This window comes from Gigantopelta aegis, chromosome 1 (genome assembly GCF_016097555.1).
Source record: "Gigantopelta aegis isolate Gae_Host chromosome 1, Gae_host_genome, whole genome shotgun sequence".
In the NCBI taxonomy this organism is placed as follows: domain Eukaryota; kingdom Metazoa; phylum Mollusca; class Gastropoda; order Neomphalida; family Peltospiridae; genus Gigantopelta; species Gigantopelta aegis.
Window position 1 is genome coordinate 4,858,763 of NC_054699.1, and position 72,089 is coordinate 4,930,851.

General features: G+C 38.3%; 3 protein-coding genes across 4 annotated transcripts in view; 1 reads left to right on the forward strand and 2 right to left on the reverse strand.

Moving 5' to 3' along the window:
- LOC121369678 (protein toll-like) overlaps window positions 1–5,668 on the reverse strand; it is a 36,742-nt gene extending 31,074 nt beyond the window's left edge. For both annotated transcript variants that reach the window (XM_041494740.1, XM_041494732.1), the window contains exon 1: window positions 5,522–5,668. The gene's annotated coding sequence lies outside the window, so the exon portion shown is untranslated. The remainder of the gene's footprint in view (window positions 1–5,521) is intronic.
- Window positions 5,669–23,292: 17,624 nt separating this feature from the next.
- On the reverse strand, window positions 23,293–56,090 carry LOC121368645 (putative dihydroflavonol 4-reductase). Its single transcript, XM_041493386.1, has 11 exons — window positions 56,042–56,090; window positions 50,882–51,083; window positions 47,180–47,361; window positions 42,181–42,318; window positions 36,139–36,224; window positions 35,226–35,346; window positions 32,959–33,039; window positions 31,004–31,084; window positions 26,859–26,980; window positions 23,336–24,091; window positions 23,293–23,304 (listed from the first exon to the last, which is right to left on the reverse strand). The coding sequence occupies exons 1-11, from the start codon at window positions 56,064–56,066 to the stop codon at window positions 23,293–23,295; spliced, it is 1,806 nt and encodes a 601-aa protein (XP_041349320.1). The 5' UTR covers window positions 56,067–56,090.
- An 11,591-nt stretch (window positions 56,091–67,681) lies between these two features.
- Window positions 67,682–69,028, forward strand: LOC121368652 (galanin receptor type 2-like). The gene has a single exon (XM_041493393.1). It carries the CDS (start codon window positions 67,682–67,684, stop codon window positions 69,026–69,028), a length of 1,347 nt encoding a protein of 448 aa, XP_041349327.1.
- The last annotated feature ends 3,061 nt before the right edge of the window (window positions 69,029–72,089 follow it).

Below are 72,089 nucleotides of genomic sequence, written 5' to 3' on the forward strand. Positions count from 1 at the left end.
TTCAGACTGATTTTGAGATGGCTGCAATCCAGGCAGTTGAGACGGAGTTTCCGCAAGCTGAAGTAAAAGGGTGCTTTTTTCACTTTACACAGGCCATTTGGAGGAAAACTCAAGAACTGGGTCTTGCTGTTTTGTACAAAGAAGATCCAGCTGTACAGACATGGATTCGGAGGGCTGCTGGACTACCACTTTTGCCCATTGCACAAGTACAGGATGCATGGTTAGAAGCCATGAATGACGGACCTGATGTTCCACAGGCGGAGGCATTTAATGATTATGTTGTTTTAACATGGGTAGACGATGACTCCAGATTCCCTTTGATTGTATGGAACCATCATCTGACCACTGGCCCAAGAACAAATAATAATCTGGAGGGATTTCATTCCAGAATGAATCGTTCAATCCAAGTTCATCATCCAAACATATACCGATTTGTAGAATTAATCAAAGGAATAGAGACCTCCGAACGTGCTAAATTGAGACAGATAAACTTTGGAGCTGCCCCACCACCAAGAAAGAGAGTGTATAAGCAGAATGAAAATAGAATCGTTAGATTGAAGGCGCAACTAACCCTTGAACAGAAAACGCCCATTCAGTTCTTGGATGCCGTTGGACATCTGTTAAAATTAGTATAAATTGTGGAACAGACAGAAAATTGAATCGTGAGACATGTTAAAATGTGTATCCCGGGTATATGTATGTGTATAAATAAATCTAATTTTATATAATTTTGTTATGTGTTTTGTATTTAATTGTATCCGACTATTCCATTATTTACTACATGTATTATTCAAGGTAAACGGCAGGTAATTAGTAATGGGTCTTGTGTTGTTTTAACGCGTCTGCGTTATGGGACGTCTGTCTTATGGGAGGACACCGCAGAACAGAACAGAACTTTATTACGCTCAAGGTCACCATTCGGTGACATAAGAGGAGTACACAAGTTTACAAAAAAATTAGTAATCAAGATGACAAGACATTACATAAATAACAGTAAATAATAAATACTAATACAATATACAATAACTACAAATAGGTTTTCAGGAGGAACACGCTTTGTTTATAACATTGATAAACTGACACAAATAGGTTTTCAGGAGGAACGCGCTTTGTTTATAACATTGATAAACTGGCACAAATAGGTTTTCAGGAGGAACGCGCTTTGTTTATAACATTGATAAACTGACACAAATAGGTTTTCAGGAGGAACGCGCTTTGTTTATAACATTGATAAACTGACACACTTTTGTTACTGGGCCGACTAATGTAGTATTTCTTTAAATACAGTTGTCTTTCATCCAGACATTTATCACATATCAACAAATAGTGAAATTCATCTCCGATGTCGTTCGAGGAGCAGTATAAACATATTCGATTTTCACGTCGTAGCCCAGTCCTGTTTATTTGTTGGTTTCGGGCTAGAGGGCAGTCTACGTAACAACATGGAAATCGTGGACAACCACTCGGGTGATTGTTCTATCTCGAATGTCCTTAAAAAGCGTTATTCTGTTTTGTTATGAGATTCTCACATAATATATAACCTCTTTATAACGTGATTGTCACATATTAAACAGAATAACGCTAGAGGGCATTCGAGAGCTATATACAAAGATACAAATCTGGCTTGTGCCTCCCCAACCCACTAAAGATTGTGCCCCCCCCCCCCCCCACACACACCCACACACACTTCAGATATCATTACCCCAAGTCCCTGCAGTCACTCTTTATATTGTAAGTAGTGCTAGTCTCCTCTCATAATTCCAGTAAGAAATAGCTTAAGTACTTTCATGCTGTATTTGTCACATTTGTATTGATTAATAGGACGACACTTAAAACATGTTTTGTCTGCCTGCCTGTCTGTCTGTAACCCGGTGTAATCGTATGCTTAATCGTGCACTCCCTACCCTATCCAATGTTTATCAAATTAATACAATGTTTTGGTTGTTTTTAATTTTTAGTAATATCCTGGTCAGCTTGGTGTATCCAAGGAAGATTGTCATATAGTTAATGCACGTTCCGCACACGTATTGCGCCCGCGCCGCGCAAAACCACCCACACCCAAACACCGCCCCACCCCCACCCCACCCCAACATAAACAAGAGAGAAAAAAACAAAGCTCAAAAAACCTGTACGGAATGCTACTTTGGCTTGCGAAGATGGGAAAAACTAACGCTATCTATTTAAAAAGAAACCGCACTGCTTTATCAATCAAAGCTGTACTTCTGTTTGTATCTATGCTTAGCTATGATCTCATATAGGACACACATCATTAAATTAAACTATCAGGGCAACGTTTCCTTGATCTGCGTGTAGACCTGACGATACGGTCATATAAATGATTTATGTTGTGGCCCGTTGTGAACATGTTATGTTATGGATATGACAAACTACGAGGTTGTGTGGTGCGACGTGCTATGAATATGTGATGCATGGTGCGATTTTATATGATTCGATGATTTGATTTGTTTAAAGACACGAAGTTTGTTTTGTTTAAAGACACCACTGGTGCAAATTTATTTCTTAATCATCGGCTATTGGATGTCAAACATATGGATATTTTGGCACAGTCATAGAGAGGACACCCGCAAAATGTTTTCCATTAGTAGCAAGGGATCTTTCATATGCACCATCCCGCAGACAGAATAGCACATCCCACAGACAGAATAGCACATACCATGTCTTTGATATGCCAGTCATGGTGCATTGGACGGAACGAGAAATAGTCCAATGGGCCCATCGACGGGGATCGATCCTAGACAGACCGCGCATCAGGCGTGCGCTTTACCACTGATTCTGATATGTAGTCATCAAAGGAAACCCGCTACATTTTTCAATTAATAGTAAGGGATCTTTGATATGCACTTTCCCACAAACAGGATAGCACATTCCACGGCCTTTAACCAGTTGTGGTGCACTGGTTGGAACGAGAAAAAAAAAAACAGTCGAATGAATCCACCGAGGTGGTTCGATCCTGCGACGCATGTACCTAAGGTGAGCACTCAAGCGACTGAGCTAAATCCCGTACCGTGATTTGATATAATGTAATGCAGTCTGAAGAACAAATCTTATCTTATACATTTACATGATCAAGGTCGTATCTCTGCATAATACAGAGTCAAATAGGCAATTGACAAAATAGTGGTTGATTCCATAAATCTCTATCTGGTGCCCCGTCTATAGGAGGACCGCCACTCCTGACAAAATAGTGAATGAGTCCATGAATCGCTATCTGGTGCCTCGTCTGTAGGAGGACCGCCACTCCTGACAAAATAGTGGTTGATTCCATGAATCTATCTGGTGCCTCGTCTATAGGAGGACCGCCATTCCTGACAAAATAGTGGTTGAGTCCATGAATCTATCTGGTGCCTCGTCTATAGGAGGACCGCCACTCCCTGACAAAATAGTGGTTGAGTCCATGAATCTCTATCTGGTGCCTCGTCTATAGGAGGACCGCCACTCCTGACAAAATAGTGGTTGAGTCCATGAATCTGGTGCCTCGTCTATAAGAGGACCGCCACTCCCGAGGAAGGAAGGAAGGAAATGTTTTATTTAACAACACACTGAACACATTTTATTTACGGTTATATGGCGTCGGACACATGGTTAAGGACCACGCATATATTGAGAGAGGAAACCCGCTGTCGCCACTTCATGGGCTACTTTTTTCGATTAACAGCAAAGGATCTTTTATATGTACCATCCCACAGACAGGATAACACATACCACGGCCTTTGATATACCAGTCGTGGTGCACTGGCTAGAACGAGAAATAGCCCAATGGGCCCACAGAAGGGGATCGATCCTAGACCGCTCTCGTGATATATGTATTGATATACATATTATATGAGCCAAAACAACAAGCTATATCGCATAATAGTTCCTCTCTAGTGCAATCAAGTATATACAAATGGTACTAGCGGGTCCGGGGAGTAGCCTACTAAATGCACCCCCGCCCCTCCGAGATCTACAACAGTCCTGCCTTGGAGATCTACAACAGTCCTGCCTTCGAGATCTACAACAGTCTTGTTTCGACACACCTTATTTCCGCAACTACTAACGCAAGATTCGATGTTTTGGCTGTGGTCGGACTGCATGAGTAAATCCATTCCCATTATGCGCATACATTGTGCGTTCCCCGCAGAGAATCATCATATGTGAAAAACTTTACAACGTATGGAAACCATTGCCAAGTTTTATTTATCTTACTTTCGTTTTTTTGTTCTTTTTAAAGTTTTTTTGTTATGTCTACGTGTTCGTCAGTATGAATTATATTATGCATGTATTCAGGACGGCTAAGCTTGGGCAGATACTGGATTGTGTAAAGAGAGTTTGTCAAAAGTATATGGAGTGAGAAGATTTTCTTCTCTCTATATGTCTGTGTCTGTCTCTCTTTCAGTCTCTGTCTCTGTCTCTGTCTCTGTCTCTCTCTCTCTCTGTCTGTGTCTGTCTGTCTGTCGATTATCTCAAAAAAAACTATATAAAAAAATATCGTACCAACCGGCGCCTGGTTACGGTATGTGCCGTCTTGTCTGTGAAAGCGCATATAAAAGATCACTTGACATCCAATAGCCGATGATTAATAAATCAATGTGCTCTAGTGGTGTCGTTAAACAAAACAAACTTTTAACTTTGTATACTTGTATATCATGTCACGCAAACCGTCGTTTTTTTTAAGACTAGAAACACATTCGATATACTGTAGTCTAAACTGATATTCGAAACAATACACTATTCAAAATGAAAGTTTAGTTGTTAAAAATATTGGTGGGTGTCGTTGGGATCGAATTCCCCCTGCTCCAAGAAAATTGTTTTGCTTTTTAATGTATCATCTGGAGGAGCATGACCCGACCTCCACCTAAAAAGTAAAAAAATTATTTTGTTTAACGACACCACTAGAGAATATTGATTTGTTAATCATCGGCTACTGAATGTCAAACATATAGTCAATTTTGACATAGTCATAGAGAGGAAACCCGCAAAATTTTTTCCATTGGTAGCAAGGGGTCTTTTATATGAACCATCCCACAGACAGAGTAGCACAAACCACGGCCTTTGATATACCAGTCATGATGCACTCACTGGCTGGAACGAGAAATAGTCCAGTGGGATCGATCCTAGAGATCGTGCATCAGGCGTGCGCTTTACCACTGGGCTACGTCCTCCACCCCTAAAAAGTCGCTCGCCACAGTCTATACACCCCCCCCCCCCCCCCCCCCCCCCCCCGCACAACGTTCGGAACATGCTCCTAAAATATGAACTGGTTGCAATCTCAGAGTGACTGATTAAGTTACACAAATATATTATACATGTAACCGAACGATCGATTAGTTAGCCTTAGGTAAACAAAATCACATGAAACAACTTCCGCCTACCTAACATCTTGAAATATTGTCCCCTGTATATATGTTTTTTTTGTGAGAGACTTATACATTCATACAATTTTACATATGATCTATTTAAAATAAAATAAGAAAGATACATGTACTAATATCAGAAGACGAACATGTTGAAGCCTACTTACCAAGTAAGTGTCACAGTTGGCCTAAGTCGCATTTTCCCTTTGTTCGTCTAAGGTCGTGAAGTCCCGGAACAGTATTCTAGAATGTAGTACTACTTCCCGAATGTCACGATATCGTGATGCTAGCTACTGGCCGAGAGTTCACGGCGATGTTATTGTGGAGCTCGTATACTATACTATTAAACAACTAGCGTCACCGACATCACCGCGACTTCGCTTGGGATTAGCTAAAGGCGCGTTTACACGGTGCTACTTATAGGAACGATGACAGTTATAACTGTTTGTGAAACGTTCATTAAAGCTGATTAAGAATTCATCACTGCAAACACATTAAAAACAAAAACAAAAATAAAGAACTTATAACTGAATACATTTAAAAATTAAAATTAACTTTAAAAAACAAACCCATATTTAAAGTAATTAAAAAATCATACTGAAACATGAAGATGACTGAATGTAACCTATTGAATATAACTATACCTCACTGGGTATTGGGAAATAACCTTACACACTTGTCGCTATGTGTAACGGAGATTTGCTTTTATACACGCACTGGAGAGAACACCGAATGCTATATATAATATGTTTATATATAATACTGTGATTCCCCCTTACCCACCTGGTGAACGTATGGGTGTGTTGTACCAATTAGTTGCTAAATGACGCCATTCTGTAAGTGACGTCATCTTCGCTGATATATAACAAAAACTAGTATAGTATTCTACGTATATATATATATATATGGGAGATATTTTAACTACACATGGATCTTTAATGTCGTCGACAACTCCAAATAATGATGAAGAGGAACTTCCCAATTTAATAAAACAAACATGGATGGGACGCCTAACTCAAAGGAGGAGAACATTTTGGCAACATCTGAGAAATGAAAAATACGCGGATGTCCTAATACACTGGTTAAATCGTGACGACAAGATTATTCCTAAGAAATATAAGATCCCAGAAATTTTGAATGAACCTGAAATCCAGACGAGAAGACGGGAATTGCAGGCATTTCAACACCTTGAAATCGAAATTGAACTCATGAAAATGAGATCACAAAGTCATGAAGAAAAAATAAAGAATATTGATCAAATTATGATACAAGAGATTGAAAATAAATCTCAAGGCAAAATTAAAGAAATCCTGTTACAGAAATGGAGATCACAGTGTGACAAAGAAGAAGAAAAATCTATCAAAAGATGGGAAACGTCAAAACAGTGGCTCCTGAAATATGAAGAAGAATTTCATACCACTGTGTACAAAGACAGTCCCTGGCTGAAACCACGTCTGAAGAATAACAGCAGTCATGGCTGGAGAAACAAACGTCATGAAAACAACACTGAAGAGCAAGAGTCAACGTATAGAGAACATCCGATATACGGTAATCAAAAAAGGACCAGCCGATACGTAACGTACATTGGACGAAAAACACAAAATGGCCGTATCCTTCAAAATAACAACAATACGGAGCATCATCACAGAACAGCATCGAGCCAAAGGCAGAGAAACAATACCCTTAGAAATTCAGACCAAAGATCACCTTCGTGGAGAGAATCAACATCGATGCCACAAGCAGCGCGGAGAACCGACCACAGAGAACAACAAGGGTCGAACCCTTTTTTAGCCCACAGCAGGAGCTCAGAACAAACAGGTTGGCAGAAAATCTCCCACAGGAGGCGGAAATAAAAATAATCAACTTATCTCACCGTAAACTCACTGCCACAGAAACACGGGTTTTGGAAAAGGGTTTGAAATTTACCCCCACACCAAAGAATAACAATATAGAAGAATTAAAGGAAGATATTAATGAGTTCTGTCGCCAGTTAAGAAACACTGAATACTTGTTTGAAAACAATAGTTCTAATGATGATTCTATAGTTAGGAATAAAAGTTATTGGAGTGCAATAAAAGGTAGGAATAGAAACCTAGATGATTATATCGAAGTAGTTTCAAAATATCCTCTCAATAACAATCCTAAATCAAATTCAAATATAAAAGATTATGAAAGAAAATGTTTATTAAATTTAGCAAATGATAAGTCTATTGTTATTAAACAAGCGGATAAGGGTGGTGCTATTGTTATCATGAATACTGCTGAATACAAACAAATGGCTCTTTCCATAATTGAAGATCAGAATAATTACATAGAAATTACAGAGGTAAAATCAAACAATTTTAAACAACTTAAAACATTTATAAAACGATTTGAGGGAGTATTGACCGAAAAGGAATTTGATTATTTAAAAAAATTTGAATGTAAGGAGAGTAATTTTTATGGCCTTCCTAAAGTACATAAGAGCCAGATTATTAATTCTATGTGCAGAGAAGCACAGAAAAGTTATGTAGAATTATTGCATCCCAATGACTTACAGTTACGACCAATTGTAGCTGGCCCAGTGTGTGCAACCCACAGACTGAGCAATTTCATCGATATATTGTTGAAACCATTTTTATTAAAAGTAACCAGTTATACAAGAGACACTATGGATTTCATCAACAACCTGCCAGAAAAGACAACGGAAGAAAGCGTACTGGTAACATTTGATGTAACAAAACTATATTCTAGCATACCACATGACCTTAGAATCACCGCAGTGTCATGTGGTTAACCAATTATTTCACGAGTTACTTAACACACTGAATAGTAACATAAACTTTACTATGGAAACAGACGCAAAGAAAATTCCTTTTCTAGATACTTTAGTAATCAAGTGTGGACGCATAATAGAAACTGATATAGTTTACAAACCAACTGATAGCAAACAGTACCTTTCTTTCTCATCCTGTCATCCGAGTCATACGAGAAGAAGTATACCATATAACCTAGCACGGCGTATCTGTATGATTGTGTCAAATATACAAACACGTGATCAACGTCTCCGGGAACTAAACATGTATCTTAAAACGCGAGGTTATCCAAAACAGCTAATATCAGATAGTATCGAAAAGGCGATAGTATTAGATAAAAAATATATTTTAAAAACAAAACAAATCGTTTCAGCGAAAAGGCCGCTGGCATTTGTATCCACCCATAACCCGCAGAACCCCGATATATATAAAAAGATCTTGTCAGAATTGCACATTTTAAAACAAAATGAAAAAATGTCATCCATACTAGACTATTTCAATTATAAATAGTAAGAGACAAAGCAAAAACTTGAAACAGATACTGACAAAAGCACGATTTGAATCTACAACAGTAGAACATAAATGCAGTGTCAAAAAGTGCAACCGAAGTAACTGGTACATACCAACATATTTTAGAAGGCACACATATAGAATTCAACCACAAAGGTTTATTTTGGGTACACAGGGATATGGATTGTTCGGTTAACAATGTTATTTATGTAATTACATGCCAAGGTTGCAAAAAACAATACATTCGTCATACCACTCAGCTGAGAGCCAGAGTACGCGTACACAAACAGCAAATAAAACAACCTGAAACAAGATGCATACCCTTGAGTTCACATTTAAATATATGTGCGGCACAAAAAGATATTAAATTCACCATTTTCCCATTTTATCACATAGATACCAATGATGAAATGAAAAGAAAGACAAAGGAAATGTATTTTATTACAAAGTTTTGTCCACTTCTTAATGCTCTTCGTTAGATAAAAGCAACAATGACGTAATTAAATCAATCCCCTTCTACTACAGTAACGTCATAATATGTATGACGTCATATTGAGCAGTTATTTAGTTCCTTTCTGAAGATAAGTAAAGACTGAAACATGTAAAAGGATAATTATTTCTTTAAATTGTTTTTTAAAATACATATATACTGTACACTTGTTTTCTTTTATCATTTTTATTTATATATTATAAATGTGTGTGTCCTTTAAAAGTCATATATCCCTATTCTGGCGTAATTATTGCTTTGCTTTATAAATATATCGGATGGATGGTATCAGCGAAATTCGTATTCGGTCGAGGCGTGTCCATAATGCGAATCACATGTTACAGATCGTTACTGCAAATCACGTTGTAAAAACAAGCCTTAAACAGATTATGGCAGTATAAAATTCAGATACTGAGTCACAGCCTTTTATATAACCGTCAAGATAAGAGAAAAGGAAGTATTAAGTACAACATAAACAACGCCGCTTTACAAGAGATTGAGACAGTGGGCGTTGAAAACATTCTGTATATATTAATCTGGGGAAGAGTTCACAATATTAGCACTGGAGTGGGTTGATACACGCATGTGCAGGAATTTAGCAGGGGGCGAGGGTGGGAAGGATTGTCTAAACTGGCGACAGAAGTTTATAGGGGGTCGAGTTATGGTCCCCTAAAACAAATATTGAAAAAAAAAGAGAAGAATATATGCTCAAGCCCGACCCCCCCCCCCCCACCCCCGACCCACGCGCCTGGTTGAGGTGGGGTGGGAGATTAGATTGTCAATACAACTAGCCATCAGCAACATATAACAACTACCCCCACCCCACTCCATCACCACCCCAAAATGAAAGTTGCACACAGTAACGGAATGAGTAAATGAGAGAATTACAGAATGCAGTTCGTGCAGGGGTGTCGTTAACTATTCATTCATTCATTCATTCATCCATCCATCCATTCATCCATTCATCCATTCATACTACTACTACTATTACTATTACTACTACTACTACTACTACTACTACTACTACTACTACACTACCATTGCTTCTACTACTACTTAAGAATAATGGCGATGATAATTAATTAAATACGTGCCTTGTCCTCTTTTTGAATATAGGCACGTCAAAAAAGTTAAAAGAAAGAATTAATTAAATAAATAAATTAAAGATAAATAAGTAAACAAACAAACAAACGAACAATAAATAAATAAATAAATAAATAATGATGTATAAATTATATTTCTAGGACATTGTTATTCCGCGCACGGCCCAGCGTTCCCTTCCAGATGTGTTAATAATAAGCCTACGCCCCGATTCACAAGAATTTCACATATCGTGGCGACACATAGCATAGCATAGCATAGCATAGTATAGCATAGCATAGCATATAGCATAGCATAGCATAGCATAGCATAGCATAGCATAGCATAGCATAGCATAGCATAGCATAGCATAGCATAGCATAGCATAGCATAGCATAGCATAGCATAGCATAGCATAGCATAGCATAGTTTATTTGCTTGCGGGTCATACATGTATAACATACAATGGTATATAAACAGCAATATATATATATATGTATATACAGATATATATGGATATACATGTATATATATACTTATCAGTTTGTGTATTTGGAGGTATCGTAGATTTATATACAATGGACATCAAAATAAAGTGATATTCATCTTCTATGTCGTCCTTATTGCACAGTTTACATTTTCTTTCTGATATTTCTATGCAATAATATCTCCCTTGTTCGATGAGCAGTTGATGGGAAGACACACGAAGTTTTGTATAACAGTCAGGAATTGATATTTTAAGATAATATTGTAAACAAAAAGTGTCGGTCAGCTGTCTATAAACGTCGCTCGGCAGTCGAGATTCTCCGGCTAACATTTCTGCAATGTTAGTTGGTCTGCCGTGCATATACAAGTGATGTACTCATAATTGGTCTGACACATTGGCCTTCAACGGCCTATAACTAACAACAGTAGATTTAGGACTTTTAAAAAACATTAGACCTAATAATAATAATAATAATAATAATAATAAAAATTATGGAAAGTGCTTAACAAATTAGGAAGGAAGTATTTAAAAAATAATAATACGTCGAAAACAAATTAGCGATTTTTACTAGGTAGGCTCCGGGGGCGGGGACGTATCCCACTGGTTAAGTGCCCGGATCATGCGCGGTCGGTCTAGAATATAGGCCTACACCACGACTATATCAGCTGGTACTTCACAAATAGTATAGTAAACTTAAAGCTTGTTTTACTACAGCACATTGATTTATTAATCATCGGCTGGCTACTGGATATCAAACAGTTGGTAATTTTGACATAGTCTTAGTGAGAAAGCCCACTACATTTTTCCTATTAGTAGCAAGGCATCTTTTATGTGCACGATCCCACAGACCGAAAATCACATACCGCGGTCCTCAATACACCAGTCGTGATGCACTGGCTATAACACATAGCCCAATGGGTCCACCGACGGAGATCGATCCTAGACCGACCACTTTACCACTGGGCTATTTCCAGTCCCACCTAGAGTAGCAAAATCCGTACTATGTACTATCCTGTCCAGGGTTTCTGCCAGACGATAAAACGGGTATGGCGCCATACCCAAATTATTATTTGTTTTAAGTTAACATTTGGACAAAATTAATGATTCTTATCATTATTGTACGATTTTCTTAACCCTAACCCTAAATGTAACCCATTTTCTTTGTTGAGGATGCCCCCCTTACCCCCTGTTGACTGTGGCTGCATTCAATTTCATAGCGCCATACCCCAAAATTTCTTTCTGGCAGAAACACTGCTGTCTTTTGGATAGTGCATGTTAAAAGCTGTCCAGTTTGTTTCGTTTTTTGCCTTTTTATTTGTGTTTTGCCTACCAGTGATTTGCGTTTCGCACGGACAAATAAAATTAAAGTTCTCAGGTGCTGATTGGCGTAAGTTACTCTGTTGCTGTGCAAGTCGTTTTTGACTGGTTTACGTTTATTTGCATACCAGTGGGTCCAAGGGATTTGTCTTGAGGAGGGTTCATTATGGAATGGGGTCACGAGACTTTTACGGACTTCAGGTTTATCTAATTATTGCTGCTATATGCAGTTTTACACATTTGTTTCGTTTCTTTTTCATTATTATTAATATACATGTGCGCGCGCACACACACACACACACACGATATATATCGATTCGAATTTTTGTGTATTCGGATTTCGAATATTGCAGTGTACGGACAATTGGAATGAGGGACAAACTATATGGCCAACCGTTAACATTAATAAACATTAAATAATGTGGAAGACAAAGCTGGATCACGTGAAGTCTTTCCCACTCCTGGCTACAGTCGCGAGACACACACTCGGCATTTAAGCTACTAACTGCTCTTCAGAAAGGGTGAATTCCACAGGCACAAGCGTTATAACCGACAAACGACACTCCCCGTCTCGCCAAAATGCACACACACTCATATGGGGATATAAAAACGCTATCTCATCCTATCCATGTCGAGTCTCCTCTGGGCTGTCATGCCACGACCTGAGTAGGTCAGGTCCTTCTAAGGACCCCATGGACAGCCTAGGGAGACAACCAGCATCATGAAGGTCTAGAAATAACGAGCTACTCTCGAACCACTAACGAGTTACACTCGAATTCCAAAATCTATACTAGCTCATTTTACCATTCGACCGACCGTTCAAAATTGCGCCTAATCACTCAACAAAACTGCGCACCTTTTCTCTTTTGATAAATCGCTCCACTCAAAATTCCATAGCACCCAAAACCCATCCGCCTGCTACCGATTCAATCGGACTGCTGGTGCTCCCTTGCACCTGCCAGTGCAGACGGTCCCTTCTCCTCCCCCCCCCCCCCCCCCCCCCCCCCCCACCTTTCCTGTCTTGGACAGAGAGGCCGGCCAAGGCCGGCAACTGTGCCCACGACAGGCGTGCGCTACAACAGCTTGCTCTGAACGTGCACGTAAAACCCTTTGACCTTTGACCTATCCATGTCAGACTTTAAGCATAGGTACTTGATGACAGGATAATAAACTATTTCCCAGTGACACTACTACATGATCCAGTGGTTACTGCATTGAGTTAGTCACTGTGATGTCTGATAAACATTCAGTACTATTTTTGTTTTGTTTTGCTTTGTTTTGTTTTGTTTTAACAGCATTTTGATTCGCGTTTTATTCCCGACCAGGACGAAAGTGAGGATTTTACCCCGCCCATAATGCAAATTTTAAAACACGAAACTACATGACAGAAATGTAAAAATAAGTAAAAAAAAATACTTTTACAGCTTAATGTGTATCATATGCTTCTTAAAAAATACCGTATGACGTTCATATAATCAGGTATTAAAAACACTTCATCAGGACCATATTATATATTAGACTTTGAAAATGTAAGTTCTTTAATTACTTTGTATAATATCTACATATTATATATATATATATATATATATATATATATATATATATATATATGCGTGCGCCCATGGACACTGCTTACATTATTAAGTGGCCTACATTTTGTAAGCATGCGATGTAATTATACTTATTTTTATTTTATGAAATAGATTACTTATTATGACCCACCCCCCCCCCCCCCCCCCCCCCCCCGCTCTCTCTCCCATTCTCGCCACCCCCCCCCCCCCCCCCCCCCCCCCCCCCCCCTCCTCTCTCTCACCTCTCCAATATCTCAATCCATGTGGCTGGTGTCTTTCACTCCATTACTCAAACACTGGAACAATTTCATATACATATTTTTATTTCACAAAAATGCACATACCCAAGCGCTTCAAGCTCACTGGGACCCGTGGAAGCAAATATTAAAAGACACACGATCCCTTGTTCAACAGCACATTATATCTGGGAAATGGCGAAAGTTTGTTTTGTTTAACGACACCACTAGATCACATTGATTTGTTAATCATCGGCTACTGAACGTCAAACATTTGGTAAATGTTGATAATGCCCGGGACTTCTTATCCTAGTAGCACATTTAGCACGTGTTACGGTCCCCGCGCTTCAGGGGGCCCCCAGGGGGGTTGCAAAATATATATCCTGGGAAGGAGCCCCCGCTGTTATTTGTGCTACAGACCCCGCAGATCCTTAACCCGACTCTAACGGTGGTATTTCAACGATTACGATTGCATGTTAGTACATGTTCCTGTTTGGAATATCAGTGTCTGTTTTGTGTCATTTCTAATGTTTGTAGTAACCCAATTTCGATTTTACCTCCAAATATTTTCGTATATACAAAAATATACATTAGAAAGCAAAATGAAATCCGAGCCACGAACAAAATGTACAATGGATATACCAACACTGATATTCTAAGCACGAAAATGTGTTTAATAATTAATATGTAATGAATGTGCAATTTTATTCACATTTCTGTCGTGTATGTTTTTTCCCAAAATATGTTGCCAAGGGAGGCCAGGGCAGATCCCCCCCCCCCCCCCCCCCCCCCGAGAATCTCCAGAAAATAGCATACACATCTCAGGGTTTAATTTTTATATTGTTTCATTTGTTTATAAAAAGTAGTGCCCCCCTAGGATTTTGATCAGGGTACGTCCCTGGAGGCATGTACCTTTAAAGTACTTTATGACACAACTGTCACACAATGAGATAATTGTCATGGAATGCCAGTTATACAGCTGTACACAAAGACAAAAGACCCCGCCCCCCCCCCCCCCCCCCCCCCCCCCAAAAAAAAAACCCAAACAACAACAACAAAAAACCAAAACAAAACACAACAAAAACAAAATTTAATTAAAAAAGAAGAAAAGAATTACTGGAAATATGCTTAGCACTAGCCTGACATAAGAAGAAGTTTGTTTTGTAAAACAACACCACTAGAGCACATTGATTAATTAATCATCGGCTATTGGATGTCAAACATTTGGTAATTCTGACTCATAGTCATCAGAGGAAACACATGTGCACTTTCCCAAAAACAGGAAAGCACATACCATCGCCTTTGTCCAGTTGTGGTGCACTGGCTGGAATGAGAAAAAACCAAAATCAGCTGAATGGATCCACTGAGGTGGTTCGATCCTGCTAGCCTAGGCAGAAAACAAAATTGTAGATTTCAGTCATGTCTTATTCGGATTTAAAGTTGCTATCTCTGTTTTGAGGATCTATCGTAGACTGATCACGTATTGACCCCCCTCCCCCTCCCCTCCCCACTCCCCCACTATACACAATTAATAACTGTCAATTAAAAATGTGGTGGGATGTCATGAAACAACAGTTTTGTCTGCACAAAAAACCCTTGCCAAGCAAGCTGACGTATATAACTGACCACGGATCCAGATTACCATGTTGGATACCTAATTACAGCAATTAGGTTAAAAAAAGAAGAAGAAAAGAAACAAAAACAGAAAAGAAAAGAAAAAAAAAGAAAGACCCAGTGTGCAGGGGTGTTGTTAGACCAAACATTCCTTTCCTTTACAAATATGAGCCCTGAACACCATATTAGTCTGTAAGGCACTAAAGCTGTAAAGGACATATAAATGCAGAATGACTGCACTTAAGTAGATGCCAATAAGATATCTGATAATGACTTGGGACTGTTCATGAACCTATCACATTGGTGGGGTGTGGGGGTGGGGTGGCGTTGAAGGTGGAGAGGAGGTGCCATAATTATTTCTTTTATACCTATCAAGTCTAGCACATATTTTTCTTATGCATACTTAGTTCAGATAGTTTATTATGTTGATAATGTATAAAGTTATAACCCCCCCTCCCCCCATCTTCAGTGTGGTTTATTTTTAAACAGCTTCTAGTCTGTAGAACAACCCAAAGTTGCTTAATATAATTATATTTAAACTTAGGTATATATGCAACTGTACCATCAAATTAATATCTAGCTGGTTAAAGACATGCTAAAAAGTTGATATGTAATGGCCTTAGATGTAACTTCACATTATATTTTTTTCCAACAGATTAAACAATTTTATCTATAAATATTTAGTATTTAATAACCAATAATATATATTCAGTTGAAATTATGACATAATTAATATTTTAAAAAAAAGAAGAAGAAAAAAGACATACATAAGAAGATATGCAATTCAAATACAATCAATATGTTGTAAATAATATTTATGTACAGAGCACAACCCAACAATAAAATCAACTATGTATAGGTGGGCAGGTAGATGATTCCTAGCCTATTTCATTGACTGCCTGTGTGGATGGTGTGACCACAGGAAAAGTAGAAGTTAACGGTTTTATTTAATGACACCACTAAAGCACAGAGATTTATTAACCATCGGCTATTTGATGTCAAACATTTGATAATTCCGACACACAATCTTTAGAGGAAACCTGCTACATTTTTTCATTAGCAGCAAGGGATTTTTTTTTTAATATGCACTTTTCCACAGACAGGAAAGTATATACCACAGCCTTTAATATACGAACTGTAGGCACTGGTTGGGATATGGGGGGGGGGGGGGGGGGGGGGGGGGGAGAGAGACACGACCCAATCAGGGAATGGCAGCCCTGAGGTGGTTTGATCCTACGACCAAAGCAAAAGCCAGCTCTCTACCACCTGATATGAATGTGGGACACTGCATGGTTGGGACGGGCAAATGAAGAATGGGTCCACCTAAGAGGATCGATACTACCCAGACATAACAGGTGAGCAATCTACGCATGGAACAAGAAGTTTGTTTTCTTTAACGACACTACTAGAGCACATTGATTTATTAATCATCGGCTACTGGATGTGAAATATATGGTCATTTTGACAGTCATAGAGAGGAAACCTGCTACACTTTTCCATTAGTAGCAAGGGATCTTTTATATGCACCATCCCATAGACAGGATAGCACATACCACAGCCTTTGATATACCATTTGTGGTACACTGGCTGGAACGAGAAATAGTCCAATGGGCCCACCGACGGGGATCGATCCTAGACCGACTGCACATCAGGCATGCACTTTACCACTGGGCTACGTCCCGCCCCCTACTCACTTAAGGTCGCCTTAGCCCTAAGATCGCTTCGTAAAACGGGGCTCAGTACTATGATAGTCTATACTGACAAAAATACAACTTTAGATTGCTAGTTGAATTTATTGATATGTTGTGGACTGTACATATTTGGACTAGAAATATCACATGGGGGAAAATATGTGAACAAAGGAATATGGAAAAACGAAACAAAAGCAATACATACATTCTACATTGACTAAACTCGAGGTGAACAAAATATTAAACAAATTATTTTATCCTCCTGGGCCCAGTTTCAGGAAGCGATCTTAGCCCTAAGATCAACTTAAGTGCATAGGGTAGCTATGTGCTTAAGGTAATCTTAGCCCTAAGATCAACTTAAGTGCATAGGGTAGCTATGTGCTTAAGGTAATTTTAGGGCTAAGATCGTTTTGTGGAACGGGGCCCTGCACAGTGCATTTCAGATAATAGGATCGTCTACATTTTCTAACAGTCAACCAAAATGAAGTTTTCTTAGCACTGACGGATTGAGCTTGGTCGCTATTCCATTTAAATGTATTTTCTTGCAGTCTTAACTTGCCATCGAGGATGATGTTTGCACAAATGCCTAATGTCAGGATAAATATAGTGAAAGAAATACATCAACGAAATGTAGAAATATACATATATACAAGGATGTCAGGTGGAAGTGGAGAAAAAAAAAAATCTAAAGAAATACATTAACAAAGTGTATGTATGTGTGTTAGTGTTATATATGTGTGTGTGTATGCACTGTGTGTGTGCGTGTTTTGTGTGTGTGTGTGTGTGTGTGTTTTGTTTGTGTGTGTGTGTGTATATATGCACTGTGTGCGTGTTTTTTGTTTGTGTGTGTGTGTGTATGTTTTGTTTGTGTGTGTGTGTATGTTTTGTTTGTGTGTGTGTGTGTGTTGTGTTTTGTTTGTGTGTGTGTGTGTGTTTTGTTTGTGTATGTGTGTGTGTGTTGTGTGTGTGTTGTGTGTGTGTGTGCATGTGTGTGTGTGTGCATGTGTGTGTGCATGTGTGACCATGTGAATGTACATGCATATGAAGGAGAACAGAGGATGGCCCAATGGGTGGTGTGTATCCAAGTGAATGGCCTACACATGTGCACATTAGCTACAGTATTTTAAATTACATGTAAGTAATGGCATAACTACACTAAAAATTAAATATTGTAGTTTACAGTCCAAGTAAATTTAGGCAAAATTCTAAATAAATATACACAATTATCAGTTATCTATTTATCAACATTTTCACAAACCTACTAGACATTTTTGCTACCTCCCTTCCACCAACCTAAAAGCATACATAAATATTTTTTATTTTTTTTGTTTGTTTTATCAACATTATCTTTCAGTCAGAAAGTGTATACTGGCCTTAACCTTTTTGCACCCAACATTCAGTTTTGTATGTGACTGTTGATAATTGTGGAATGGTCCCTAGAATGACCAGATTTGTCAGTTGGTACGGTTACAGGAATCTCATACAGTTAAAACCTGAGGAAAATACAATGTAATACTATGAGGACAAGGTAAATCAGGTGGTATTTTTGTTAATGTTTACTTTAAGTATAAGTACAAGTGAGGTTTATAACCAAATCAGAGTACTGCAAATTAGTACAGACATGTATTCCTTTATCACATTGGCGTAGACAGGATTTTAGATCTAGGGTGGGGTGGGGTGGGGTGGGGTGAGGTCGGGAGGGGGGTAAGCAAGGGGGGCATCCCACACTATGTATGGTTTTATAAAATTTAATAATTTAAAAAAATAGTCTGATTGGCATGGCCCCTGTGACCCCCTCTCCCTATGACATTTAGCATAATTGTAAAATGTAGTTTCCTTGTGGTTTCAGAATATATGGACATAGTTTACTCCCTTGTTTCATGATAGTATACTCGGTATACTTAGCTCCCCTTTGTTTCAACACTATCAATGATGTACTTGTTATGTACATAAATGGCTGGATGGAGGGTGGGGTTGGCGGATGGTTTGCGGAAGACCTGTCTCCTATGTGTAAGAAAACTACACTTTTCTCATCTTTGGCCAATATGACCTATCTTTTTACAACATTCCCATACCCACCCATGATATCTCAAGTTCCAGCATGGCAAGCTATAAAAAAAACCCCATCAATTGTTTCCTGTAGGTGCCTCTTACAATATCATAAGCAAGCAGTGAACACACCCCAATGTGGTTAGAGCAAGTGTAAAGTTCATGGAAAGTGGCAGATATGTCGAATGTGAAGGTGGACAGCAAACGTTGAGATACTGGAGCTGCCAGATCAGGAAGAAATGAGATGGAATTCGAGGAAGAGAAAGTAAAGGGGGCAGTGTGGTTGAAAAAACAAAAACCCCAAAACATTATTTTCTGTTACTAAAGAATATTGCTAAGAGCTATCCTTAAAAAAAAGTTTCCTTTAATCTACCCTCATACTTAGCTATTTTTTTTTTACAAATATTTTGAAATAAATAAAAAGTAAATACCGGTACATGAAATAAAATAAAATAAATATATAATTTTGACAAAAACAAAACAAAAAATATACAAAAATAGAAGCGGAGACAAAATGGTTGAAAAGTGGTATTTTTTGTTTGTTTGAACAAAAAAAAACAACAACAAACAAAACAAACAAAACCCCCCAGACATTCAAACAATAATCAAAATAAAATTATTACAAATAAATTATATACCTACCAACCCACTGATCATTAAGAATTATATTTAATTTGGTTAGCACACGTACAAAAGATGTGTGTGTATAATGAAGAACAAATGAGAAGTCAATATTCATGCATGATGTTTCGCTTAAGGCAGATATGTGAAGAGACAATCTTGGTAAAATATTAACATTCAATTCAAACCTACTCCAATTTGTGGAAAATAGACCACATAATACATATATATACAAATGACAATTTTAACAGAAAATATAGAAAAATAGTTTGCCATAAAAGTTGTGATTTCCAATGTGAATATCGACTGTCGAAAAATACATTTGTAATTGATCACAGATTTGGAGTGTTTGACAAGTACAAGTACATCTAGTCCAGGGCCCTGTTCCACAAAGCGATCTTAGCGCTAAGATCTACTTAAATGCATAACAACCTAATGCACTTAAGGTGATCTTAGCGCTAAGATTGTTTCGTGGTACGGGTCGCTGGTATTACCACCAAAAAAAAGATCTCAAAATATTCCAAATTATTCATATTTATCAACAAGACCATGATAGACACCCAAAACCTCCTGTATGCTTTGTTATTGTATCAATATGATGGAAACTGATGATCACAGTGATGATAGTTTGAAAATCATTAGTGAGCAAAAACAGTGTTCTCACGACAGGCCGCGGATTTAGCAATTAGAGGGCAAGGTCATTTGGCCTAGACTGATGGAGATGTTTTAAGAGCAAACTTTAACAGCACCCATTGAAAATACAGAAGTGTAAACCGTTTCATGTTCTCATAATAAAACAACTTACAGTAGTTGCATTTGAGTAATGATGACTAATTACTAATATGTAAAATAAGGCACAATCAGTTTGGCCATAAGATTGTTTAATTTCCCCGGCCACTGGACCATGTGACAAGGACACTCTGGCAATTTGCCGCAATTTTAGGCTGTTGTTAAATTTGAGTCCTATCCTGAAATTATGTAGAACAATTGCTCTCAGTTTGTCAATGGAAAACAAATCTGCAAGATGTTCCTAGATTTACCTTATATCTAAAATATATATTAGCATGTGACAAGGGAAACAATCTTGTGAGTGAGAGAATGTTCTCACGTCAAATCATAAAGACTGTGATACCTACAGTATTAATAAATGCGAATTGAAAATAAAAAGGAAAACAAAATATATACAGTAGAATCTCTTTGGGTCAAACTCGGTAGGGTCAAATACACTGCAATGCTCAGGAACCAAAAACGAAGCCCTGAGTTGCACTTACACGTTGTTGACCGAATGGTTAAGATCGAACTACCCGATGGGTCGAACACTTTCTCAAGCACCGACAGGCTTCGAGCCAATGGGATTCAACTGTAAATACTTTAGGTGATATTTATAGACAAGTATGTCTGTACATTAAAGTCATGTGCGAGTTTATGTCCGAATGTAAATCGCGACATATTACATTTTTTCATGTAGCTATAGAAGGCACTTATAAGTCCTCTTATAGTCTTGTGTAATATTTCTGGGTAAAACGTTTGTCCGTTAGGTTAAAGATTTGTGAATTATTTCCAGAAAAGATGCTGCAGCATGTCACAGGTGGTCCATACACATACATGTATACTACAACCCATGGATTGGTTAATGAAAAACACTGATTTCCATTATTTGTATGGTTTCATCCAAACAGACAGGACAGGTCCATACTATAGTAAAAACTAATAATGCATATAATGTTAGCACTTTGTTAAATTGTTCAGAGAGAAACTACATAAAGTTTAAAAGCAATAAACCGTCTAAACCTTGGCACTTTCTTAAATTAATAATAATGAGCAAGCTAAATTGTTTCCGAGACCAAAATGCAAAAGCACTATTTGCTTTCTGTCATTTCCTCCTTCTTATCCTGCTCTCCTGCCTTTTCTTCCACCACATTTCCTTGTTCGTTAGCACCTTTATCTTCGTTAAACTCATTCGTCTTTACTTCGTTAGTCTGGAAGAAAAGATAGGAAATTATGCGACTACACAATACTTCATTTTAAAAAGTTTATGTGTATCTTATAAAACTTCAATGTTAAACATCAATTTTAATTTCAAAAAAAAAAAAAAAAAAAATCTCTTTCAGTCTTTGGAGATCATCCCATAAAACGTAAATACATTTCATGTCATTAATATATCATCATTTTATTTTTAAAATATCTAATTTTATACATATATAAATTAATAATATTAATGAAAGATTTACCTTTAATAAAATAAAATTAAAGTTTGTTTTGTTTTAAAAAAAGAAAAGAAAGCCTTACAACATTGTTTCTATCAACAAGTTATATACATGTATTTGGGAATCTTATATATTCTGGATTCGCTGTTTGTTAACCGATTTTCTACTTCATGCTGAGGATATTTGTGTGATGCATAAGCATCACCAAGATCCCAGTCAATGTGATTGGTGGTTTTCTTTCTTTTTAAATTTTTATTTTTATATATTTTTTTTGATGATTGTAATATGTTTTGTTATGCTAAATTAAACTTTCCTTTTAAAAAAAGTGTTTCGTAAGGTGAACAAAAGAATTTGGTCAAAATGTGTAATGATTTAGATTTCTTTTACAGTGATAATATTTACTGATTGAAATTCTACTTCGAACATTTGGTGAAAATGTGGGAGCAGTCTTTTTCCATGGTTACAATATTACCAATGTTGAAATGATCTTAGTGTTTAGAAAATCAAGAACTGAATTTCACTTCTGTGCTCATACAAGGCGAAGTTCAGTGGCATAGGGAGACTATTTCACATGAATCAGCCCCCCACAAGCCCACCCCACAGAAGGAAGGAAAGAAATGTTTTATTTAACGACGCACTCAACACATTTTATTTTTACGGTTATATGGCGTCTGACATATGGTTAAGGACCAAACAAATATTGAGAGAGGAAACCCGCTGTCGCCACTTCATGGGCTACTCTTTTCGATTAGCAGCAAGGGATCTTTTATATGCACCATCCCAAAAGACAGGATAGTATATACCACAGCCTTTGTAAAGCAATGGCTGGAACGAGAAATAGCCCAATGGACTACGTCTCGCCCACCACCTCACAGAATGATCCTTTGACTATAGGTAGCCATAGCTGTACATCAAATCTAAAACAAATCACCCTTATTTGTTTGCCTAATTGCGAAATGTGAATTAAACCTGAATTTGGCGAATGTATTTAAAAACGCTAACTGAGAAGTCCCTGTTGTTTTGGCTGTCTGGCTAACTACAGAGTTTCTGGCCAAATTTGCTAAGCTAATCATAATTTTATTTGGTCTAACTTGCGCCTTTTTTATATGTACCTTAACATCTCCTTCTCCTTTCGGATTCTGTTCTCCATCTTCATTCATCTTTTGCTTCACTTCTTCTTTGTTTTCTTCTATATTTGCTGTCTTTTCTTCTTCCATAGTTTCTGTCTTTTCTTCTACCTTCTTTTCTTCTTCTTTAACTTCTATGTTTTCTTCTACCTTCTTTTCTTCTTCTTTAACTTCTATGTTTTCTTCTACCTTCTTTTCTTCTTCCTTAACTTCTATGTTTTCTTCTACCTTCTTTTCTTCTTCTTTAACTTCTACCTTTTCTTCTACCTTCTTTTCTTCTTCCTTAACTTCTATGTTTTCTTCTACCTTCTTTTCTTCTTTAACTTCTATGTTTTCTTCTACCTTCTTTTCTTCTTCTTTAACGTCAATTTTTTCTTCTATCTTCTTTTCTTCTTCCTTAGTTTCTGTCTTCACTTCTACTTTCTTTTCTTCTTCCTTCTTTTCTTCCTCTTTAACTTCTTTCATTTCTTCTTTCGATTCGGTCTTTTCTTCCTTCTCGTCTTTGTCTTCACCCTTGTCTGTCGTTACTTCTACCTTCTTTTCTTCCTTCTTGGTATCCACGTTTTCTTCCTTCTTAGCAGCCACGTTTTCTTCCTTCTTGGCATCCACGTTTTCTTCCTTCTTGGCATCCACGTTTTCTTCCTTCTTGGCATCCACGTTTTCTTCCTTCTTAGCAGCCACGTTTTCTTCCTTCTTGGCATCCACGTTTTCTTCCTTCTTAGCAGCCACGTTTTCTTCCTTCTTGGCATCCACGTTTTCTTCCTTCAATTCATTCCTCTCTTCCACGTTGTCTTTCTTTTCTTCCGTGTTTGAGTCGACTCGTGAACCAGGGGGTCCCCTGTACTTCTTGGCTTTTCGGACGAAACCGTTCTCGATCATGCTGTACGCCATGTCTATTAAAGTCTCCTTTGCATCCCTTGGAGTAACTCCTAGAACATCCTTCATCTGCAAAACACAAGCCCTTGAATAAATAAAAAGGCATAATTTGTCATGAAACTCAAAACGTGATCGGTAACTACATGTACAAATAAAGCTACTTACAAAGTTTCACCTCCATATAATGAAAAAGTTAAAGTTTGTTTTGTTTCACGACACCACTAGAGCACATTGATTTATTAATCATCGGCTATTGGATGTCAAACATTTGGTAATTTCAACATGTAGTCTTAAGAGAGGAAACCCGCTACATTTTTCCATTAGTAACCTGGGATCTTTTATATGCACCATCCCAGACAGGATAGCACATACCACAGCCTTTAATTTATATACCAGTCGTGGTGCACTGGCTAGAACGAGAAATAGCCCAATGAGCACACGGACAGGGATTGATCCCAGACAGACCGCGCATCAAGGTGCTTTACAACTGGGCTACGTCATAGAAAAAATACCTACAATGTACGAGGTGGTGGAAATTTCGACCCAGGTCAGGGCTTGAAGTCCCAGGGTTGAAATTTCTACCACCAAGGGTTTTATTCAAGTGCAAGGATAATGTTTTTGGTTGCTCAAAATGGATCCGCAATGAACATTTTCATTTATCCACTGGAGATACATTCTGCTTGTCCGAGCAAATTTCCACTTGTTACGACAAACTGGACAAGTGCTTATTTCGAACACTGTACGCATCATGTGTGATGTACACACAGAATCATTCAAACCTGCTGTCACTGATCAAGCAATGTGAACTACATTCACATAGGTTCCTAGCTTAAGTTTCATTTCTTCATTTCAACTTATTTTTTCGTGCTTATATCCAATTAAGGTTCAATCACGCTGTCCTGGGTACACACCTCGCCTATCTGGGCTGTCTGTCCAGGACAGTGGGTTAGTTGTTAATTGTTAGGGGTTAAGCCCTGGTCACACTGTCAAGGATCAGGATGCCGGATTAGCCACGGAAACGATCTGGCATCATTCATGACAATCCATTGTGGTCTGTAGAGGTCCATAGCTGTCCGTATTAAATCCCTGATCAATCGTAGTAGTACTTATATGTCCGTGAAAATTTTGAACATGTCCAAAAATTCATCACGGATCGAACAACCGTAGTATATCCTTAATGATCCGTAGAAAAACATAATAATCCATTCTAATCTGTAATAAACCGTACTTATCCGTACTTAATTGTAGTAATCCCTGGCCTCAAAGCCCGGTCACACTGTCAAGGATCAGGACGCCGGGTTAGCCACGGATATGATCCGGCATCACTCGTGACAATCCATTGTGGTCCGTACTAAACTGTACCGATCTTTAGAGATCTGTAGCGACCCCTAGCACTCCCCGTTGTCAACTAACCCCCATCGTTAATAATCCTTGGTTTATCCGTCGGAAACCGTAGTTAAACTGTGGTGCATCCGTAGGGGACCGTGGATAGACCACTATCCGGGGTCATCTGTGAGGTTTTCATCCGCCGTGGATCTGGCCAGACGATACTTGACAGTGTGACCGGGGCTTAAGTGAGAGAGAAGAGGGTTTAGTGGTCTTACACCTACCCACTGAGTCGTTAAAACTCACTCTGGGTGGGAGCTGGTACCGGGCTGCGAACCCTGTACCTACCAGCCTTATGTCCGATGGATTAACCACGACACCACTGAGGCCGGGCAGCTTAAGTAAAAAAAGCATTTTGAGAGTACTGCTAAAGCAATACATGTCCCCTACAAGGTCAGTAGTTTCAACCTGCATGTTCAGAGCAAAACTGTTATAGTGTACACACATGTATGCTTGTCCTGGTCACAGATTCTGACCACTGCCAGCTGCCATGTCCAGGACAGGAATGTCCCTGTCACAAATGGATAAATTCCATTTTTAAGAAGAGTTATTGCCCTTGAATAAATAAAAGTTTGTTTTGTTTAACAACACCACTAGAGCACATTGATTAATTAATCATCGGCTATTGGATGTCAAACATTTGGTAATTCTTACACAGTCGTTAGAGGAAACCCACTACGTACTAATGCAGCAAGGTATCTTTTATATGCACATTCCCACAGTCAGGAAAGCACATACCATGGCCTTTGACCAGCTGTGGTGCACTGGTTGGAACGAGAAAAACCCAATCAGCTGAATGGATCCACTGAGGTGGCTCTATCCTGCGATGCAAGCAATTCAAGTGAGCACTCAACCGAGATATAAATCCCACCCCAAATAAAAAAAAGGGCATAATTCGTACTTGATCGGTAACTCTACATGTACTGATAAAACTACTTTACAAAGTTTCACCTCCATATAATGAAAAAGTTAAAGTTTGTTTTGTTTAACGACACCACTAGAGCACATTAATTTATTAATCATTGGCTATTAGATGTACGGTATAACATTTGGTAACTTTGGTAATATAGTCTTAGAGAGGAAACCCGATATATTTTTCCATTAGTAGCAAGGGATCTTTTATAATGACCACCCAACACACAAGGTAACACATACCACAGCCTTTGATATATCAGTCGCGGTACATCTACAAGTTTTTTTTATATATTAAGATAATGAGAATGACAGGTAGAGGGTGACAGATGAGAAAGATGAATGAATGTGTGAACAAGAAATAACCCAATGGGCCCACTGAAGAAGCTCCATATCTTGAGGTATTGTGGGAAAAAAATTAGGAAAATTGTATGTGGGACAGACAGATGAACGGACAGACAAATGAATAGACAGTCCTCAGTAGTTGGACTGATAGATGATAAATAAGATAAAAAAACCCAACAACAGACAAACGTACCCGTGAGTTGTCGAACGTTAACACTTTTCCGACCTGTGGCAAAATCATCTTGATCGTCTTGTCGAACAGACTTGTCATCCACAGTGCCAAGTACGGAGCAACTATCGTAGGAATATTGTAACCTAAAATAACACCACAGCATTTCTTTAACAAAGGAAGATAGAAATATTTTATTTAATATTAAAGTTAAAGCTGGACTCTTGGGTCTAGAAAATAACAGTTCTCATCCCCATCCCTTCTTATTTAATGTACACGTATTAATTAGTAAATTTATATAATGTATATTTACGTTTATTAACTGAATTAAGCAACACTATGATCTTTATCACCTCCAAATACATGTCCAATTAAGTATGTATGTATTCATATATTTGAATATATAATTTTACAAACATTTATGATTATAATGCGATTGCAATATATTTTAACATGCTCCTATACCACTAAGGTTTCGAGCATTAATGATCATAATAAATTATGACTACTATAAATAAGTCAGGGCTTTAGATTGCACCAATTTTTTTATTTCGAAACCACTGAATTGGTATGGGTTAATAATAGATTAAGTGATTATCTACATGTACAACCCTTCAGCAGTTTAATGACACCAGAGCACATTGTTTTGTTCATCATTGGCTATTGGATGTCAAACATTTGGTAATTTTGACATTTAGTCGTAGAGAGGAAACCTGCTACATTTTTTCCATTAGTAGCAAGTGATATTTTATATACATGATCATCCCACAAACAGGATAGCACATATCACAGCCTTTGATGTACCAGTGACAGAGAAGGATCCGAGACTGACAGCGCTTGCTTTACGACTGTCCTGCAAGTGCTTTAAATAGCGTTGGACTATTGTGGTAAAAAAGATCTTGATGTACATTTACTAGGAACAGACAAAAAACATTTTACCGAAATTAGTGAGATCTAAAGCTCTGTAAATACTACTTCTAATGATAATAATAATAATAATAATAATAATAATAATAATAAATAATAATGACAGTAATGATAGTGATAATGATGATGATGATATTCATGATAATAAGAATGATAATAATACTGATAATGCTAGTGATAATGATAATAATAATAATAATAAATTCACTACTACTACTACTACCACAGTAACTAGTTACTACACAAACCACCAATGAAAAAGTTAGAAATTGGTTTTGTTTAATGACACAACTAGAGCACATTTATTTATGAATTATCAGCTATTGGATGTCAAACATTAAATTTCGATATTTTTGACTCGTAGTCATCAGAGGAAACCCGCTATATTTTCCCTAATGCAGCAAAGGATCTTTCATAGGCACTTTCACACCGATTCTGAATAAGTGCTCAAAAACCCTACCAATCCCTAACATGCAACTTATAGTCTTAGAGAGGAAACCCACTATATTTTTCCATTAGTAGCAAGAGATCTTTTATATGCACCATCTCACACACAAGATAGCACATACCACAGCCTTTAATATACAAGTCTTGGTGCACTAGCTAGAGCGATAAACCACCAAGAAAAAGTTAAAGTTTGTTTTGTTTAACAACACCACTAGAGCACATTGATTAATTAATCATCAGCTATTGGACGTCAAACATTTGGTAATTCTGACTCGTAGTCATCAGAAGAAACCTGCTACTTTTTCCTAATGCAGCAAGGGATCTTTTATATGCACTTTCCTACAGACAGAAAAGCACATACTACAGCATTTGACCAGTTGTGGTGCACTGGTTGGAATGAGAAAACCCCAAATCAGTTGAATGGATCTACTGAAAAACTCCAAGGAAAACAACTAGACATATAGCTAGATGGTTTCCAGTCTGTTTCAACTTGTGTGTAGTTGGACAGTAAACGAACGAGAGAGAGAGAGAGAGAGAGAGAGAGAGAGAGAGAGAGAGAGAGGGAGGGAGGGAGGGAGGGAGGGAGGGGGGGAGGGGGGGGGGAGGGAGGGAGGGAGGGATGGGGTACCAAGGGATGTTTTATGTGCACCTTCCCATTGACATGAAGTGTAAAATAATTTGGCCAAACCAACAAGTGGGAGTTGCTGGGTTATTACAGAGTTCCAATGAGATGAATACTGACTGAGTAACCAACTACATGACATTGTATGTTGGATTCTGATGCCTGTTGTCGGCAGTCACTATAGTAACATGAATTATATCTTATCAGCAGGGCTTCTAGATTACGGTAGTGATATTCAATATTAGGCTAGTAAATATCTACTATCGACGGCTAGTGAAAAAAGTTGTCAAATGCTGCATTTAAGTCTATTTAGTAAATATGAATATCCTGCCCCCCACCACCCCAGCCCCACACCCCCTCCCAATCTAAGAGTTTTTAAGCTCTATCTCCATTATCCTGCCCCACACCCCGTCCCAATCTAAGAGTTTTTAAGCTCTATCTCCATTATCCTGCCCCACACCCCGTCCCAATCTAAGAGTTTTTAAGCTCTATCGCCATTATGTGACATATCCAATTATTCCTATTAGTAAAACTGTATTTACTTAAAGTAGTTCTAGTGGATTTTTAATCATGGCTATAGTAACATTTTAAAATCACTGATCCCATGGCTAGTGGGATTTTACAATAATTCTAGAAGCCCTGAGTCTTACAGGAAAGTGTATCTACAAACTGATCATTATTGACTGGTAAACTAAACTACCTGTATTGACTGGCAAACTAAACTACCTGTATTGACTGGCAAACTAAACTACCTGTATTGACTGATAAACTAAACTACCTGTATTGACTGGTAAACTAAACTACCTGTATTGACTGGCAAACTAAACTACCTGTATTGACTGGCAAACTAAACTATCTGTATTGACTGGCAAACTAAACTGGCAAACTAAACTACCTGTATTGACTGGTAAACTAAACTATATATATTAAACATCCATGCATACTTTTCACACTTAGTAGGGTTCACACTTAACTCTTTCCTTCACATGACAATGGGGCAATTAGTACCAGTAAGTATTATTCTAAAATTACAATTTGAAAACACTTGACCAGGCACTCAGCTATTACAACTTGGACACACATACATCAATCATTAAAAATATGTACATGTAATGTGTACTACATAAGCAATTATATGTAGCTGGGTCAGGTCTCATTTAAACAGTACATGTTACAATAAAATAATGACTTCATTATTTCAAATTAGTTTAGAAGCAGCGATTGTTATTTTACAACTCAACATTTTTAAATAACAATTAAGTCAGAAGTAAATAAGTTGTACGTTTGGGATTGAGTTGGGTGATGTAGGGACATGCTCTTAAGAGCAATTTGTTGAATTTAGAACTGAACTTTCTATCATTTTAATAACAAATAATAGGTGATCTCTATTCCCAACCTACCCCCACCCAACCAACCACTGTGGCCATTAAGCATCTAAATGTCAACACACAAAAGTAAACACAAACAATTAAACACACAACACACACACACAAGTAAACACACAACACACACGAAATTAAACACACAACATACAGACAAGTAAACACACAACACACACACAATTATACAGACAGTTACACACATGCCTTACCGTTTACGGTGAGCTAGCACTACCAGGGAACTTTCTTTTCTTGATTAGCGATATTTCTAGTCAATTGAAAATTGGATGGTGCATATAAAAGATCCTTTGCTGCTAATCGGAAAGAGTAGCCCATGAAGTGGCGACAGCGGGTTTCCTCTCTCAATATCTGTGTGGTCCTTAACCATATGTCCGATGCTATATAACCGTAAGTAAAATGTGTTGAGTACGTCATTAAATAAAATATTTCCTTCCTTTCCTTTTCTTTCCCACATTTTATTTACGGTTATATGGCATCAGACATACGGACTACGGACCACACAGATATTGAGAGAGGAAACCTGCTGTTGCCACTTCACAGGCTAACCTTTTCAATTAGCGGCAATGGTTCATTTACGTGCTCCATCCCAGACAAGATAGTACATACCACAGCCTTTATTAAATCAGTTGTGGAGCACTGGCTGTAACGAGAAATGGGCCCACCGACAGGAATCGACTTGTATTATAACAAAGTATTTATATTAAGATTAATATGTATATTCATGTACATGTTAAGTAGATACGTTTTCCCAGTTTTATTCTGTTCCAACCAACCTTGAGGGTCAAACTCTGTGGCAAGAATGACAGCTACATCTTTCATCCACATGGTAAAGCCAAACAAAATGTGTCTTCTACCTATTACAAAATAACATGCAGAAGTCATGCAGAAAAAACAAAAACACACACGGCAATCAGCAGAGGTACTGGAATCATTTTAGGGTTGATAGAGGAGGATTGGGCCATTTTATGTGTAGAGGTAGGGGTGGGAGATATTCATTTTAGGGTCGATGGAGAATTGGGGCCATTTTATGTGTAGGGGTAGGGGGTAGGAGCGAATCTTTTTATATACCCATTGCCCTCAAAATATAATCAGATTTAATCCAGTGGCATGTCTCTTATTTTTAAATATTTTTAAGGTGCAGAAACTATCTGCATGTATTAGAGAATATAAGAAATGTTTTATTCTTTTTATATTATTCCCTAAAGTTCCAGTGCCTCTGCGTGAAGTACATATAATTCAAAAGTTACCACAAGTGCAACATCGGTCAACCACAAACATAATGAACAACAACAACAACAACAAAAAAATGCAAATATTTTAAGATAGAAATGTTCATGATAAATTAATTCTGATTATTAAATTTCGTAAATAGACTGCCCAATATGTTCACAAGAATTTTAACAGACAATGACACCGATGGAATTCAGTCTGAATAATTTTAAACAAATTGAAGAAAACTATAATGAATATTTGCATTTTTTTCGCTGTTCAGTATGGTATGAAAGTACTGCTCCAGTGTTGCAGGCAAACATCGGAAGACAGCACAAACGATGATTACCCGAAGTTACAATTCAATCAGCACGGAAAGAAAACTGAAAGCGAACATCTATACAGCCCTGAAAAACACAAGCACACAACATGGAAGAGAACACATTAACACTCTGACATGGGTTAATTAAGCTGCTCACAGGTTTACGCCAGGATTGTTTAGATTGGTCAAATGAGAGGTCATCGAGACATGCAACAATTAACACCGGTTTAGTTCAGATCCTCATAAGTAAGATCTGGGCTGGTGCTTACAGAACTGTTCCCAGTCTAAGACTGTAATGCCATACCGGCCTCGGTGGCGGCGTCGTTAAGCCATTGGACTACAGGCTGGTAGGTACAGGGTTCACATCCCGGTGCCGGCTCCAACCCAGAGTGAGTTCTTAAGGGCTCAATGGGTAGGTGTAAGGCCACTACACCCTCTTCTCTCTCACTAACCAACTAACGACTAACCCACTGTCCTGGACAGACAGCCCAGATACCTGAGATGTGAGCCCAGGACAGCATGCTTAAACCTTTAATGGATATAAGCACGAAAATAAGTTGAAATGAATGTAATGCCATGGCAACACCATACATATGTATGTGTGCAAGGATGTCATTCAAGATTTCAGTTCAGACTCTAAAGTTTTATTACAATGGGCATGCACCTCCAAGGCCAATATGTATACAACTTTTAAAGTCTAGATTCAGGTTTCTAATAATGCAGGCATCGAAAAAGGAATATCCTTTTAGGATTCCTCCACAATTTTAATGATTTTTTATAGATATTTTGGGATCCCGTCTCATAATCAGTAGGTTGATCGGTTGGTTACTACAGATTGTAACCAATGATTGATGATAAAATTCCAACCGATAACCAACTGAAATCTCAACTGCTATAAAAGTTTGTTAGGAGGCAAAGACAGAACTGTACGGCAACAATGAAATAAATACCAAACGAAAACGATGCACATCGAAACAGATAACACCTGTACATGTTACTGTATCTCACTTCCTGTGATATAAAATTGTGTTAGTGGCAAGACAAAAAACCCACAACAAACAGACGTAAATGCAAAAAACAAGAATAATAAAAATCCAAGCAAGTCTGTACTGCATGCCATGGTGTAACAACCACGTAGCTGATGATGTGACAAAATATCATTTCATAACATAAGCCAACTGGTTGCACCAAAAATACCTTGAGGCTTAAATTCTTTAGCGAGAATTTGGGACATTTCTTTCATCCACAGGTTTACACTGGTAACAAGATGACGTTTGCCTGAAATAATACTGATTCTGTTAACCGAGCTGTACACCAACGCTGTCTTTTAACCAGTGAATGAACGAATTAATAAATGTTTAACAACACCCCAGTACAAAAATTACCTTCGGCTATTGGGTGTCAAACAATGGTAGAAAACAAATGCATGAACTGGGTACCAGACGTTTCTCCCCCAAGCCAGTTCGCCCCCAGGTCTGTTTGTCCCCAGTCAGTTCGCCCCCAAATAGAATGTCAGTTCGCCTCCATGTGCTCAACCAGTTCGCCCCCACAAAGGTACCAGTTTGGAGTGAACTAACAAATAGTTGGGGGCGAACAGGCAAACAGTTGGGGGCGAATCAACTTGGGAGCAAACTGGTACATGGGGCGAACAGGTCATCCTGGGGGCGAACTGACTGACTGGTACAAATTGTCATGGATTCATTGATGATCAAGATTAATATAAAATTAATATCCAAAGTAACTATATACTGAACCAAAAAAGGAAACTTCCAGTTCCAATTTGTTAGACATATGTTAATTTTTGTTTTAGAAATCAGTTAACATTTAAGAATTGACTACAATTATTTTTTGGTTCATGCAAGTAAGAATCGAAAAAACGATGTGCACACTGTACGACTCTGCTTAATAGGTGTGGCTTAAATTTTTTCGGTTCATCGAGATATGAATGAAAAAAAGGTATGCACCTCTGGACCAATCAGATTACCATAAAGTGTATAGACGTTAAGAAAATTTAATTATATTGAAAATTAATTACAAATGTTCTCCTGTCATCTTGCATGTCAGAATTTATTGATTTTACTCACCGTGTGTGTAGTGGAACAAAGCGACAATGGGAAAGTTGATATGCATTTGCAAGTTGACTCAACATGTTCCACATGTTTGGAAGTGAATTTTTGATATGCCTAGAATACCCATAGGTTTACGTGAACATGCTATCGTACATGTGTATGTATGTCAACAGAAGAGGTTGGTAGAGTTGTTGAGAGCTCTAGTCATGCTATCGTATGTATGTCAACAGAAGAGGTTGGTAGAGTTGTTGAGAGCTCTAGCCATGCTATCGTACATGTGTATGTATGTCAACAGAAGAGGTTGGTAGAGTTGTTGAGAGCTCTAGCCATGCTATCGTATGTATGTCAACAGAAGAGGTTGGTAGAGTTGTTGAGAGCTCTAGCCATGCTATCGTATGTATGTCGACAGAAGAGGCTGGTAGAGTTGTTGAGAGCTCTAGCCATGCTATCATATGTATGTCAACAGAAGAGGTTGGTAGAGTTGTTGAGAGCTCTAGCCATGCTATCGTACATGTGTATGTATGTCAACAGAAGAGGTTGGTAGAGTTGTTGAGAGCTCTAGCCATGCTATCGTACATGTGTATGTATGTCAACAGAAGAGGTTGGTAGAGTTGTTGAGAGCTCTAGCCATGCTATCGTACATGTGTATGTATGTCAACAGAAGAGGTTGGTAGAGTTGTTGAGAGCTCTAGCCATGCTATCGTACATGTGTATGTATGTCAACAGAAGAGGTTGGTAGAGTTGTTGAGAGCTCTAGCCATGCTATCGTACATGTGTATGTATGTCAACAGAAGAGGTTGGTAGAGTTGTTGAGAGCTCTAGCCATGCTATTCGGAATCTTCAGACATGATTTCATCAGACAGGACGTACCAACGACTTACAACGTCTGGGATAGTCTAGACAGACGTGTAGCACACAGAGCCGGTTTATCCTAGTAGCACATGCTACTGGCCCCGCGCTTCAGGGAGCCCCACAGTGATGTGTACATTTATTCCAACCCCCCACCCCCCTCCTCCCTGAGTGGGTTGCAAAATATATATCCTGAGAAGAGGGCCCCACTATTATTTGTGCTACAGGCCCCACGGATCCTTAAACCGGCTCTGATAGCATATATCACAGCCTTTGATATCAGTCATGGTGCACTGCACTGGCTAGAACGAGAAATAGCCAAATGGGCCCACAGATGAGGATCAATCCGAAACCTACTGCTCATCAAGTGAGTGCTTTACCACTGGGCTATGTGCCTCTATTCTAATAAATAAAATTAATAAAAGAGGGTACTGAACAAATTTGGCATTTAACAGACTAACCCTTACTATTTAATATGACACTTTAAATCTTAGGCATTGATCAGCTTAACCTTTACCATCAAATAACTGATAAACAAAATGTTACCTGCTGCTCCTGGTGTCACCATGGCCTTGATATGAGCCGCAGCGACATCCCTCACGTCTACAATGGGGAAGTTCAGTTTGGGTACGGCAGGCATCGATCTTTCCAACAAACGTTTCACCACCTGCACAAGAATACGTAGCCAGAGTACTTCGATGGTAAGAGAGCTAGATGGACATTTGGACAGTTATCATGGTCTCTAACCATCTGAGACCAATCTATGTCAATATTGTGCAATCTCTTCCTACCAAATGGTAGTCACGGATTCCCACTCTAATACAAGATTACAACAACAATAATTTGTTTGCCATTGAATACCTTTACATTGATAATTTTCGAGCTCCCTGATAAAATTTATTTTTTACATATTAATCACCAATGCACACGACATGATGAAACCTGACAGCACCCACTTTCAATAATGTTCCGGTTAAATACACATTATCTGACAGGTTTCATCGTGTATTTCATATGCACCTTCCTACAGACAGGACACCACATACCATGACCTTTGATATACCAGTCACTGGTTGGGACGGGAAAACCCCTACAAATGGGTCTGCCAAGGTTTGATCCTATGACAGAAAAGCCCTTACCATGACCTTTGATATACCAGTCATGGGGCACTGGTTGGGACGGGGGGAAAAACCCACAAATGGGTCTGCCAAGGTTTGACCCTATGACAGGACAACACATACCATGACCTTTGATATACCAGTCATAGGGCACCGGTTGGGACGGTAAACCCCCACAAATGGGTCTGCCAAGGTTTGATCCTACAACCCAACATTCTTAGACAAGCACTTTTGATGATGTATAAATGCTCAAACCGCAAACAATCCCCAACTTTTGAGTCCGACATACATGCGCGTGGTATTACTGAAAGTAACTTGAGTATACAGGTTCAGGTACATACCTCCATACTCGTTCCCTGTGTTCCATGCAAGACCGGGCCCATCACATAGGCTGGATTCACAACAGCCAGTTCAATACGATCTCCATCTGAAATAATTACACTTTCATTCACTTTGTTATTTTAGTTCATTTACTACCCTTTCCAGACCCTTGATTTGGAAATCCACTGTCCTGATATTTCCACCCTGGACCGTCTCACTGGCCCTGCCAGACATGTGGCCGTGGAGGAGGGACGTGCGTGAAACCAAAGGGGTATATAGGGGCACGAAAAAAGAATTCAGGATGAGGATGTCCTGATATGAACGAGATGAGAAACTTCACTTAAAGGGACAGACCCTAGTTTTTAAACACAAAGGTATATTTTTCGACTAGAGCCTAGTTTCAACCCGTAAAAATGGACACTAAGTTTTGTTAATTTACAAACAAATTTGGAAACATAAGTCTGTGATGTTGAAATACCCTTAAAAATAGACTAAAACATGGCTCTATAAACGTTACTTCTCAGACACACATGCATTTTTAAAAATATGAAAAATAATTTTTTTGTTATTAGAAACACCAGGATGACCAGAAACACTTCGGTTGTACAGGAATGGATAATCAGGTAACCAATTATTCGGTTATGTGAATTTAGTTCTCGTAACTGACGAGTTAGGCCTACCTAATCCTAAAACACTTGAACTACGGTTCTCTACTATATTGGTGGTTTAAATGTATTTAAAAACAAACTGATTTTCTCTTTCATTACTGATATGTGGTATTTTTAATTTTAGAATGTAATTGTTCACCACGTGGTGCAGGATGTAGCCCAGTGGTAAAGCACTCGCTTGATGCGCGGTCGGTCTGGGATCGATCCCTGACGGTGGGTTATTGGGTCATTTCTCGTCACAGCCAGTGCACCACAACTGGTATATCAAGGGCCGTGATATGTGCTATCCTGTCTGTGGGATGGTGCATATAAAAGATCCCTTGCTACTAATAGAAAAATGTAGCGGGTTTCCTCTGTATGACCGTGTCAAAATGACCATATGTTTGACATCCAATAGCCAATGATTAATAAATCAATGTGCTCTAGTGGTGTCATTAAACAAAACAAACTTTGTTCACCACATAAGCAATTGGCAGTTGTCATGATTTTAAAGTTACGTAACCGACACGTGAACAGAACAATGGTTCTCGTGAAATATTGTGCCCTGTGTTACTTGTTGCTGTTCATCTTTTTCAATATTCTCTGTATAAGCAGAACATTAAGTCATAACAAATTCACTGTGTTGTATCCACAAAACGGTCATAAGAAATTGCCAGCGTTTCTGCCAGAAAGACATTTTAGGTATGGCGCTGTGCTAAATGCAAACGCAGTCAATAGGTGCTGGGGGGTGGGGGGCCCTCCCCCAGAAAGAACATGGGTCAGGTTTAGTATTAAAGTTAAGAAAATTATACAGTAATGATAAGAGTAGTTAATTTTGTCAAAAGGTCACCTTAAAAATATAAAATCTGCACACACAAAAAATGGGCATGGCGCCATAACCATTTTTCCCTCTGGCAGAAATCCTGCTCACAAAGTGTAAGTCACCTGGTCAAAATTAGGTGGTACATAATTAATTTCCAGGTGTATACATAGAGGATTACCTCAGCTATTTTTTCTCTAAAAGCCTTTATTTTCGACGCACATGCATGCAAGCCAACCTGAATAGAAACGATGTAAACCACTTTATGCACTGTTCTGAGAATTGCTCTAACTTTGTAATTTAATCACGTTCATAGATAAAAAAAAATAAAAATAATCTCTTTAATCTGCTACAAAATCTATAAGGGCAATTCCATGACGAAGCGGACAAAGACTTAACATTTAAATATTAATTGTTTTAATGAATGAATGTGTTTTGTGATCAACAATATGCTGAAGTTTTTGGATAAAAAACCCAAATTGTCATTGAGATTGCTGCCAAAAAGATATCACATGCTGAATAGTTGCCTATTATTTTGACAAATATACTACTCCAAAGAATTTAAGGGTCAAAGTGTATTAGATTGATGATGTAAACTACACCAAATTTTTTATTTATTGTTCCATATTTACAAAAAATAAACGTCACTGTATACAAGAAAGTCACATGACATGCTGTCAAAGTTGAAGGTCGTCAAACATGGATTTTACACATTAGAACATTCGTTTAATAGTGTGTGAATCCACCCCTGGCGCGAATACACTCGACACATCGTTGCCTCATGCTGTTGATCAGACGTCTGAAGAACTCTTGGGGAATAGCCTGCCACTCTGCCATAAGAAGTTGACCCAGATCATGAAGGTTGGCCGGAGGGGCATGGTTATCCCGAACTCTCCTGCCTAATTCGTCCCAGGCGTGCTCTATTGGGGCCAAGTCAGGCGAATATGCTGGCCAATCCATCCTGGCGATACCTTGTTGTCTGAGAAAGTCCGTTACCACCCTGGTGCGGTGGGGTCTGGCATTGTCATCCTGCAGAACTGCCCCGCCGCCAATCTGCTGAAGGCCTGGGAGAACCAACGGCCGGATAATCTCATTCAGATAGCGGATTCCATTCAGATTGCCATCCACCACATAGAGGGGGGTCCTGTGGTGGATAGAGATGCCGCCCCACACCATGACACTGCCACCATCGAACCGGTGACGTTGTCTAATGTTAACGTCAGCGAAGTGCTCCCCAGGACGTCTGTAGACACGAACCCGACCGTTGTTGAACTGGAGACTAAACCTGGACTCATCAGTGAACATCACTCGACCCCACTGAACACGTTGCTACCGCAGATGAAGCGTGCACCAGTGATGTCTGGCCGTTCTGTGACGTGGTAGGAGTGGTGGTCGAACAGCCTGGCGACGGCAGCGTAGATTATTGGCTTTCAGACGATTGCGTATGGTTTGATCAGACACTCGAGTTCCAGTCGCAGTCCGCAGATTGTCACGTAATCGGGGTGCAGTGGTTGTGCATTGACGTAGAGCCATATTGGTGATGTAGCGGTCCTCTCTATTTGTAGTGCTTCGGGGTCTTCCCGAACGTGGACGATTTCGAACAGAATTCGTTGCTTGGTACCGTTGCCACAGTCGGCCAACGACACTCTAACTGACACCAAGTCTCAGAGCAACATTTCTTTGCGTATTGCCATCCTGAAGCCAAGCAATAGCCCTTCCTCGATCTTCGAAAGTCAGTTGAAGTCGTACCATTGTCGAATTTGGAGTGTGCACCGTACACGAACGCAAGCTCCAATTATATGGAAATTCAGCATTGGGAACATGGAATACACGTGCAAAGCGTGCAAATGAAGCACTTTGTGAAAAAGCAAGTTATGGGCACTTAGCAGACCTTTCGCTTTCGCCCTAATTTACGTGCAAATGTAAGCATGTTTTCGCCATTAGAACTAGTCGACAGTGTCAATGACAGTGGATTTTAATTCATTTATGGGTTGCTTAGACCCACTTTCGTCAAAATGGAACAATACCATGCGTGACATTATGGTCTAGCTAATATAATTGACATTCAGAAAATAATGTCGAAAATATCGTCAGACCCTTAAATTCTTTTGAGTAGTATAAATACAATAAAAGCATATTTTTTAAGGTCATAATACATAAATTATGCTTTAGACAATCAAATACAGGTTGCATATATGTAATAGCATATCTAATACCTACATGTTACACCCATTGCAGTTACATAATATGATATGTTATGTTTGTAATTCTTGGTCAAATAAAATAGACCACCTGGCACAATGTAACGCGAGTAACCGAAATAGCTATTTTTTCCTTTCTATCATTTATTTCTTGTTTCTAACAAACGACACTTGATATTTTCCTACACTAATACATACTATAGGTAATGAAGCCACAAATTTTTCACAATAGTGACATGAAACACGACACGGATACATCAAAAATTGTAATGCGAGTAACCGAAAAATATGTAACGTGAGTTACCAACATTTTATTTTAATAGAACAATACCAGTGTATGAATAATTATGCCAACATACTTCTCACAAGTTAGTTTTTGCTGCCAGTTACTGGCTAGTAAGCCTAAATATATATGTGCAATTCCAGGGTTTCTCGCTTTACATTTTTACCATACTAATTCTTTTGGTTTGCTCAGGATTAAGAATTATACATTCAACACTTATTTTTTTTTATATTACATTATATTTTATAGTTAAATAATCAATGTATATTATAAAAAAAAGAAAAAAGAAATATAATGATTAGTTTTCATACTGTGAATGTGTAAACATCGGTTACTCGCGTTACAAAAAAAGGACATGACAAAAAATGAACACACTTAAAATCCAGTCTCCTCATACTGTAAAAGCTATGATAAAAGTGGTTATACTGGTGCATAGCTATGGTGTTTAGGTATCTTTATATGATAAAAGTTTTGAAATTGTACAATTAATAAAACATTTTGGTTTCAAAATAGTCCGCTATTTGATAATGGCTAAAAAAAAAAAGATTATGAAGAAAAATAACAGTTTTTAAATGTCAAACTTTTATTGAAAGAAACGATCAGAAAGCCACACAAATCAACTGGGTAAATATTACCAACAAATTAAACTTACAATAAGTTAAACAATGAATAAATTAACCATTTTCGGGAATTAACGTAAATATTTAGAAAAATAAAATTTGAATTAAAAAAACCAAAACTCTAAAAAGAAGTATAAAATTTGAAATGTCCACAACTGTTGGCAATATCACTCTACTTTGTACTGTCCTTTGAAAGAGTGAATGGCACTGATTTGGAATTGGTTGTTTTCATGTGGTACACACGTCGAATTCCAGGGACTGCAGTATGCCATTCACCCTTTCAAAGGACAGTACAGAGTGGAATAGTCCCAATGCAGTACCAAATTTGCAAGATTCTGAAATCATGGTTGGTGACTGGTATGTTGTTGAATATGACGGGATATTGTTCCCAGAAGTGATTGACATCGGCTTGCAGGAAAATGACTATCTGGTATCAGTGATGGAACCAGCAGGATGTTATTGGAAATGGCCAAACAAGAGAGACAGCATTTACTACATGAGGAATAAAATGATTAAGGCTCTAGACAAACCTGATATTGCCAACAGTCGTGGACATTTAAAATTTTCTACTTCTTTTTAGAGTGTTGTTTTAATTCAAATTTCAATTTCCTAAAAATTGATCTTAAGTCCCGAAAATGGTTAATTTATTCATAGCTTAACTTGTTGTAAGTTTAATTTGTTGGTAATATTTACTCAGTTGATTTATGTGGCTTTCTGATGTTTCTTTCAATAAAAGTTGACATTTAAAAACTATTACGTTTCTTTCGAATAATTTGATTTAGCCATTACCAAATAGCAGACAAATTGTAACGCGTGTAACCGACTATTTTGAAAACCAAAAATATATTAATTGTACAATTTCAAAACGTTTATCATATAAAGATACCTAAACACCATAGCTATACACCAATATATCCACTTTTATCATAACTGTCACAGTATGAGGAGACTTTGCATTTTAAGTGTGTTCATTTTTTGTCATGTCCTTTTTTTGTAATGCGAGTAACCGATGTTTACGCATTTACAGTATGAAAACTAATCATATTATTTCCTTTTTCTTTTTTTTATAATATGCATTGATTATTTAACTAATAAAATGTAATAAAGAAAATAAGTGTTGAATGTATTATTATTAATCCTGAGTAAATCAAAAGAATTAGTATGGTAAAAATGTAACGCGAGTAACCGTGGAATTGCCCATAAGGAATTGCATTAAAATGGCATTCTGTAATAAATTTAACACCAAAAACAGAGAGCCGTAAATGCTAACTCTTTAAACTACATGATGTTATTTTGTGTGTTTGCCAAATCATGATGACATCATATTTAGTACCAACAAGGTCATTGGTTTGTTGAATTGTAAGCATCAAATTGTCAAATAGTATTGCTCGTTAAACCAATGCAGAATATTTCTCATTGAGAAAATATGGAAAATACTTTCAAGTTTCACTGTCATGAGTGACTGCTGGGGTAATAAATGTATTACATTACCTGGAAGTTCCTTCACATAATCCCAGGCAGCTTTCTCAGCGAGTGTTTTGCTCTTGGAGTAAGCGTCTAGTTTCTCAGTGTTGCTCCAGTCCTCCTCAGTAAACACTTTATCCAGTTCCTGGTTTCCTGGCACTGTCCCTATGTGCACATTTCAAATGAAGACAATGAGCATTTCAAAACACAGGTCAGGTCAGGTCATAGGGCTTAACGTGCACGTCCAGAGCAAGTTATTGTAGCGCATGCCTGTCATGGCAGTGTGTGATTTTGGTTTAAACATTTTAAGTGTAATAAGGACTCTTTATTTACAAATGTTTCGAGTCCGCGCCACCAACCCAGCGAGCCCTATAGCATGCATCTCCAGTGGAACAGAAGATACACTAAATGTTTCGAGTCTGCCACCAACCCAGTGAGCCCTATAGCATGCATCTCCAGTGGAACAGAAGATACACTAAATGTATTTACAAATGTTTCGAGTCCGCGCCACCAACCCAGCGAGCCCTATAGCATGCATCTCCAGTGGAACAGAAGATACACTAAATGTTTCGAGTCCGCCACCAACCCAGCGAGCCCTATACCATGCATCTCCAGTGGAACAGAAGATACACTAAATGTTTCGAGTCCGCCACCAACCCAGCGAGCCCTATACCATGCATCTCCAGTGGAACAGAAGATACACTAAATGTTTTGCATGAAACCATGGAAAAGATCGCTATTCATGACTGTGGTTTCCCAGGATTTTGAGATAAATGTTGACTGTGTCATTTCGAAGAATCAATGTACATGTAATTTGTCCAAATAATGTTTACGAGTCATGCGGGCTCCCGTACTATCCTCAAAACCACACACTGCATGGGCACGTGCCGCCTTACACAGGCTCCTTTGTACAGGACAGAAAAGGGGTTGGGCTGGGTGGGAGAAGGGACCACCCAAGCTAGTCCAGTGGAAGAGAGCACTGGCAGTCTGACCCGAGTTTTTAAATACATCCAGAACATTTCATGGGCGTAGGAAGGTGCCAAAAAGTGGGGGGCCACACACACACATATAGATATAAATACATGTATCAATATACAGTGAAACTCCTCTAAACCGGACATCAATGGGATCAAGTAAAATGTCCGGTTTTCAGAGGTGTTCGGTTTTCAGGGGTCTGCATTTACGTAACTACCTTCCCTTTCCCATTAAATAGTTCAGCGTATCGTTTATTTCTGCTAATGATCTTTGCAAAGTCTGCTTTATAAACCTCTCGCTTCTTGATAATGTCTCCAACTGCTGAATTTCCGACAATAAACTTTTCACCCCAAAATCTTAACGTTTGTTTAGGTTTACTTTCGAAACTTTTAATTATTTAAAGTTTATAATCGTGTGATAGTTCAACACGGCGACGTTTAGCTGGTCGTTTTGTTATGTTGAAAATCGATATGAAAATAATATGTTACTAACATCTGTTCGACCATGCAAAGCCAACGTTACTGTTGTTTACTCTTTATTTAGCAAAATAAATGTTTTTAAAAGAGCAACAAATTCACACGATAGGAAGACAGTGAATTAAATTCATTGTTTGTTTTTTTCGATCTTTGAAGCAAATCATGTTATACGTTTGTGAAGGAATATATAGACCGTAAATCACCTTCGTGACTTAAAACATCAAACCCAAACCCGAACTCGGCTTATCGTAACCAACACAATGCTTGTGTAAATTAAATATCTACGCTGGCGATGGGTCTTTTGTTAAATGTTTATTAACATGTTGCTAACCTTGCCTACTTAGGGGCGTGTAACTGTGATTACAATGATAATAGCGAACCCGAGCATGTGCACATTATGTGTTCGCAGACAGGTAATCCAGCTGGAGTGACATTAGGAGCAAGTAGTGGTTTGGTCATTCGGTTTTCATGGGGACGATTTACACTAAATTGACACATTGGGACCGAATTGTTTGTCCGGTGTTCAGTTTAGAGGGGTTTCCGGTTTAGAGGGGTAAATTTTAGTGTTAAAAGATACGCAAATCACGGGACCGTGTAAAACGTCCGGTTTTGAGGGAATTCCGGTTTTGAGGGGTTTCACTGTATATACACACAAAGTGAACGGACACAAGGCCCCTTGACATCCCCCACTCTCTTCCTACGCCAGTGCATTGTTTAATAAGCAGCTACCAGAAATGAAGTTGTTTAATAAGCAGCTACCAGAAATGAAGTTGTTTAATAAGCAGCTACCAGAAATGAAGTTGTTTAATAAGCAGCTACCAGAAATGAAGTTGTTTAATAAGCAGCTACCAGAAATGAAGTTGTTTAATAAGCAGCTACCAGAAATGAAGTTGTTTAATAAGCAACGATTGGGAATAAAATATTCGACACCCCAGCACATTGTTTAATAAAAAAACTGCAAGCAGCTAGAAGTCATGTTTATAGTTTGGTTTGTTTGATGACACTGATAGAGCACATTGATTAATTAATCATCGGCTACAGGATGTTAAACATTTGGTAATTCTGACATCCGAGAGGAAACCCGCTACATTTTTCCATTAGTAGATTGGAAATCTTTTATATGCACCATCCCAGAGACAGGAAAACACATACCATGGCCTTTAATACACCAGTCGTGGTGAACTGGCTGGAACAAGAACCGTAGCCCAATGGGACCATCAACTGGTTGGAATGGGACAAAAAGGAAAATTACTGAATGAGCGTACAAAGTGGATTCTATTCTACGATCAAAGCACCTTTAGCGAACACTCTACCAACTGGTCTCTTTAATGTACTTAATATATTTGGTACAGCTCAATAGTAGAAGGAGGGAAGGAAATGTTTTACTTAACGACACATTCAACACATTTTATTTATACCACGTACAGCCTTTGATATAATAAAAGTCATGGTGCACTGGCTGGAACAGGAAATAGCCCAATGGGCCCACTGACGGGGATCGATCCTAGACTGACTGTGCATTTAGCAAGTGTTTTACCACTGGGTTACTTTCCCCTCCCCACCCCCACACACCACGCCCTCAATAGTATAATGCTCACTTGGGGCGAGGTGGCTTGTGAGATCAATAACAGGACATTACATACCATTGCCTTTGATGAACCAGTTGTGGGGCACTGGTTTGGACTGAAAAAGATTAAACTTTGTTTTGTTTTAGTACACCTCTAGAGCAGATTAATGAATTAATCACTGGCTATCAAACTTGGTGAATTAAGCTTCATACACAATTAAGAAGGCAAAATTCATGCAATTACTTTTCATTATAAACTTTCAATTTCCAAGGGCTTTTGCATTCAATTGGCAACATCTGGTCTCCAACAGTTTTGTCGGTATTCGCAACAGTTTTCAGTATTTGTGACAACTGACACAGACGAGTAAAATTGTTAATAATACCAGCCTACAAATTTTGGAATTATGACAAAATAAACTTGAGGAAGATAAATGTTAATTATGTTTATCGACAGAAATATATTCATCAAGCACTTTTCAAGGGTAGGGGCAAGACGTAGGCCAGTGGTACAACGCTTGGCTGATGCGCAATCGATCTAGGATCGATCCCGTCGGTGGGCCTATTTCTTGTTCCATCCAGTGATCCACAACTGGTGTAACAAAGGCTGTGGCATGTACTATCCTGTCTATGGCATGGTGCATATAAAAGATCGCTTGGCTTGCTGCTATTCGAAAAGAGTAGTCCATGAAGTGGCGACAGCAGGTTTCCTCTCTCAATGTCTGTGTGGTCCTTAACCATATGTCCCATGCCATATCCCCAACTGTCTATATCCTCAACTGTCCCAGGACTGGTGTATCAAAGGCCATGGTAGGTGCTATCGTGTCTATGGGACAGCATATAAAATATCTCTTGCTGCTAATGAAAAATACATGTATAGTGGGTTTTCTCTGACTGTTACAACAACCAAATGTTTGACATCAAACAGCAGGTGATTAATAAATCAATGTGCTCAAGTACGTGGCTTCATTAAATAAAACAAACTTTATCTTTCCCTCTCTTTCTCTCTCGTCCAAATTACATGTTAGACCACTTTTCAAGATACAGATTAGCTCATCTTCTACTAGCTTAGCTGAGGCTGATTGGATTGTGTCATTTCATTTACGGTTATATGGCGTCAGACATATGGTTAAGGACCATACAGGTATTGAGGGAGGAAACCCTCTGTCGCCACTTCATGGGTTACTCTTTTCAATTAGCAGCAAGAAATATTTTAGGGGCCATTCAAAAATTATGTAATGCTTAAGGGGATGTGGAGTTTAAGTCCAAGCGTTATGTGATGTTACAAGGGGTGGAGGGTGTAATGAACAGTGTTACGTAACAATTTAGTTTTCTCTTAAACGTGCCATGACAACAATATGTAATGTAGGTTTTTAGAGGTAAATGTAAACAAAATATATAATTATAAATCAAGCTGAAATGCTTTAATACACCAGAAATTTAATACTGTATTTATATGTTGGTGATCAATTAAAATGGTGCAAGTGAAAACCCGCGTTTTTTTTCATTGTTCAGCAATACGTCACTTTAATGACGTCATTGTAGTACACATGAGTATAAATAAACACTGCCACGTTGCTTTGTCTGTGTGTTGCGTGGGGGTATCTCCGAGCGTTACGTAATATTTTGGGGGGTGTATGGTCTAGCGTTACAAGGGTGGGTGGGTGGATATCTAATGTTGACAAAAATAGCGTTATGTAATAACGGCCCCCTTATATATACCATCCCAGGAAAGCACATACCATGGCCTTTGATAGCACATACCATGGCCTTTGATATACCAGTATTTTAATATTTGATATACCAGTCGTGGTGCACTAGCTGGAGTGAGAAATAGCCCAATGGGCCCACTGATGGGGATCGATCCCAAATCAACCGTGAATCAAGCAAACGCTTTACCACTAATATTCTAAGGATGTTTACTTGCGCTAATGTTCCCAATCCCATCACACATGGGACCGTGGCAAGAAATCCTGGCTAAATTTGTGTAAATCAATATTTCTTTACTCACATGATACAGCAGCACATGAGCTGGTGAGGACGACTCGTCTGACGGACTTGGCAGCGACGCACGCCTTCAGCACGTTTGTCGTCCCGTCGACCGCGGGCTGGATGACCTCGTTCTCATCCTTCGGGGCACTGTTTGGAAACGGACTCGCTACGTGGATTACGTACTCCACATCTTTCACCGCTCTGTAATCACGTCAAACAAACACATTAAAAGTGACGTGGATTACATACTCTGCATCTTTCACCGCTCTGAAATCACATCAAACATACATATTAAAAGTGACGTGGATCACGTACTCCACATCTTTCACCGCTCTGTAATCACGTCAAACAAACATATTAAAAGTGACGTGGATTACGTACTCTGCATCTTTCACCGCTCTGAAATCACATCAAACATACATATTAAAAGTGACGTGGATCACGTACTCCACATCTTTCACCGCTCTGTAATCACGTCAAACAAACATATTAAAAGTGACGTGGATTACGTAGTCTGCATCTTTCACTGCTCTGAAATCACGTCAAACAAACATATTAAAAGTGACGTGGATCACGTAGTCTGCATCTTTCACCGCTCTGAAATCACGTCAAACAAACATATTAAAAGTGACGTGGATTACGTACTCTGCATAGGCCGCTCTGAAATCACGTCAAACATACATATTAAAACTGACGTGGATTACGTAGTCTGCATCTTTCACCGCTCTGAAATCACGTCAAACAAACATATTAAAAGTGACGTGGATTACGTAGTCTGCATCTTTCACCGCTCTGAAATCACGTCAAACAAACATATTAAAAGTGACGTTGATTACGTAGTCTGCATCTTTCATCGCTCTGAAATCACGTCAAACATACATATTAAAACTGACGTGGATTACGTAGTCCGCACAGACTGCTCTGAAATCACGTCAAACAAACATATTAAAAGTGACGTTGATTACGTAGTCTGCATCTTTCATCGCTCTGAAATCACGTCAAACATACATATTAAAAGTGACGTGGATTATGTAGTCCGCACAGACTGCTCTGAAATCACGTCAAACAAACATATTAAAACTGACGTGGATTACGTAGTCCACACAGACTGCTCTGAAATCACGTCAAACAAACATATTAAAAGTGACGTTGATTACGTAGTCTGCATCTTTCATCGCTCTGAAATCACGTCAAACATACATATTAAAAGTGACGTGGATTATGTAGTCCGCACAGACTGCTCTGAAATCACGTCAAACAAACATATTAAAACTGACGTGGATTACGTAGTCCGCACAGACTGCTCTGAAATCACGTCAAACAAACATATTAAAAGTGACGTGGATTACGTAGTCTGCATCTTTCACCGCTCTGAAATCACGTCAAACATACATATGAAAACTGACGTGGATTACGTAGTCCGCACAGACTGCTCTGAAATCACGTCAAACAAACATATTAAAAGTGACGTGGATTACGTAGTCTGCATCTTTCACCGCTCTGAAATCACGTCAAACATACATATGAAAACTGACGTGGATTACGTAGTCCGCACAGACTGCTCTGAAATCACGTCAAACAAACATATTAAAAGTGACGTGGATTACGTAGTCTGCATCTTTCACCGCTCTGAAATCACGTGAAACATACATATGAAAACTGACGTGGATTACGTAGTCCGCACAGACTGCTCTGAAATCACGTCAAACAAACATATTAAAAGTGACGTGGATTACGTAGTCTGCATCTTTCACCGCTCTGAAATCACGTCAAACATACATATTAAAAGTGACGTGGATTACGTAGTCTGCATCTTTCACCGCTCTGAAATCACGTCAAACATACATATGAAAACTGACGTGGATTACGTAGTCCGCACAGACTGCTCTGAAATCACGTCAAACAAACATATTAAAAGCGACGTGGATTACGTAGTCTGCATCTTTCACCACTCTGAAATAACGTCAAACAAACATTAAAAGTGACGTGGATTACGTAGTCCGCACAGACTGCTGTGAAATCACGTCAAACAAACATATTAAAACTGACGTGGATTACGTAGTCTGCATCTTTCACCACTCTGAAATCACGTCAAACAAACATATTAAAACTGACGTGGATTACGTAGTCCGCACAGACTGCTCTGAAATCACGTCAAACAAACATATTAAAAGTGACGTGGATTACGTAGTCTGCATCTTTCACCGCTATAATATATACCTGTAATTAAATCGATTCATCTGCCATTTTACGGCACATTACTAATGTCGTAATTGTTATTAGGAATGCATGCGAATGAACTTGTGAAGAGGTGATTCCTATAGTTGATAAATAATAATTAAAGTTACTGTTTGTGTTCGGTTCCACTAAAACAGTGAACGACTATTGACTATCATTATCAAATTCCGTACCCAATAATTATATTAAACGAATTTAAGCATTACTATTTTAATGGCACTGCTAAGAGATGCATTTAAATTGCAGTACTCATTAAAAGTTAAATAAAAGCATTGTGATAATATCTACCAGTGTTACTAGTAGTTACCAATCGGCTACCTTGCTTTTGGTTTAAATAATATTTATTTTCGTCACATATCATATACTGCCTTGTAAATCCATAAATACTGTTTTGTAAATAGTCGTGTCTTTAAAGCTTTTTAAAGTCGGGTCATGAAATTAGAAACAAGTTTTCATCCTCCACTGGTGAACATGACTTCCGACATGATTAAAACGACATTCACAACTGGATAAGTCGTTATCGTGAAGGGACCCGTTATCACGATAAGCACAAGACGATTGGAGCGCAGCATAACACATATACAAGTCAACATTTAAAATAATTAACGTTTGAGTTTCAAACAGACAAGTATTTAATACATAAATAAAACCTGGCTCTAAAGGGGACAGAACCGACTTGTTCCAAAACTGAACTGTGGCCGAATTATTTCCAAACACTTGATATTCAAGTTAAGGGAGATAACATCATAATGAAGTATATTACCTCCCCCTTAACGTCACTGTTTTTACTCTTGAATACTGGAAAATCGTTATTCATAGTCCTATTAACATGTCTCAAACAACGGATAAAAAACACGTTTTATGGAAGATAAATTGCTACTGGTCCAGTGTTTTCCGATGTCCAGTTTTCTTTACAGATTAAAGTAAGATTATTGGATAGTCGCCAACTGGTGAATGTGATTTTATTTTTTAGATGCCAGGGAATGTTTTTAGTCGCCATGGCGAGTATTTTACTCGTTTTGTAGAGCACTGCTGTAATCACGTCAAACAAACATATTAAAAGTGACGAGGATTACGCATTCTGCATCTTTCACCGCTCTGAAAGCATGTTGAAGAAACAAATATAAAAAATGTACAGTAAAACAAAATGTCTTAGTTAAATCACCAAATATTACTCTAGAGTCAGATCCTGGGATCCACTTAATATATTCAAGTGTCTTGTTTATTCTGTGTTTCCAACAAATGTCATTATGTTGTCCTTTTCACAAGCTGGTCCATGTGTCCTTTCTTCACTACCATCCCACCACATTACATTTTATCTGGAGCCACTGGAGTGAATGTAGAAAAAAACCCCACCCCAAAACAAAAACTAAAATAAAAACCACAAACACCCTCACCAACCTACCCTACTTAATTTTTCTTGGCATGACTGCTTTAAAAAAAAAAACCCAAAAAACTATACTTCCAATTTGAAAATACTTACCCTTCCCAGGATTCTGGTTTTGTGAGATCAGCCTCGACCAACTCGAGTTTGTATTTGGCATCAGGGCACAGATTGTACAAATGTTTCACCTTCGATTCGTCCTGCAGACTGCGCACTGTACCCCTCACCTGGTAGCCCCCCTCCTGCAGTTGTTTTACAACATGTGTCGCAATGTAACCAGATGCTCCTGTAACCAGCACCACTAGCAAAATAAAACAAATAAATCAGTTTTTCATTTTATTGAACATGGTTTTCAATTTAACGTCATAACAACACTTTGTTAAATCTATGATCAAAACTCCTTTCATGGATATACTTAACGTTAAGAATCATACTCTGGGACAGCCTTGTGTAATGTTTCAAATACAATGTGACGTCATTTGTAAATCATATATGACGTCAGTAAATAAAAGGCGCTAACTGTAATAAAAAGAAAAAGGGAATTCCCCATTTGCAAGCTCTGGTCTGTATTGCACATATGTGCGATACAAAATAAATTTATTGCACATTTTCAAAATGTCTTTATCACTATAGTAAGATTGAATAGTGATGTAATAAACATTTTGCATGCTTAGAACATTGTGTTCACCCAAATGATGTCATGTTCCTATAGACAGAACGCTCAGCGTTCCTCAATTCCATAATATTCAACAAACTTTCCAGACGAAAAAACACAAAAAACTTTTATGTTTAACAACACGACTAGAGCACATTGAGTTTAAAGTTTGTTTTGTTTAAAGACACCACTAGAGCATTTATTAATTATTGGCTATTGGATTTCAAACATGGCAATTTTGACATAATCTAAGAAAGGAATCCCGCTATATTTTTTTATTAGTAGCATATGCACCATCCCAGACAGGATAGCACATACCATGGTTTTTGATATACCAGTATTTTAATATTTGATATGCAAAAAAATAGTATTTTAAAATTTGATATGCAAAACATGGCTTTTGATATACCAGTATTTTAATATTTGATATACCAGTTGTGGTGCACTGGCTGAAACGAGAAATAGCCCAATAGGCCCACCGATGGGGATCGATCCCAAACCAACCACACATCAAGCGAGTGCTTTACCATCGAGCTATGTCCTGCCTCAGAGAACATTGATTAATTAATCACTGGCTATTGGATGTCAAACATTTAGTAGGCATCAGAGGAAACCTGCTACATTTTTCCATTAGCAGCAAGGTATCTTTTATATGCACTTTCCCACAAGCAGGAAAGCACATACCACAGCCTTTGACCAGTTGTGGCGCACCAGTTGGAACGAGAGAAAAAAAACCCAGTTAGTTGAATGGATCCACTGAGGTGGTTTGATCCTGCGATTCAAACACCTCAGGTGAGCACTCGTGATCAACCAGCTGAGCAAAATCCTGGCCCTACCTTTCGAGACAAAGTAAGCCGTATTATTTCATTAAACTTTTGTTAATCGTAATATAGAAAGGTGATATGTAATAAATACAGAATGTTTACAGTGCACAAAATGTATACCACTCGACCACTACATGGTCTCATGACATAATATTTTTGCACACTATAAACTTGTGCAATAAATGACAAAACAACTGTTAAGTGGTGGATCTGTCTATATATCAGCCTTCATGACAGGAAGGAAATGCTTTATTTAACGACACACTCAACACATTTCATTTACGGTTATATGGCGTCAGACATATGGTTAAGGACCACACAGTTATTGAGAGAGGAAACCCGCTGTTGCCACTTCATGGGCTACTCTTTTCGACTGGCAGCAAGGGAACTTTTATATGCACCATCCCATAGACAAGATAGCACATACCACGGCCTTTGATGTACCAGTCGTGGTGCACTGGCTGGACCTTCATGACAGACTGGATTCACTCTTATTGCCATCACGGATGGTGCAATTGCTGTAGCTGCTGTATGAATTAGCATAGATCAGGTGATTTACTGTTGAAAGTTTATTGCAGCTGAATAAAATTTATAGCAGTCAACTGGCATTTCTGGCTTTTAATTTTGTGTTTATTTGTTGTAAAAGTTACTGGTTTAAAAGTGCTATAGGCATGCTTAAAATACACGCAGTAAAGCATTTTGCTTAAAGTTCCAAATTGCCATAGGTAAGCAAATTAACTAAGTTCGAGCCCTTTGTTTGACATGTGGTTCATACCACCATACCGTAAATCATTGAATAGAAGATCAACCCCTGCAGTTGCCCACGGCAATCGGCAATGCTGTGTAGTTTTTAATTCTCCACAGCACTTGTTTGACATGTGGTTCATACCACCATACCATAAATCACTGAATAGAAGATCAACCCCTGCAGTTGCCCACGGCAATCGGCAATGCTGTGTAGTTTTTAATTCTCCACAGCACTTGTTTGACATGTGGTTCATACCACCATACCGTAAATCACTGAATAGAAGATCAACCCCTGCAGTTGCCCACGGCAATCGGCAATGCTGTGTAGTTTTTAATTCTCCACAGCACGTTTGACATGTGGTTCATACCACCATACCATAAATCACTGAATAGAAGATCAACCCCTGCAGTTGTCCACGGCAATCGGCAATGCTGTGTAGTTTTTAATTCTCCACAGCACTTGTTTGACATGTGGTTCATACCACCATACCATAAATCACTGAATAGAAGATCAACCCCTGCAGTTGCCCACGGCAATCGGCAATGCTGTGTAGTGTTTAATTCTCCACAGCACTTGTTTGACATGTGGTTCATACCACCGTACCGTAAATCATTGAATAGAAGATCAACCCCTGCAGTTGCCCACGGCAATCGGCAATGCTGTGTAGTTTTTAATTCTCCACAGCACTTGTTTGACTTGACTATATTCAGGGTTTTTCCAATGGCATGGGTTTTTTTTTTGTTGCCATGAACATTTTCTTAATTGCAGGGGTTGGAAGATTAAGCTTCTATTTTTTTTTGTGATGCTCTGAGACCCGGTGTAACAGCCCAAAATATACCCCCAGCCAAACTATACCCGGGGTTAAAGTGGACTAACCTGTTTTTATACCCCTAACCCTAACCCTAATTTTTTTTATTACTAACCTGCATACAAAATAAATAAATAAATAAATAATAAACACTTTAAAAGAAAAGTAACTATTGCTTTCATAAAATCACAGATTAGTCATTTTAGAAGATATTTCGATATTCTCTAGCCCAAAATATATAAATTATGATGGAAAAAAACCCTCTGGACATTGAAAATACAGACTTGAGAGGTATATTCTGGGCTAGCCTGTTTTATACCCCTGGGTATATTCTGGGATAGTCCAGTTTATATCCTGGGTATAGTTTGGCAGGGGTATATTTTGGGCTATTATACCGGCCTCTATTCAAAGCAGGCCTCTATTTTTTTGCATGCAAAATTTTATAACATAGCCTTGCTGTACGGTAATAATGTACGCTTCCAAACTTTTTTGTACATGTGTAAATTAACGCCTCATCTCATTGAGAAATGAAAAACACTTTTTCTTTCCTGTTGTTGCCACGTGGTTGTAAGCTTTTCATGTATTGCAATGGAAATGACGAAGGAAGGAAAGAAGGAAATGTTTTGTTTTATGACGCACTCAACACATTTTATTACGGTTACATGGCGTCAGACATATGGTTAAGGACCACACAGATACTGAGAGAGGAAATCCGCTGTCACCATAGGCTACTCTTTTCGATTAGCAGCAAGGGATCTTTTATATGCACCATCCCACACAGGATAACACATACCACAGCCTTTGATATACCAGTCGTGGTGCACTGGCTGGAGTGAGAAATAGCCCAATGGGCCCACCGACGGGGATCGATCCCAAACCGACTGTGCATCAAGCGAATGCTTTACCACTGGGCTACGTCCCGCCCCTGGAAATGACGAGTATAATGTGGTCATTAACTTGACAAAGCTACAATAGCAAAATTGGCCTTGATATTCAAGGCAGGTCTCTATTGTTTTTTACGATGCAGCATGCTATGAAACCCGACCTCTATTCAAAGTAGGTGTGTAATTGAAGTAGGTGTGTATTCGAGGCAGGTCTCTATTCAGGCATTTACGTACTTCATCAAGATTAACATCCACTGACAGTAATGAAGTAATGTTTAAGAACAGCTACAATGTAGCTAGAAAATATACCGTAAATGCTAGTTCATCAAGATTAACGTCGACTGCATGACATACAGTCTGTACGTAGTCTGTATGCATGTCATGCAGTCGACGTTAATCTTGATGAACTAGCATTTACGGTATATTTTCTAGCTAGCTGTTCTTAAACAATACTTCATGGACTGTAGGATCGATCAGTCTCATTGGAGCGGATCAATGGTTTTGTATCGGGGATAAAATTATTTCTAGAAAGGGCAATTTGGGTTTGTTGAAGGCAAATCAGCTGTGCTCAGAGAGTACTACAATATGTACATGTAGATCTGTAAGTGATAGGCAAACATTTTTTATTATTTTTTAAATATTGTTATGGAGTCATCTCCGTTTGCAGAGAGTGACTATATCCTAGCTCTCGAATGGTGAAGTACTTGGGCTAGGCATTGCCTGGTTCACAGAGTTTGATATTCCATTCTTGAGGCACTGATTGGGATGGGGAAAAAAAAAAAAATGGGTCCATGAACGAGGTTTGATCCTATGACCCAGTGCTCTAGGATGAGTGCTCTGCTGAAGCATTAATTCATACCAGCCTGTAAAGCAGAGATAAAACGACAGCTCCACTCTGTGACAGATCACACTCAGCATTTCATCTAATATATTTAGGGGCTAACTGACGTTCCTTGAATTTCCATTTGGTTACAGATTTTCTGATCAATTTCGGCAAATTTTTATAAATTTTGGCTTAAACCCTATGCCGGACCGTACAGATCGCAGCTCACACAAGCGTTCTAACCATTGAACGTCGTGTAGTCTTCGACCCGATTTGAGGGAGTCGTAATCACATTCGTGATTCACAATCTCGACACCAACTGTCGACAGTCACTGACTGAGTGGGACACCACTTGCCGTGTGCATGCGTAAAATGACGTATAAGAATTGAACAAGGCAATAAAAGCGCTGTGGTGTTATTATGAAATATGTTCGAAATGTCAGCAGAGTAAAAACATTAAACTTTTAACTCAGTGTTCGAAACCTGCTCAAAACAGGAAGAAAATACATCAACTTACACGCGCCCTCGGATGCAGTCGCCATAACTCATTCGGCAGAAAGTCATGTGACTTGCTATTTTTAAAATCGATGGTTATACGCCACAGATTAGGCCTACACTAGGGGCGCTTACAAAATTTCTTCACAAGCGTATCACGCGCGCGTGTAAAATGTTAAAACAAGGGGTTGCACAGTGTAAAAAAAATAGTTGTACGGCTCGGTTGCCAGACTCTCCTTTCACATTTAACTGTGAAGGACATTTTCACAGATACAACAAATAACACACACACACACACACACACACACACACCTCTGAAAATGGTCGTACTCTGCGCCGTCCCTGTAAATTTAAAAATTCTGTTTAACGACACCACTAGAGGACATTGGCTGTTGGAAAGAAAGAAAGAAATGTTTTATTTAACGACGCACTCAACACATTTTATTTACGGTTATATGGCGTCAGATATTGAGAGAAGAAACCCGCTGTCGCCACTTCATGGGCACTTCGATTAGCAGCAAGGGATCTTTTATATGTACCATCCCACAGACAGGGTAGTACATACCACGGCCGTTGATATACCAGTCGCGGTACACTGGCTGGAACGAAAAATAGCCCAATGGGTCCACCGACTGGGATCGATCCCACACCGACCGCACATCGAGCGCCTCCCTGGCTGTTGGATGTCAAACATCAAACTTTCTTTTGATTTCTGTTCTTTTAGTTTCTCACAAACGTTTAGCCGATTTTATTGCTTGATTAGGCCCTAACTGATTGATTGGTTGAAGATTAATATTGCAGTCGACATTATTGTACGATTTAATATTTGCGATTAGGTGAGGGCCTTGTAAGTTGGATTACTTTTGCCCAATCGTTTTAATTTGTATAGGCCTATAATATTATGTAGGCTATATTATATGCAATAAAATATATTTTTAATCAGTTGAGACTGGATCGACTATACACAAAACACTTTACTCCAATCCATGCCCCCCTCCCACATTAAACTTTTTTTATATTAAATTTTACCATCCCACAGACAGGATAGCGCATGATCTACAAAGGCATTTCATATGCCAGTCGTGGTGAACTGGCTGGAACAAGAAATAGCCCAATTAGCCACCGATGGAGATCGATCCTAGACCGACCGCGCATCAAGCGAGTGCTTTACCACTGGGCTACGTCTCGCCCCATATGCGTGTAAAAAGTTAAATTAAAACATGTTTTGTTTAACGACACCACTAGATCACAATGCTCTAAACCCAGTGCTGCACAACCGATGTAACAAAGGCCGTTACTACCCTGTATGTGAGATGCTGCATATATAAAGACAATGCAATACGAATATCAAGGTAAGTATATTTTAAAACTGCATAAAAACCAAAATGTTTTTTAAAACTTTAAAATTAATTCTGGATGTAATTTAAATAAGAGAATACTACATGAGTGGCCGTTACATACCATTTATCTTACAAATAATTGTTTTAAAACGTATCTAACGAATACACCTTTAAACAACGAGTTGTAAGATAACTGGTATCTAACTTACACGAATATTGTATTCTATTAATTACATATCCTGAAAAAAACACACACAAAAAACAACAACACATTTTTAAAATAAATTTAAATGCCTTTTTCAACTAAAATTTATTTACGGCCATTGCGCATAGTTAACTTGTGCTTCACAGACAAGTCAATTTAAGGTTAACTTTTACGCCACGGAGTGATCGATTCGACCGGGTTTGTTTGTTTGTTTGTTTTCCATTGGATGGTATGGTATTGGTGACCTTGGAATAACCTTGGGGCAGCCAGTCGTATGCCTTTAAAATGTTAACACGTTTTTTGTTATAAAAAAAGAAGAAGAATGTTCTCACCAACGGGTGTCTAAGAAAAGTTTTAAATATATTTCAGTTACCAAATATATATATATTTTCTCGCCAGCTTTAGAAGATTATACTCCACCAATTTTTTTATACATATATATTTTTTTATTGTTCACTCGATCTCGACGACCGACAAAGAAACCTGCGACTGCCGGCCGGCCTGGTTAAGCATCGTAAGGCATTAAAATCATATATATATATAATAGGTGTCCACGTTGTTTATTGGTCAGAATCTCGAACCTTGACCAATTGTCAGCGCGCTTATTTCCCGCGCCAATTTAGTCGGATTTACGATGTCGGACTCCGACCAGACAAAATCTCACTCCTTGCGAAAGTTCAAACTTGAGAGCTCTGAGGATGGCCCTTTTTTAAATGTTTATTGCCGATGCGAGCACGACGCAAGACCCCTTAATTCTTCCTGCGCCACCTGTAGAAGGACTGCCGCTCTCCCAAGATTGATTTAACAGAATGAAGCTTGTTCGTGACTGCACCGTTCCAATCGTCTTGCCAAGTCAAAAAGATAAAGGTCCGAATTTCCGAAGCCTGTTTTTCTTAGACGCGGGTGTTTGAGCATTGTAAATGTATGTATAGTTACACGCGTACACGGTAAACGGGCTTTGTAAATTCAGCCCATATTGGTTTTAATATTAAATATGATGTTTAAATCACTGTATGGGATGCTAACACTGGCATGGGGCACATTCAAAGCAGACCTGACAGCTGATTCTGTCTTTCCATTGCCCTTAATACCAACAGGGCTATAACATCTTTATTGGCAATGGATAAATGGACTTTCGTAGCATCATCTGAAACAAGGGTTTATTCTAACTTCATTTATTGCTATGCTTAGAGGCACAAAGGTGAGTCTTCAAAAACTATATATTATACTAGTAATTAGACGCATATGATTGCCCAAATTTCAGCTCGGGTTAAAAGTTAAAGAGAAAACCGGCTACATTTTCCCATTGATAGTAAGGGATATTTTGTATGCACCATCCCACAGACACGATAGCGCCTTTAATCGGTTCCTTTATATAAAAGTGACTGTTATTTAATATTCCAGATATTTTCAAGTTGCATTTAAAACCATATCAGGTGAAGGTTATGGGGATATTTGTTTTCATTTAATAATAATAATAAATAAATATATAATATTAAAAATTAAGGCATTCAACCTAATTTTGTCTCATTTTGTCTTAGGTAATTTTTCAAAATAACACTCAAACTAATTTTGATGAAGATCGTTCTATCAAATTACACCAGTTGTTTGTTTTTAACAAAAAGATTTATCAAAACCTTATTTTACAGCCTTTTTGTGGAATTGACCTCCGTCTAGTGTTCTTTATATGTTTAAATAAAGAGGAAGAAACACTTCAGTGTCAGTTTTGCAATTAAGGTCTGTCGTTATTTTACGTGAAGCCTTAATGTTTAATATTGGTGTTGCTACAGTTATTGGTTTGAGCTTTGTATTAAATTACTAAGATGGTTCGCTCCAACAGCCAGACAGAATGGAACATTTGTTCTATGACTGTTCCAAAGTGTGAAATGTATGAAAAGACTGAACGGTCGAGTCAGGACACAAGTAAACACAATATATACTAGGATATATATACATATATATATATATATATATATATATATATATATATATATAGATATAATTTCACAACGTTTTAATGGAATAAGCGCCTTTCAACGTAACGGGTTCATCAGTTCCGATGAAAGGCGCTTATTCCATTAAAACGTTGTGAAATTCTACCTTTTTATATATTCATCCGATACACTTCATTCTAATAACTTTATATATATATATATATATATATATATATATATATATATATAATATGATACTGACGATACCGAAAAACACTCTGGTAATACCCCCCCCCCCCCTCTCTCTCTCTCTCTCTCTCTCTCTCTCTCTCTCTCTCTCTCTCTCTCTCTCTCTCTCTCTCTATATATATATATATATATATATATATATATATCAAGTTCAAATCAGAATCACCAAATGTTTGACACCCAATAGCCGAAAAATAGTTACATGTATTAATTATTATTCGTTGCACCCCTATTAATTAATGTGCTGTAATGGTGATGTTAAAGAAAACAAAGACACGTAATTGGAAATTTCTTTTTGCATCTATTCTGTACTGATATATTATACGATTTTCTCATTTTGATTCGATATATTCCTTTGATATATTCCTATTTCCTCCTTGAGCCACGAAAACCTATCTCTTTGGTAAACTGTACAATTACATTATCTGTAATGACGTATTGTATCTGAACAGGATATCGGATTCATGCTCAAGTAGCTGCTTTTGTCAAAGTAGCTGTTATTTGTTACAAAGGTATCCTGGCATTGTTTTAAATGATTGGTAAGCGATCTATTCACGTGTCTGCGTTTACCTCTAGTAGTCACATCTGTTAGAAGCTTAGGCTGAAAAACTATTCTGAAGCCAGAAGGTACATAGTTCAATAATTGTGTTCATTAATTTCGTCTTTCTTTTTCCTTCCTTCCTTCCTTCTTTCTTGCTTTCCTTCTTTCTTTCTTTCTTTTTCTTTTTTATATTTCGTTCTGGGTTGTTAATCATTCATTCATTCGTTCGTTCGTTCATTCATTCATTCATTCATTCATTCATTCATTCATTCATTCATTCATTCACTCTTTCTTTCTTTCTTTCTTTCTTTATTATTCATTGTTTATTGAAAATTAATTTAATAGCAGAATCTAAAAAGAACAATAGTTAAACTGTTTTCTGTTTATTTATTTATTTATTTTAAATTTATTTATTTATATGTAGAAAATATAGCAAGCACGTGCGGAAGGGAGGCTTTTAAGGGTCTCTTCTCAAAGCGATTTTTAAACATTAATGAATACACTGCGTTTGTCATGATAATTTTTACTTTTAGAATATAGGAAATTGAATTTTAGGATATCTAATTTTCAAATTGTACGATGTCGCACGTTCCCGAAATAAATCAATCTAATTATTATTAGCTGCACTACCCAGCAGAGCTAGTTTTAATCATATTGCGAAATAAATAGAATTGACGTAAAGTCAAACCATTTCGGATATATGTGTAAAAATATAAAGGCTGTTTCATGTTGTTTTTTCTAATACGATTTTTATGTCAAGTTTTTACAAACTTAAGTTGTAAAAACTTAAAGCAATAAAGAACTTGAACTTGAACTTGAGTTAATTAGGGGCTAGCAATCAGACCAATTGGCGTGAAATTAAATTAGGGTAATCAAGGACACTGTGGATTTTAATTGTAGCTCCCAACGTAACATCTTAGGTCTATAAACCATGACAATTAGGAGCGGGATGTAGCTCAAGCGGTAGCGTGTCCGCCTGTGAAGTGGTCGGTCATCGGATCGATCCTTCTCAGTAGACCCACTTGCAGTTTGGACTATTTTCCGTTTCAACAAGTGGTCCACAACTGGTTCATCAAAGGCCGTGATATGTGTTGTCCTGTCTGTGAGACTGTCTGTGGGAAAGTGCATATAAAAGACCCCTTTCTGCTTATCGGAAAGAGTAGCCTATGTGGCGGAAGTGGGTTTCCTCTAAAGAAATATGTCAGAATGACCATATGTTTGACGTCCAATAGCCGATAAGACAAAAATCAATATATTCTCTAGAGGCGTTGTTAAATAAAACAAATTTACTTTACCTTCCATGACAATTACCTGTCAATATATATATATATATATATATATATATTGTTATTCCTAATATATGAATATATGATACTGACGATACCGAAATACACGAGGGTAATAATCTCTTTATCATATAATCTCAAACTTAATACAACGTGTTTTTGTAAACTGTACACGCAACTTTAATTTCAGTCCGCCATTACTAGATATTTAAATGACGTAAGATTATGTGGCGTGGTGTCTTTTTGAATGGAAACTCGAATGACGTCATTTTGGACGTCCTTGCATCAAAATAAACTAGTGCATAGCAGGGTTTTTTAGGTTTTTTTTTCTGAACTCTGGACAGCTTTCAATGTGAAAAATATCACTTACTTTGATTGCACCGAAAATGTAAGCTATTATATGACACACACACACACACACACACGCACACATGCACACACACGCGCGCGCACACGCGTATATGAATTACGGAGAAATGACATTTACGCCTTGGACAGTTTATGAATAAGTGTTAAAATAAAATAAAACAAAATAACGTTTTGCGGACAATAAATTATAGAAAACATAATATTTTTTTTAACATCTTTTGATAAAGTAACCAGTCAACAATGAATTCTAAATTCGCTACAATAGCAGCAAATACAGAACCGTTTCTTTATGTTATGGAAAAATCCACTAGGGGATGTAAATGTAATATATTAATATTGTGGAGTAGAAACCAGTATGGGATGAAAAAGTAATATATTAATATTGTGGAGTAGAACCACTGTGGGATGAAAAGGTAATATATTAATATTGTGGTGTAGAAACCACTGTGTGATGTACAAGTAATAGGTTTATATTGTGGAGTAGAAACCACTATGTGATGTACAAGTAATAGGTTTATATTGTGGTATAGAAACCACTATGTGATGTACAAGTAATAGGTTTATATTGTGGTGTAGAAACCACTATGTGATGTACAAGTAATATGTTTATATTGTGGTGTAGAAACCACTATGTGATGTACAAGTAATATGTTTATATTGTGGTGTAGAAACCACTATGTGATGTACAAGTAATATGTTTATATTGTGGTGTAGAAACCACTGTGTGATGTACAAGTAATATGTTTATATTGTGTAGAAACCACTATGTGATGTACAAGTAATATGTTTATATTGTGGTGTAGAAACCACTGTGTGATGTACAAGTAATATGTTTATATTGTGTAGAAACCACTATGTGATGTACAAGTAATATGTTTATATTGTGGTGTAGAAACCACTGTGTGATGTACAAGTAATATGTTTATATTGTGTAGAAACCACTATGTGATGTACAAGTAATATGTTTATATTGTGGTGTAGAAACCACTATGTGATGTACAAGTAATATGTTTATATTGTGATGTAGAAACCACTATGTGATGTACAAGTAATATGTTTATATTGTGGTGTAAAAACCACTGTGAGATGTACAAGTAATATGTTTATATTGTGTAGAAACCAATATGTGATGTACAAGTAATATATGGTAATGGTGCTATGGAATTTTGATGGAGCAAGTTTAATGCCAAAGAGGAAAGTGCGCAATTTTTATTGAGGAAATTTGGGCGCAATTTTCAATGGTTAGTCGAAAGAGAAAGTTAAATGGGATGTAAAAGTATTCTCTTTATATTGTGGAGTAGAAACCACCATGAAATGTAAAAGTTATATATTTATATTGTGGAATAGAGACCACTGTGAGATGTAAAAGTAATACATTTATATTGTGGAGTAGAAACCACCATGGAATGTAAAACGAATATTTTTATGTTGTGGAGTAGAAACCACTATGATATGTAAACGTAATCTCTTTATATTGTGGAGTAGAAAGCACCATGAAATGTAAAAGTTATATCTTTATATTGTGGAGTAGTAACCACTATGGGATGTAAAAGTAGGCGTAGAAACCGCCATGAAATGTAAAAGTAATATATTTATATTGTGGAATAAAAATCACAATTGTATGTAAAAGTAATCTGTTTGTATTGTGGAGTAGAACAACTATGAGATGTAAAAGTATTCTCTTTATATTGTGGAGTAGAACAACTATGAGATGTAAAAGTAGTATCTTCATATTGTGGAGTAGAACAACTATGAGATGTAAAAGTAGTATCTTCATATTGTGGAGTAGAACAACTATGAGATGTAAAAGTATTATTTTTATATTGTGGAGTAGAACAACTATGAGATGTAAAAATATTCTCTTTATATTGTGGAGTAGAACAACTATGAGATGTAAAAGTATTATCTTCATATTGTGGAGTAGAACAACTATGAGATGTAAAAGTATTCTCTTTATATTGTGGAGTAGAACAACTATGAGATGTAAAAGTATTCTCTTTATATTGTGGAGTAGAACAACTATGAGATGTAAAAGTAGTATCTTCATATTGTGGAGTAGAACAACTATGAGATGTAAAAGTAGTATCTTCATATTGTGGAGTAGAACAACTATGAGATGTAAAAGTATTATTTTTATATTGTGGAGTAGAACAACTATGAGATGTAAAAATATTCTCTTCATATTGTGGAGTAGAACAACTATGAGATGTAAAATTATTCTCTTTATATTGTGGAGTAGAACAACTATGAGATGTAAAAGTAGTATCTTTATATTGTGGAGTAGAACAACTATGAGATGTAAAAGTAGTATCTTCATATTGTGGAGTAGAACAACTATGAGATGTAAAAGTAGTATCTTCATATTGTGGAGTAGAACAACTATGAGATGTAAAAGTATTCTCTTTATATTGTGGAGTAGAACAACTATGAGATGTAAAAGTAGTATCTTCATATTGTGGAGTAGAACAACTATGAGATGTAAAAGTAGTATCTTCATATTGTGGAGTAGAACAACTATGAGATGTAAAAGTAGTATCTTCATATTGTGGAGTAGAACAACTATGAGATGTAAAAGTATTCTCTTTATATTGTGGAGTAGAACAACTATGAGATGTAAAAGTAGTATCTTCATATTGTGGAGTAGAACAACTATGAGATGTAAAAGTAGTATCTTCATATTGTGGAGTAGAACAACTATGAGATGTAAAAATATTCTCTTCATATTGTGGAGTAGAACAACTATGAGATGTAAAAGTATTCTCTTTATATTGTGGAGTAGAACAACTATGAGATGTAAAAGTATTATCTTCATATTGTGGAGTAGAACAACTATGAGATGTAAAAGTATTATTTTTATATTGTGGAGTAGAACAACTATGAGATGTAAAAGTATTCTCTTCATATTGTGGAGTAGAACAACTATGAGATGTAAAAGTATTCTGTTTATATTGTGGAGTAGAACAACTATGAGATGTAAAAGTATTCTCTTTATATTGTGGAATAGAACAACTATCAGATGTAAAAGTATTATTTTTATATTGTGGAGTAGAACAACTATGAGATGTAAAAGTATTATTTTTATATTGTGGAGTAGAACAACTATGAGATGTAAAAGTATTCTCTTTATATTGTGGAGTAGAACAACTATGAGATGTAAAAGTATTCTCTTTATATTGTGGAGTAGAACAACTATGAGATGTAAAAGTAATCGCTTTATATTGTAGAATCTCTTTATATTCTGGAATGAAACCCACTATGGGATATAAAAGTAATAAGATACAGAAACGCATTAACCAGCACTAGTAAGAGCTGATTTAAAATATTCAGTTAAGCCTCCAGCATAATAAGACTGAACCATAACATACGAATGTTAGTTAGTCTTATCCTAACGTTGGTATTATTACTGAAGTTCGATAACAGAAAAAGAAACTTAAAACCGCAGAGACGTTTCGGTGTCACTACTTCATTAACGAATATCGAAAGAATGGGAAGACAAACAAACGACTTCTGAACAGAATATGGGTTACAAATATCTATCAAGTTGTGATTTATCATTTCAGAAACCAAGTTTAACCTGGCTACACTGGTATAAAACAATGACCATTTGATATATACATCCACTGGCGAGGGCGAAAGGAGCGGAATGTTTGTTTAATGACATCTCAGCACGCTTTGAAAACTAAGGCTATTAGTGAGACCTGTAGGAACCGCCCGAGGTAGGTAGGTCTCTATATATAGTTTCGGCTATTTGCCGAAAAGGTCCTATATTTATTATATATATTGAGGTTTTAAATATTAGCAACGAGTTTCAGCCATTTGCCGAAAAGGTCCTATATTTATTATATATGTTGAGGTTTTAAATATTAGCAACGAGTTTCAGCCATTTGCCGAAAAAGTCCTATATTTATTATATATGTTGAGGTTTTAAATATTAGCAACGAGTTTCAGCCATTTGCCGAAAAAGTCCTATATTTATTATATATGTTGAGGTTTTAAATATTAGCAACGAGTTTCGGCTATTTGCCGAAAAGGTCCTATATTTATTATGTATGTTGAGGATTTAAATATTAGCAACGAGTTTCGGCTATTTGCCGAAAAGGTCCTATATTTATTATATATGTTGAGGTTTTAAATATTAGCAACGAGTTTCAGCCATTTGCCGAAAAAGTTCTATATTTATCATACATGTTGAGGTTTTAAATATTAGCAACGAGTTTCAGCCATTTGCCGAAAAGGTCCTATATTTTTATATATGTTGAGGTTTTAAATATTAGCAACGAGTTTCGGCTATTTGCCGAAAAGGTCCTATATTTATTATGTATGTTGAGGATTTAAATATTAGCAACGAGTTTCGGATATTTGCCAAAAAGGTCCTATATTTATTATATATGTTGAGGTTTTAAATATTAGCAACGAGTTTCGGCTATTTGCCGAAGAAGTTCTATATTTATCATATATGTTGAGGTTTTAAATATTAGCAACGAGTTTCAGCCATTTGCCGAAAAGGTCCTATATTTTTATATATGTTGAGGTTTTAAATATTAGCAACGAGTTTCGGCCATTTGCCGAAGAGGTCCTATATTTATCATATATGTTGAGGTTTTAAATATTAGCAACCAGTGAATGTTTCCATGTGACTAGAGCCTATTTATTAATTTATATTTATTTTGTGCTTATATCCAATTAAGGTTCAAACACGTTATCATGGGCACACGCACGCACGCACGCACGCACACACACACAGAGAGAGAGAGAGAGAGAGAGGGAGAGAGATAGAGAGAGAGACACACACACACACATACACACACACACACACACACACACACACACACACACACACACACACACACACACACACACACCTCAGCTGCTCGGACTGTCTGGACTGTCTTCCAAGACAAAAAGTAAGGGTAGTGTTGACTTGTTAGTGGTGTGTGAGAGAAAAGTCGATGTGGTGGCCTTACCCATGAAGTCGTTAAACTCGCTCAGGGTGGGAGCCTGTACCGAGAGAGGGGGAGATAAAATTTGCTACAGCAGTTGCCATCCGTGATGCCAAGTGTGAATCCAGTCTGTCACCAGTGTAAAGTTTGTTTTTGTTTAACGATACCAGTAGAGCATATTGATTTATTAATCATCGGCTAGTGGATGTCAAACATTTCGGTAATTTTTACTCGGTCTTCAGAGGAAACCCGCCACAATAGCAAGGGATCTTTTATAAGCATCATCCCACAGACAGGATAGCACATATCACGGTCTTTGATATACCAGTCGTGGTGCACTGGCTAGAGCGGAGAATCTGACAGAGGCTGGAACCCACGCCCGTGACAGGCTCTGAATCTGCACATTAAACCACGTGACCTTAACCATTGACCTTCAAACAGAGACGTTTAATATTCGACTTTCTATTTTTCAGAATGTTTCTCGTCGTTTTCCTTGGTACGTGTCTGCTGACTGTGAACATGCAACATTCTGCTGTCCTGGGTATAGCTCGTCTCCAAAACACTACACCGCAAACCAACAGTTCCAGAGTTACCAGCCACCATACTAGTATGCCTCTAGAACCAGTACTGACAGAAACGAATAGCTCCGGAATCATCAATCATTATACAGGTACACCTTCAGCAACTGTATTCAAGCAAAGGAACGGCTACAGTACGACGAACAGTTATGATAGTATACATAATAAAACCGCTACAAAGCAAGGAAACGGTTCCAAACCCAACAGTCATCATACTAGTATGCCTTTAGAACCTAAATTAACAGAACCGAACAATTCCAAAATCATCAAGCAATATACAAGTACGCCTTCAACAGCTGTATTCAAGCGAAGGAACGGCCCCAGTACGACCGGCAGGTATGATGGTACACACAATAAAACCGTTACAAAGAAGGCAAACAGTTCCACACCCAACAGTCATCACACAGGTACATCGCAAGACACTGCTACAAGAAGCACAGGGCTTGAGAAAACTACATTCAACTCGGGCGACGTTGCTGATTACCTAACTGAATCCAGCACTTTTAATACCACCTGCGGTAAATCTGTTAGTGTGAGAAGAAAATCAGTTTATTGGATTAGCTACATGGAACAGGTGAGTGTACCCGTAGCAACCGTCGTCGGTTTGCTGGGCAACACCGCCACGTTCGTGGCTCTGCAAGGAGATCCATTCAGCAACATGCCGTCGAGCTACATTCTTGGCAGTCTTGCCATCGTCGATTCCTCCAGACTGGTAACTATTCTCTTCAAGGAAGACTTCTTCATCGCCTGGGTGGGAAGTGACGTCGTAGCAGCTAGCAGAACCTGGTGCAAGACGTTCGTGTGGTTCGTTCACTGCACCAAGATTCTTTCGGCCTGGTTCGTGGTTTTGGTCTGCATGGAGCGATTCGTTGTCATATGTTTTCCCCTCCACACCAGGCGGATCTGCACGAAAACCAATGCGCTGAAAGGGATCGCCGCAGTGGCCGTCGTCGCTGTTGTATTCTCGGGGATCTGGACTCTGTCTTCAGAGATCATCAACTCACAGTGCATCACCACCTTCTCGACGCCAGAAACAAAGCTGTGGGCGACTACTCTAATTGTGATGGGTTCCTTTCTGATAGGCATTCTTCCAATGACTATTCTACTGTTACTCACACCAATCATGTGCCTCGTACTATACAGATATAGAAGGACCAGGAAACGGTTGGCGTCAGCAGTAACTCCGCACACGAATAACTGCGTCACCAAACTGTCATCGATGCTTATCACGCTTTGCGTGACATATGTGATTCTTCAACTCCCTCTGATCCTCAGTCATAATTTGGCAAAAGCTCGAGGCGAAAGCGTGAATACTACGGATTATCTGCCCTTGTTGGCTCTCTACAAAGTAGGTAGCGTCTTGGAGGCCGCGAACCATTCGTGTAATTTCTTTCTGTACATCGCCTGTAACTCGATCTTCAGAAGGAAGGTGGTCAACTTCGTGCTGTCCCGTAGGAGATCAGGATCTACCGTCCTATCGCGTTCTTCTGACAACAGCGTGTCCATGACATCTTTAAGGATCAATTCGAGAGCCATGCATGCGACGTCCATGCAGATGACATCATAGAAACATATTTCAGGCCCGTGGGGACAACTTATGAATTGGACAGGCTTTACTGGGTGTGGCTTTACTGGGTGTGGGAAGCACAAACGAAGTGTGTTTGTTTGGATGACTCTAAATGCGATTTTTTTGGCATTTTCAGAACACAAAAGCAATGTTGTGGATGAAATGGTTTTTTTTTTACTGTAGGTGTAACAGGCCAAGTAAATTGTGTGGTCCAGCCATCCCCGAAACACTGATTTCTACAGTCTTTATTTTAAACAAATTTTATTGTAAATTAATTGATTAAATTAATTAATTTATATAATTTATTTAGTTAGTTATTTACTTATAATATTTGTTACAATATTAATTTTAACTGGCTTTTAGTGCTTGTATCCAGTTTAGTTTGAAACACGCTGTCCTGGGTACACACGCCATCTTACTACTTGTCTGTACAGAACAGTCGTTTAATTAGTGGTTATATATATATATATATATATATATATATATATATATATATATATATATATATATATATATATATATACTCTTCAAAAGAAGAAACGCAAAACCACATTGTCGTAACATTTGGAGAATTGATTTAATTATTGAATGGTAAGTCCGATAATTACCAAATGTTGCAGGATTGTTCACAATTCACTCTAGTCCATTGTGAGTAAGTGATAGGACACACCACCAAGGTCAAGGTCATCTGGAGTCAATACCGGGTGTGGCCTCCGCGTGTGTTGACAACTGTCTGGCACCGCCTGCCCATTGAAGCAACCAGAGTACGGATGACGTCCCGGGGGATGGTGGCCCACTCGGCCTGCAAGGCTGCTGCCAGCTCGGGCAGGGTCTGGGGCTGTGGTTATCGCTGTCGGAGGCGTCGGTCCAACTCGTCCCATAGATGCTCAATTGGGTTCAAATCCGGTGATATCGATGGCCAAGGAAGGACATTAATGTTGTTGTTCTGTAGGAAAGCCGTTGTGAGACGTGCTGTGTGAGGCCTGGCGTTGTCATGTTGGAACACTGCGTTGGCGTTGGCCATAACTGGAACGATGTGTGGCCGGAGGATCTGGTCAATGTAGCCCTGTGCATTCAGGTTGCCCTGCACGTGGACCAGGTCAGTTCTGCCAGTGTGTGAGATGGCTGCCCACACCATGACACTACCCCCGCCGAATTGTCCACTTCCTGCACGCAGTTTGCCGCATAACGTTCACCACGACGCCTATACACGCGACATCTTCCATCATGACGTCGGAGCAGAAATCGGGACTCGTCACTGAACCACACCTGTCTCCATCGCAGTTGAGGCCATTGTCGATGAATCTGGCACCACTGCAGTCGGAGTCGACGGTGTTGTGGTGTTAAGATGACACCTCGAACTGGACGTCTGGCACGAATTCCTACCTCACGTAGGCGGTTCCGTACGGTCTGGTCGGATATCCTGCGCAAACCTGGTATTGCTGCGGCTGTGGAGGTGGCAGTAGTCAATCGTTCCCGAAGGTGGCGTACCCGGATGTAGCGGTCCTGCCCGGGGGTAGTGACCCGTGGTCGACCGGATCTAGGGAGGTCACGTGTTGATCCATGTTGCTGGTAACGGTCCCACAGTCTGGAGATGGTGCTTGGGGACACATGGAATGCCCTGGCAACGGCCGTTCTGGATTCGCCTGCGTCTAGTCGGCCGATGGCATTGTTTCTCTGCGGTTCACTGAGACGTGGCATGTCCTGGATTGTCAACTGTCGGCCAGATACAGAGGCCAGGCAAGCGAACACCCTGCACTTTTATACTGTCGGTGTTCATGTTGCACGTGCAGACAACGCACGTGCAGTGGTGACATGGTTTGCACGTGGCTGCGTTTTTGCGAATATTCACATTTTGGAACTTTATTGTACAGTAGCTGCGTTTTATCGAATGTAACCGTGGGAATGTGTTTGGGACATGCAATGACCTTATATTCACAAAGCATGAACCGGTAGGAAACATAAAATCGGAGTTATAACCCATTTGTACCCTTTTGCGTTTCTTTTTTTGAAGAGTATATATCACTGTAGCGCAAAAAATTCACTCCTGTCAATAAGTGTGATGTATGTAACTCGTTGTCAAAATGTTATTCATTTATAGTTGTTGTCTGCCCAGTCTTTTAAGGTACTTTATTCCGCCACCTGAAAGGTTTGTTTAAAGTATGTCTTGTTTAACAGCAATTTCTCGTCCCAGCCAGTGCACCACGACTGGTACATCAAAGGCCGTGGTATGTACTACCCTGTCTGTGGGATGGTGCATATAAACGATCCCTTGCTGCTAATCGGAGAGAGTAGCCCATGAAGTAGCGACAGCGGGTTTCCTCTCTCAATATATGTGTGGTCCTTAACCATATGTCTGACGCCTTATAACCGTAAATAAAATGTGTTGAGTGGGTCGTTAAATAAAACATTTCTTTCTTTCTTTCTTTAACGACATTGTTAGAGCACATTGATTATTAATAATCGGCTATTACATGTCAAACATTTGGTGATTTTCGAATCGTGGTCTTAGATAATGGACATCACAGACGATGGCCTTTGATATACCAGTCGTGGTGCGCTTATTGGGACGGGAACAAACCAATCAGAGAAGAGGTGGTTCCTGGATGGGGACCACTCACACAGGGTTCATTCATTTTAACTTATTTTCGTGCTTATATCCAATTAAGGTTTAAGCACGCTGTCCCGGGCACATACCTAAGCTATCTGGGCTGCCTGTCCAGGACAGTGGGTTAGCTGTTAGTTGGTTAATGGTTAGTGAGAGAGAAGATGGTGTAGTGCCCTTTCACCTACCCATATTGAGTCGTTAAAACTAGCTCTGAGTGGGAGCCGGTACCAAGCTGCGGACACTGTACCTACCAGTCCGATGGCTTAATCACGACACCACCGGGAATCTATATAAATATGAACCCTTTCTGGAAGTCTTACGTGATTATGTGAGGCAAAGACCGCCGAAGAGGAAAGCAAATAGATTTATATCGACAACGATTCCCGCATAGGAATAAAGTCCGTTTTATTGAGAAGGAAAACGATTCCGTCGTGTGCCCAGTAGCGCAACCAG

Bases quoted from the DNA above. Each gene is read 5' to 3' on its own strand.
- LOC121368645 (XM_041493386.1), bottom strand. From the start codon at position 56,066: ATGGCGACTGCATCCGAGGGCGCGT. The intron at 51,084-56,041 runs GTAAGTTGATGT...TTATTTTGCTAG, and splicing joins GACTGCATCCGAGGGCGCGT to TGGTGCTGGTTACAGGAGCA. The intron at 35,347-36,138 runs GTATGTACCTGA...ATTCTTGTGCAG, and splicing joins CACAGGGAACGAGTATGGAG to GTGGTGAAACGTTTGTTGGA.
- LOC121368652 (XM_041493393.1), top strand. From the start codon at position 67,682: ATGCCTTTAGAACCTAAATTAACAGAACCGAACAATTCCAAAATCATC.